Here is a 72,089-nt window from a genome sequence, read left to right as displayed (position 1 = left end):
CAGAGTGACAATGATTAAGAATAATACTACACTTGCCTTAAAAATGTAATTAGGAAGGAGAATTCCACCAACTTCAGATAAATAGAAGAATGAAAGAAAGAAGGACCACTAAAAGAAGTTAAAGTCCTGAACAGAAAAAATATTGGAAATATGATTATTCATTGAACATATGAAAATCCAAGCCAACATCTGGAGAGGATGTACATGTCTTAAACAGAAGAGGAAACCTGAAAGCAAGAGCAAACAAGTGGCTAGAGATTTTGATATTCCAGGTGGAGAGAGAGAAACTGATTTCAAAGATAATTTGATTTGGAAATTGATAAAGGAGCCATTCCCATGAATGAAAAAAGAAAACCTCACTTTAGAGCTCCTCTACACCTTCATGAGAAATATAAAATTCTAATCTGGTCATTTAATTTACAGATATGAAGGTGTTAAGCGAAATAGTGAGAGTGAAATTGTAGAAGAGGAAAAAAAGGAGGGGAGTCTCTCTACTACTGCAATAAAATAAAATTTTAGAATAATGTTCAAATGAAAAGATGGAAGTCAAGTAATGACATTCAACCTACTTAGACATGCTGCAATCATCTACTCTTTAGAAACTTGGAGATGTAGAATATCATTGATGTTTAAGAGAGACACCACACAAGAACACACTATAGACAAAGTCTCATACATGAGAAAAAATTATAATAAAACTTGCTGTCCACCATCTTGTTTTATGGGTCTGTTGTTGTAATTCAGCTACCCTAGCATGATGATCCATTTCACTTGAGCATATCCATAGAGGTATAAACAATCTGCAATCTTATGAAGGCTTTTAAACTCTTATTTTTATCATCAAAGACTTTGACTCAACATGAGCAGAAAGGTTTTTAAATCCTTGTCCTTTATGCCAAAAGTATTTGCTGCTCCAGAGTAAGACTTTATTTAGCCCACCATATTGATATTAATTTTCAGTGCTGCAAGTAGGAATGTCAGTGTACATTAACACCTGATCTATAAAGAGAATGCTGAGATCTCACTGGAAGTATTAGTCACCGTGCCCTGGGAATGCAGTGTTTTTGTTTCTGTTCTTGGCTCAAATGTCTGAGCTAGACATGTCTCAATTCTTAATAAAAAATACACACAACATCTGATTAATTATCTAGAAACACTTCAGGATTAGAAACTTTCTCCAACTTATTTAGCAATTACTAACCTTCATGATATATTAATTCTTTTGGAAGGGTAAGAAGTCAACGCAATCTAACAAAAATAAAATTCCTTAAACCATGTATGCTTTACCTATATGCAAGTAACTTATTTTCCCTTTTTCTCTATCTCTTTTTTCCTAAGGGAACCCTTCAATAACTTTGCTTTTAACAAGAAGGTATTTTAGTTCAAGATTTGCACTGTCACTAACTTTACAGTTAACTGGAGATGTCATAGAGAAATCAATCTCATCTTGAATTTATTTTTTTTAGGTTCATAATTACAACAAATCACAGGATGATTTCTTAATCTTATAGATCATCACCTGGCTACTCCAGAGCTCTGTTCTACCATTCTAGATACAGCCCTAGGTATCATTTCATTGCCTAACCTACTCTGCTTCATTTGCTCTCACCTACAGCTACTTGTATCTCTCTATTGTAATACAACCATCAGAGTTTAACTTAATTTCCCCTTTTTATCCCATATTGTTCTTTTAGAACTTTACATCCAACCTGCTCAAAAATTTCTCAAGAATTCCCATCTCAGAATACATTGCTTCATAAATTCTGTATTTCTAACTATATTGGTATCCTTTTTTGTGTCCCCAGCCCTTTTTTGCTGGCTTTTTTTTGGTTCAAGTAGTGGTCAAAGTAGCATGTCCTCTACTTCCAAATAGATGTTTTGCTTAAATGGAAGAAAAATAGTAGAGGTGCTGTTTTCTATATTGCTGCAATTAGACAACTGCCACAGTTAACTCACCACTAACTCTTTAAGCATAAAGAGCACTTGTACTTATTTGCTGATGTTTATTTTATTGTATTAATTGCATAATAAATTGTTGAACACTTACACATGATCATATTGAACCCTAGGAAATAAAGGGAAAGAAACACGGCATAATTAAAGTCAAGGCAAATGAAAAATACAACATTAAACTAAGTTTTAATTGAAATAAAAAGCTGTGAAACCCTTTCTTTAGTGTTTTCAAATAGTTCTCTCTATTTAGATACCTGAAGCAGGATTTCTATTCTATACAATTAAAACATCTAAGCCAATTTTTATCATCAAAATATATGTGATTATATCATACAAACTTTCTGACCATGAAATTTATGACAGCTCCCCAAATAAAAAGCATCTACACATTCTTAAATTCTTCAGTATCTGAAATGTTTTCATTATCAAGAGATAAGAAAGGTGAATTCTCGGGAAAAAAAAAAAAGAAAATTTTAGGTTACCATAAATGTATTTTTAATATTATATTTCAAAAGGCTACAAAACTCAAGGTACCTCCTATCATCTAAAAAAGGAGACGCATAACAGACCAGGAAACAAAAAAAACTGTCACAAGAACACTCAGTCTCAATCAGCTTTCTGTTGGATGATATAATCTACATCTGTTACTTGTTGAACATGCATTTCTTGGGAATGTAAAAAAAGCCCCAGGTACTGTTAGAAGAGATTTTCTGTTTCATTAGGTCATTTGATAGGCTGAAGGTTCTCTCTCCATCTCTATGCTATCCAGGTGCTAGCAAAAAGCTACCTACGAGTACTAGGAAACCACAAACATACATTCCAAGTTATTAAATCTCACTTAAATCACACTGTGTAAACACACACACAAAAATATTTCACTTTCATTTAGTTAGTCTGAAGTACATTACATACCTCTCCTAGAAATTAGTTCAGATTTCGTATTAAGTCTCCTGGTACTTGCAATTTTAAGTTTGCATTTTCCCAGCCGCGGCAACACGAACTTAACATTCCTTCTTTTTGCCATGTTCAAGTAATACAGTAAGTGTGTGTGTGTGCATATATACACAAACCCAACCATTTCATAAACAGCATCATTTTTATAAATTCAGATGTATATTCACAACTGCAATATGGACATCACTTTAAAGATTCTTTCACTTCACATCTATGTCAGCATTCTGTGTGAAATGATGGAATAGCAGCCTTCAACCAGTTCCAGAGCTTAGGTTCCAACAGGTGAGGAGAAGCAAAATAAGAAAAACACACCATATTTACTTTGCAACTTAAAATATTTGGGGGGATCATTTTTCTTTCAGGATCTATTGTTCTTTCCATCATCTAACATTCATGGATTTTTTTAAATGAAAATATTTTTCAGATATTAAAAAAACCAAAAACAAACATAAAACAGGACTAAGGGAGTATAAAGACTTGAAGACTTTTAGGCCTCTGCATTCATGGAATTTTGAAGCAAACACATATATTTTAAATCTCAGAACACAACTTTGAGAGAGCAGTGAAAGAAATAATTCTTTCATTCATTAATTAACAAGAATACATTACAGGAGAGTGTTTGTTGACTGTTGATGACTGTTGATGAGCTTTGAGAAGTACATTTTCTGTACTAACAGACATCTGAAGTGGATTTCAGCCTATATTACAAGTTACATAGATCTTGTTTGGCAGTCAAAATTAATGACTTGTAAAACTACAACCAGAAATCTTACTTGTATTACGAAATTTTCCCTGAGTATTTGTCAATATTTGGTCCTTCAGGTATCTACAATTAAATCTCTGAGGCTTCCAAGTAATTTTAGATTCCCAGACCAACATCCCTTGGTTGCCAGACCAACATACATCTCCCATCCTCTAAAAAAGTCTCTACTGGACTCCTGAAGAATCTGCTACCCAGTATTCAGGCTAAAAAAATATTTATGTTGATGCTATAGCAGTGCTAAGAATACAATGTATCACAGAATTTCAGAGATATATAAAGTCACAACAATGCCTTTATGCCTTTTACAACATTTTACCTATATATCTCTCTGTCTTCTGTAAATTAAGAAACAAGGCAACATATCTGGTCAGTGGCATTCACACACAAACTAGGGGCAGCTTCGTAAGTCTCCAGAAGCATAATGAGACAGACCTACAAATTCTTGAATCAAGACAACAATAGACAATTTACCATTTATCTAGGATCTGTGAGAGAGGAAATACACATTAAGGGACAGCTGGCTGGACTATTCAGGAAGACTTTAAAGCAGCAACATAGATGAAAATGAGCAAGGATACAAAACAAAAATACATTTGGAACTATTCTAGGTGTGTTACACAAAGCCAAGGAGGAATTATGGGATACATGATTTACATTCACATGCATGTGTTATAAAATATTTGTTTCTTTATTACATTGAAGCCTCATGGGAAAGGCTTTTCTGCTTCTAATATAATTAATCCCCACACACTTTTTTAAGAGCAAATGAGTAAGCAAAATGAAAAGCCTTGTTCCTCACTTGTCAACAGGTTGAAAATCAAAGGAATCTTGGATATTCTATGATCAACAGCCTAACAGACAAAACAGCCTGACAGATAAAACAGAAGTAGAGTGTTAATTAGCATTTAATTTGCTTTTGCAGTAAAGAACAAAACAATTCTTTCCATTTATCTAAAATGTTTGAGGGGAAGCAATATATTACTACAAAATAGTCTGTTCAATTTGTGCTGTGTGTGGATTATGATGTCCAGAGTAGGTAAATCCTCAATTCAAGAAGCATTGAATTTAACTTATTTTGTACTAAATAAAATTGCATGTACTGATCTGTTAGTAGTTGCAGAATAATCTTTAGATTACATATTGCTTTTGTTTGTTTTAGTGAACAAACACTTGCATCTTTTCCAAGAATGTAGCCTGTGATATTTCCCTCAACTATGACTGCAGAAATCAGTTAGTACCCTAAGTGAGAGAGGAGTGAGAGCAGAGAAGAACAAAAGGTGTAAATGGCCACTCCCTCAGAGTTTTACACGTATGATCAGATTCTTCAAGAAGTTCAAATTTGAGGTCAGCTGTACCTCTTCTTGAAGGCTCTCCTCCAGATGGGACAAAAAAGTATTAAAAGAGTTAGAAATCAGGGAAAAGATAACTGAAGAATTTAAAGGGTGAGCAAGAAGGATTGAATAATATGGTATGTAAATGTGACACTGATCATGGATAAAAAGAAGAACAATTAAATAATAGTATAAGTAATTTTTGTTAGTAAGAGTTATGGAATAACTAATAACACTAATATTTGTTAGATACTGTTCTCTAATAATTTTGCCATTATTATTTACTACAATAAAAGACAACAGCATTTATTTTAAACATTGTGTCTAAGTGGAGAGGTGTCAAATCTTAAAGCACAATTGCTGCTAAATGGGTACACATTCCTAAAATTCCTCTCCCGTGCATGAGCTCTTCAGCAATTTTATTGGTGACTTGGCAGGGAGAGAAAAAGAACAAATTCTGGAGTAATAAAACTTAAAGGTGAATCAAAGTTTCAGGAAACAGTTAACAAAGAGAACCAGTGAAGAGCAGTCTTGGGGTTTAATCAGGTTCAGGGGAAAAGAAAAGTTTAGATGTAGCTGGACAATTTAAGTCAACTATAGGATGCAACAGCAGAAAAAGTTTTGGATAATCATTTATTAATATCATTTACTATAATATATACCTGTGATTAAACCCACGAATAAAAGCCAAAGATACCTAAAGAAGAACTCTGAATAAGGGAGGAAGCTAATATCTCATGACAGCTATAGGAATACATTAAAAAATATAATCTTCTGGCTTAGTATTCCAATAAAAGAAGGCTGCTGAGGAATAAGGGGTGGCTTGGAAAAGAATCACAATGGCAATTGTAAGATTGGTAAATATATTTTAGAGACAGTTTCCAGAATTTAAATCTAGTTATCTTAGCAAAGAAAAGGTTAAGAGGTGATTTAATCTAATGTGCTAAGTAGCTGCACAGGGATTAGTAATGTAATAAAAGATCTTTTAAGATAAACTCTCTTTTAAGAGGAACATGGATCTAGAAAAATAGAAAATTGACATTTTTAACCATTTAACTAAGTGTAATATGAAAAACTTCAAGTTTTCATATTATTCCAAGTTTCAAAGACTGGAGTCCTTGGAGAGAGAATTCTCTCTCTCTATCTGAAAACTATTTCAACAGAAATATTGTTGGTATATACTACCTGTAGCTTATCCTAAAATGGGCTAAAACAGTTCTGAGACAATAGAGAAGAGAGTGCCATCTGGCTTTATTGCTGCTTACACAATTCTTTCAGAGACACACACTAATTTATGCTTTAAGATTTACAGAACTTCACCCACTGCACTCAACTCTAGAGCATTCCTCTTAGCTTTATTTACCTTCCAATAGGACTTCAGTGTTATTCAGTCTACATCAGAAACTCCATAATGAGTAGACAAAGGTCTATATTCTGCAGCAATGATCAAAGAAAGCCAAAATCTTCTGTTTTCATTAAGAAAATTGAAATTTCTATTTAGAAAATAGATTGACTCAATGGAATATTCTTTCTGTGTCTATCAAATTGCTCATAGCAAGACTTTTTATGAAAGTCACAAACAAATGCAACATTGGTGCCTTATAAAATAATAAACTCCAACAAAACACAATTTTACTGTAATCAAAATCATATTTGCATTTAACTTGAGTATGCATGAACTTCAGCATGCTTGTTTGATATCTCCAAAAGAAAGAGAAAATAAATCATTTTTCTTAGACCATGAAGAGTTGAAATGCACTCTCACCACGAAAGATTTATTATTCATATTCACCTCAGCAGGATCATATATCTTCTGTGATATGAGAAACTCACACAAAGGCAGGATTTGCTAAACAGTCTGCACCTTCCTCATTCAATTTTTTTCCATGCACATTGCAAGTACAGGCCTTCTGCTCTAGCACAAACAGCACAACTTAGTGTGGAGGTTTGTCCTTCAGCCTAAAAATTAGCTGCTCAGGAGTGAAGTACTCTTTCCATCCCCATTTCACATGTGGCCATGTGGAACCTCAGATAAATAACCAAGGCCACCAAAGTTTCCTTACATTTTACTTCTTGGAACACTCTTTTTTTGACAATAGATTTGCATCTACTGCTAGGTGAAACTAGTGCCTGCCTAATTCCAGCAAGATTATCTCAAGTGTTTGTGATTGCAGATGAAAACAAGGGGAACAATGATCTTTTAAAATGCTGATAGGAGTCTGCTTCCAAATCCCTACATTTTAACATATGGTTTACACTGCTTTTTGGGCACTATTCACTAAAAACTTCATTTTATTTAGTCTTAAATCCTGTTTTAAAAGAAGGATTATTAATGATCCATAATTATTAATAATGTTATTATAATAACTTTATTTTTAGTGCAGATAGTAGAGGACACTAGAAAAGACCGAAGTCCAATTCTTTGTCACTGCACAGATTAGCTACACTGAAGTTCAACTCAAAGCCAGCAAAAAAGCAGCATTGTTGTCACATTTACAGACAAGGAAATGTATCACAAAACCAGAAAACTATTGGTTTTGTCAAGACTAAGTCACCAAGAACTTTTATTCAATTAAAAAGTCATATATCCATATCAGCAGGCTCAGAAAAAATGTAGAATAGATTTTTCTCTACCTAAATCTATGTACTGCTAAACTATTTTTGAGTAGAAACTAGCAAAACTTGGGAAAAGACAAGCACGTACTACAGCTCATGCAGTTCTTCAATTAACCATACTTCATTATATTATAAACTATATTAATGTTTTTCTTCCTTCACAATTAATTCCAGAACATTATTTGGAACTCTCCTTCGGAAGAAAAAGAAAAAGGTGTTGTATAAAGAACAAGCTTACAGCAAAAAAGGCCTCTGAACAATACAGAAAGGAGCTCTGGTCTTTCAATCACATATCCTCCTATTAAATAGTGAAGAAAACAAATCTTACATGAGAAATTTAGAGAGGACATGCAATAAAAATATTGTTTAGAGGTTATTAAGCACTAAATTTTTTTTGGTAGGTCTAGTTGTTTTCTGAGTTACATATGTAAAAAAATGAGGCAACAAAACAAGGAAAAGGGAAACAAGGGGTTTCAATGGAAGCAAAAGAACCACTTATATCCTAAATATGTATTTGCATATGTGAATTTTCATTAATTCTCTGAAGTGATACAGCCATCAACCTTTGCCATTTTGCAAATGACACCGATATATTGATTAAATTATTTTTGACGTGAGATATTTCAGTATTTCTTTTTTTACATTTCTTTTTTAATTTGAGGATTCCTTCTTAACCTGTTATTAGTAAACAAATCCTGGCCTCCCCATTTGCACAAAATGCACACAAACATCTCCCCAAATGTCCATTATTGTTTACAGCTTCATTCTCCTCCTTTATTCAGTTAAATAAAGTTCCTCTCCTTGTCTGAGCACTGGGCTAAATCCAGTTTTCAACACCTTAAGTATTCAAATAGTCATGAAAAAATGAGCTCTATGCAAACAAAAGCATCTCATTATGAGTTTTTGAAAATAAGTAAAAACTAGTTTATGGGCATGTGCTACTTTACAGATGCTTACGCGAACACCACAAAAAGACAACAAATTTGAGAAGTAATATACAGAACTTTCTCTAAGGTCATGCTGAATAATATGATGTGCGAATTTGTCTGAGAGCACATGAGTAGAATTTTAAATGGAGAAATGTCACACATTGTCTGCTGCAGAGAAAAATGCTGTTTGCTGCTTCTTCATTAAAATTGTACCAGACAACTAATGCTTTGAACATTTAAGAAAGTTAAATACGGATAAGGTTTTAAATGCAGACAATTCAAAAAATATATTATAAGAATCTCATGAATATTTGGGGTGTGTAGCAAAACAATCACTATAATTTTAATTAACTTTAATTTCCTTATATTCATAATTTAGTGCCATGTCACAATGCAAATTTTATGATAAAAATATTTATCTGTTGAACTCAAAATCCAGCCTGGCAGTTTTTACATATTCAAAACAATATATAAGCATGCTGTTTAAGGGTACATGGAAATCCCTTCTGTGTCTAACAGGAAAATAAACTTAAGCTTAAGTGCTCACCCATGTTACTTATCATAATATTTTATTTTAATTGCTTACTCCTATTTGAAATACAAATGACAGAAGAGAAAAATAATAACAAGTTCACAAATAATGTAAAGAATGTAACTGAAACACGCATGCTCTTACTGCAGACTCCTAAATGAGTTAACTTGGGACGTGGATGAAAAGTCTAGGAAACATTAAGTAGGAGTAGGAAATGATTTAATGGCAACATTTGGCATTAGTGAAGCTTCTACTGCTTCATTTCTCCATGATTCAGAAAGGTTTCTGACAAACTAGAAAGGGTTCAGAAGGAAGCTACAAAAAGAAACTCAAGTCTAGAAAATTATGAGCTGCATAAAATTAAAACCTAAATCCATTTATTTTAGAGCCCAAGAAGTAATGGAAGGGTTATAGTATCACAGAAAGTTAGGCATACAGAGAGAGGTGGTAGCATTGTGATTTTCTTCTGCCCCATCTCCCCACCATTGTGAACCAATGATATGATGTCAATTATAGAATAAAATAAGCTGCAAAATTTTAAACAGGCCAGTGGAACACAACTGAGACATTTTCTATCACTCAGGCATCTAATATAATTGTTAAAAGAAACATACATTCAAAAATATCTAAGGAGTTCACAATGCTTTTTTTTTTTTTTTTGGATAAATATTCATACCTTCTTTAACAGAAGATGCCATTCTAAGTCTAAATCTACAACTGGCTATGAGATAGGTTGTCCTGGGTTGCAGTGTAGGATGTACACAAAGTATTTATTCTATCACCATCTTCATGAACTGTTGAAACCAGGTGGGCTAGTGTTTTCCCAAGGGTGTCTTCTGCTAATGGACTTTGGGGTGTCTTCTGCTAATAGCCCATCAACGCCTGGCCCATGAGTCACAGGTAACTCCCCCCAGGGGTTATCTCTGTTTAATGGGCCATCAAGGACCCACTTCACAACTCCTCATCCTATTGTGAGATGCTCTGCCCAGGGGGAGGTGCCAAGCATTCTCACCTGGATATAAGCTGGTATGTGGGACAGTGCAAGTAGCACTTACCCACTAGATTCCCAGAAGAGCAGAGCTACCAGACCTTTCTACAGGATCACTGCTTCAGGAAGAGCACCTCACCTGGACTGCTTCCACCATCCTGCTCAGGTTGTATTCTGACTCTGTCAGTGATCCTTTGTGTTATTGCATTTATTTTATTTTATTTTTACCTTTTTACCTTTCTTCTTATTAAATTATATCTCTGACTTAGAGCCTCTCATTTGTTTTGCTTTCAAACCATGACATAGGTCTAACCACATCCTCATGAATGATTTTCCTAGTTATGGGATCTGATTGCATTTGAGCAAAGATTGTATTGCATTATACTGAAGTTCAAGTTTACATTATAAGATTCCAAAGCTAATATTTATCATTTTAACACAGTTAGAAAATTTTAGGTTTTATGTAGTTTATAGATTCTGTGGATCAGATATAACTTGTGGACATTTATAATCTTTAAATATACTTGCACTTATTATCTTCTACTTTACCACTTACATTTATTTCTATATTACTTTGCAAACACACATACCAATTTTATTAAATCAAACTTTTCTTTGTGTGTTTGAAATAACCTTAGATAAAAAGTACACAGTGCCACATGTACCTTTCTTCTTTGTTAAGTATCTCATCTTTGTCAACATTCTTGGCTATTTTGAAAAAGTTCCACACTAACATTGTTGCCAAGAAGGAAAGACAAAAGTACAAAATATCCCTTCAGTTTTGAAAACAAGTAGTTACCTTATATGTCTCTCTTCATGTTACAAATTATACTACAAAAATATCTCTGCCACAGTTCTGTTAGCCTGAATATGCCTGTGCTAGGTATGTGTTATTCTACTGTAGTCTGCTTGTATCATGGTGGGATCTTTATTAATTAAAAAAAAAAAAAAAAAAATTTTAAAAACCAAGATGGATCCATTAATTAAAAAAAAAAAAAAAAAATGAAAACATTAACAATCTCTTACATGCCTCTGCTGCCACACCATCATCCTGATATATTCAAGTGTCATGCGCAATGCACTCCAAAAATAAAGGGAAAACCAGTCAAAATATTTACACACTTTCTCATGAAATATTTCCCACAGAGACGTAATGGCAGAAGTAAGCCATGATGAGTATATTCACCTCACTTCAGAAAAGTACTTGAAGAATTTCCTGGCACATAGAAGTGAGAAAACCAACCAGACACCAATTTCTAGAATGCAATGTATTCCCATCAGTTTTCCTTTTTCTCTGTCCCTCAGAGATGGGGTTCCCATCTTTTTTTTCACAGAATTTCACATCCAGTGGCTTGATCCAACTTACCAAATAAGCCCATGCCTCAGCAGGATAGAGAAGTTTGGGGTTCTTTTATTTTGATGGATGTCTGGTCACATAGGTCTTCCCTTCACTCCACTACCTAGAGTAGGAAAGGAAACAAATCTAACATCTGTGTTAGATGTTTTAATTTGGATTCACTGCAGGAAACTAATAGGAGAGAGGGGAACCATGATGCTCTCAGTGGTTTGATATTTTCATCTTCCAGCCATATAAGAAAGAGTATGTTTCTTGCAGAATGAAAAACAATCTATACAGAAACATTCATACTTCTGGGCTGCTAAATTAATTTCTCCTCCAAGTAAAGTAAATAGACTGGTACCTCCCTGAATGTGTGGACATTTGTTTAAAAAATAAGCCCTGTTTAATGGTAGTTAATTTAGTTTAAACAGGGATATTTATTTCCTAATTGCCTTGTTATGCTAAGTGCTCAGCACTCATAACACAGAAAAAAATTAGAAGCATTCAGTGCTTTTAAGGGTTTGGTTCTATCACAGAATATAGATATCACAGTTACAAATGAAGGGCATAAAGCAAACAAATGAATTCATGTACCATCAGAATTGGTGTACAGAGGTTAAAGAAAAATTGATTACTAACAAGTCATACATATGACAATGGCAGAAGAAAACAACCAACCCAGAAAATTAATCAGCATATAAATTAATCTTCTTACCTGAGAACAAATTGGAGTCTGAAGTATTGCCTTCAATATACCAGAATGCTAAAACTTTCTGCTAGAAGAATAGTGTCACGGTATAGCTAAGATAGATAGATCCTGAAATAAGGAGGGAAAAACTTTTCTCTAATTCCATTTATGTAGTTCTACATGTCTTATATAGCTCATTAGAGACAGTAATACCTTAGACTGTATCTTGATTGGCTTGCTTAGAGTGTTAGGACAGAACTGAAAAAGCTGTAGACTTTATAAACATTTATGCACCAAATATATTTCTTCCATAACACTATAAAAACAGATTTTAAATGGAGACTTGATTACAAAAAGAGGGTGGTAGTGGGAATTGATGAAGGAATCAATGTCACTAATTATCTATATTTATTCACTTTCCTTCTGTCTAAAAAAGGTCTAGAATTTAGATATTTACTTATACATATTAAAATGCTTTCTCCTTGTAACTCATCATCAGTCTATCAGTTTACAAGTCATAGCTTGGAAACAACCTGTTTAGATGTTTATTTGGATGAGCATAACTCAGTCATTCACACAGCCAAACGTCTAAAAAAATGTGGCTTTTTATTTTTCATTTCTCTTGCTGTCTAATAGACAACTTACTGCATAACCATTTTCCTTGCTGCTGTGGGATCTACCATATTCCAGCATACCTTATGGAATCTAGCAGGAGGAGTAATAACTAGAAGAGCAGTTCTTTCCTAGCTTGACCAGAGCTATTTTGCAGTCAGGTAATTTCCAAACTCTGAAATAGAGATCCCTCCAAAGACTTACAGAGATCCAGAGCAATAAATTTCAAGAGTGCATCACAGTATCAGGTTATTTGCAGAAGGTGTGTAGCCCATATCCTGAGCTCTATGCCAAAACCCAGCAAATCAGGTGAAGGAAGCATTAGGACAAAGTCTCTGTATCATGTCAGTTTTACTGCTTTGTAGCTGTCTTTGGGAACTTCCACCTACCTGGGAGAATAGGTCACCTCTCCTTCTTCATTTTTATCAATAAAGTAATGATTAATATTTTAAATCACCTCATGGATAGAACTGAAGCATTAAGCTTTCTTTAGTCAGCTCTTATGATCTCCCACTACAAAGAGAATCCTAATGTCCATATTGCCTTGCATATCCTTGTCTCTAAATAGTTCAGCAAATCTTAAATAAATTGAAAAACGTCTTCAGGAAGAGTTTTAAATTACTTTAAATCCCTGATAAATTTTATAAAATAATCCTTACTGGAGATTTACAGTGATAAACTTTTATTTGTATATTATAGGCAAGAAAAGAGAAACAAAACATACCCTATAAAGTAAATAATCGATACATTAAATTTATAAACAATCATATAATATCAACTTTAAAAAAAAAATCATCTCTCTCAAATATACAGATCTTAACAGTGCTGGGATTATCCATAATTGATTTAAAATAAAGACCTGTTGAGTGTATAAAGTTTTAAATAAAATAAATATAGTTAAAACATGATTCAAAGATACTTGGTTTAATTCTTTCTTTATGCTTTTCTAGCTATGAATGGTTTCTGGAAAAAATTACCAAATAGAAAACTTCAATTTCATCCTTTTGTTCATGAAAGTGAAAATTTGAAAATAAAATTTCTCTGAAACTTTTCTAAGCCTTTAGGTTCATCTAGAAAAGCCTGTGAATAAACACTGATAACACTCAGCATCTTACTAGGTAAAGAAAGGAGAAAGATACTTCCATCAGACTATTTTGAGAACAGCTATTTTCACATCCCTTCATAAACTTTAATTTGCCTTTAATTCCTCAGGTATCCTTCACTTTACTTCCTGGGAAAATAAACAGTGATCACTACATCTCCTTTATGTCTTTTAACCAGGACAATTTGAATTTTCCATTTAAAATAATAATTTCATAAAAATGCTTTGATAAAAGTAAGTGGAAACAAGCATTTAATAGAGGCAAATTTTGTTATTCCACTTTCATCAACGATTTCCCAATGTTTCCAATTCTTTATCTATGGAAATTTCCATGAACACAAAAATGGCAATCCTTACATTTCAGACTGCTTTGTGTTAAATAACTGAATAAAACAATACAGCAGTTGGTAATGAACAGGTCACATTCTTCCTTAAAAGTCTTTATAGCCCTTCTAATTCTATAAAAAATTAAGTTGGGTTTGTTTGTTTGTTTTTTTTTTTTTTTATAGGTACCACAATGCCTCAGACATAGTGCTTCCTTCCTAAACTGGGGCTGGGGAGAGTACTATTTAAGCTTCAGGGGACATGGTTTCTCAGTGAGAACTGCCAGTGCAGAGATCTTCTACCTCCTAGATGACCACTTCATTTATTTTGTCTAATGTGCAGGTGGGATAGATTTACACAGCAATTCTTTCTCAATACATTTTTCTTCTTATCTAGCACTGTTCTAGTACAGTAGCAGCAAAGGTAGCATAATAATGTTATGGCCAAGCCAGAAAGCCAGGTCTTTGTGTACAATGACCAGGAGATAGAAGTGGCAGGGTCTTTTCTCACCCCCAAGATAGTCCACATATTACTACACCTGTAATCTCAGTCTCTAATAAAACTATCAGAATAATTTTATGTGATCCACATAACATGCAACCTGTGTGACTAGCAGCTCTGAGGAATTCTTCTGGAAGCAGTGAAAATGCTATATCCTTAGGGGTTCACTAGAATGTTTAACTTTAGAAGCATCAGAGAGTTCCATAAGTCTATTAAGATTTACTAAGACATTTACTCTCCTTTAGCTCTTAAAAGGAAAGATCTCCCTTTGAACTTTCCTTTTATTTGCCTGACATTCTCTTACCATAAAATACCTCTGAGGCATTCAAAAATAAATGCCTATTTAATGTTTTCTGATGTCACACCTTATAATTTACTATACATATTTAACAACACATTACTTAATTTTTTTTTTAAATTACCAACATGTAACCCTAAAGATAAAACAAATGGACATCAAGAAGCTACTCTTTGCATAAATCTACAGACCTCAAAAAAAGGCTTAATGAAGTCATCATTAAATTAAATTAGAAAATTAGTAAAATTATCTAGTGCTGTACATCGTTTTCAGATCAACAAATTAGTATTTTAAAGTTCCCCATTTATTCAAAGAAAAGAAACTGGGTGTAACTGCATAAATTTTTTTCTTGCTTAGGCATATTTGTCAGACCTGCCTGGCCTTGACAAGCCTGGTGTAGAGTATAAAAACTTTATAACAGATCTGACCAAAAATTTGTGTGGTGACCGTGGCCATAGGAGTTCATAACAAAATGTAGGTATACAGAGACCAAGGAATGGGGCTGCTCTTTCTACTGGCCTTCCAGCCCCAAATCATTTTTGTGGGACTTAACATGTCACATGTGCTTTCTGTGAGCATAAGAAAAATGAGGTTCTGAATAAAAAAGTAGCTCTCCTTAAAAGGGCTCTTTCACACTGTCCATCTCTTGCACAACAGAATCAAACCTCATAAAGATGTCAATCACAAAATTTGCTTTTTGTTACTATACTGTGTATTCCTACAGGAAAAAAATAATTTATCATATATTTTAGCTAACATTTTAATCTAAATTTTGTATTACTCTATTAATTTTATCTGATTATGTTACCTAGATTAGAGTACTTTAAAAAGGTAAATAAAGAAATGTGATTCTGTCCTTCTTTACATAACCTTTCAGCAGATCTTATTGTACACTAAAAATTAATGTTTTGTATGTTGTTATAGCTCAAGAAAAATTTAAATTAGTTTGGAGATTTCTGGAAGGAATCTAATCCTGTTTATAGCCATATGGAAAACCTAGAGGATGCTCACTTTGGATTTTGTATTAGTCATTATTCTTACATTTGGCTATTACCACCATTTGTCTGGGTGCGATGACACAATTGCCAGAAATAGGCAGATTCACACATGGTACAAGATGTCTCGCTAGGATATATTCCTTCTTCGGAGTCGACTGTTGCTATTTCTGGAGTTTTAGATCCTGTTTTTACCATTCAACACAAATGTTTAAAAACGTGCTTGTAGGAGTCCTTTAGGACAGTTCTTTTCTCACAGAAATTAATAGGAAAAGTCCTACTGATTTTCAGCTTTGTTACAAGAAGAAACCAACCTAAATAACTCCCTTGCAATTTCTCTCTTTTTTTCTTTTTCATTTTCTTTTGGCTATCAGTTACAGATTAAAAAAAAATCTATCAAAGAGCAGACACAGACTTCCTGAATGGCTCTTTAAAGTTCATACTATATATCATTCTCATCTTCTTCCCTTCCAGCTCCCCTTCTATCATGATCATACCCAAGAACCATTTTCACGGCATTAAATGTGTCCAAATACTGAGTTTGATCGTTATTGTCTCTTTTCACATGAAAGCCACATATTTTCCGGAAAATTTCCACCAACCACCAATTTTTTTTTTCAAATCTCCTTTATATGGAAACTGGGCTTCCTTTCTCCCAGCCCATCTAAAGACACAGATACCTATCTGACAACATCAGCAATTACTTGAGAGACAGAAAGAAAAAGTACATTCCTGTTCAAAGAAACCTGATGTTGAAGGCAGATTCCTAATTCAAGTCAGGCACAGGCACCAGTTAAGTACACCAGGATAAAAGAAGAACCACAAGACATTTTTAATAATTCATTTGGATTGCAGCATGAATAGACACTATCCTTCTGGCTCTTAGAAAGGCCATGGAAGGAAGTTGAAGGCTGGCATCTTCCAGAGGGGCCTCATTTGTCTAAACAGTTGAAGAAACAAATAGAGTCATAGAATAAATTCAGTTGGAAGGGACTTCAGGAGGTCGTCTGTTTCAAGGCCCTCCCTGGTGCACAACTGGCTTGTTGTATGATGAATTCTATTCCTGTACAATGAGTTCTATGACAACTGAAGCTGAAGTTGATGACGTCAGATTCCAGATCTCTGGCACAGAAATAGAAGCTGTCTTCTCAAGATAAAACACACTAAGGAAGTAGAGAGCACTATAATTCAGGAGAGATTTCATTTCAAGAAGAGGAATTATTCTTCTAGCCAGGAAGAGAAAGGAATATTTTGGGATCCTTGCATATTTCAAACTTGAAAAAAAATTATGATCTGTTACAATGAGTTCTATACTATTCCTACCTTCGTTTAATATAACATTAATTTTCAGAATGGAAAGAGATTTTTTCTGAATGATTGATCAAGTTTAGACCAGACACTTTTATACAAGAATATAAAAAATATATAAAAGCAAACTTAAAAATGTACCATCAGTGCAATGGACTTCTCCATGGAAAATTATCTTGTTTCTTTAGATAGGTTGTCAGGGTTAAGGGAGGAAGTTGTATGATAAAGAAGAGTGAGAGAAGTCGAGGGAGGCACTATTCCTCAAAGTTTAGTCTCTGAATTGATTTAATAGTGTCTTGGGTTACAATGCAAGGTGTAACCAAACTATCTATTCTACCACACTTACATTACCTGCTGAGGAGATGTTAAAATGGGTGGAGCAGTGTTTCTTTATCTTTATGACTGAAACACTACAACTCCCTCTGGAGAAGCAGCAGCCACCCTGAGGGGGCTATCTCTGCTAATGGGCCATCAAGGTCTCACAGATTTACTCATAAAATTACATCCTTCCCTGGGGGGATGGATGGGAGCTACCAGACAATCCTGCCTGGATATAATCCAGGGCTTGGGACACCACAATACCACCATTGAATACCCAGAGGACAAGAGTTCTCTGCCACCACCACTGGACCCTTGGGGAAGGACCAGACCTTTCCACAGGATTGCCACTTCAACAAGACCACATCCATCACTCCAACGGGACTGTAACCACCATTTATTAGACAGTTACCACCACCCTGACCTACAGGGTGACAGCCTGTATTCTGACTTTGTCAGTTGAGGCCAGTGTTTCTGTATTATTGCCTCTATTGTACTTTTCCTATTAAATTGTATTATTAATTTAATATTAATATTAATAATTTCCTATTCTCCTACTATTGAGCTCTGACTTGAAATCTCTCACAAGGTATTTGTGTGGAGTTAATTCCTCACTCCAGTTTATCTTCAAACCAGCATAAATAGTTAAATAGTTTATAGTAAAACTGTGTTCTTGAGCAGCATCAAGCACTTGACCCAGACTCTGGAGAATTTTATAGTCACAGTTTTTCCATAGTTATGCAGTTAGACCTTACCACATTACTCCTGAAGAAGAGACTGAGGAGAGACCTCATGGTCTACAATTTCTTCATGAGGAGAAGCAGAGGGAAGAAGCTGATCTCTGCCTTCTGGTGGCCAGTGACAGGACCCAAGGGAATGGCCTGAAGTTGTGTCAGGGAGGTTTAAGTGGATATCAGGAAAAGGTTCTTCACCCAAAGGGTGGCTGGGCACTGGAGCAGGCTCCCCAGGGAACTGTTCACCAAGCACCAAGCCTGAGCAAGTTCAAAAAGTAAATACTCTTGGGCACATGGTGTGACTCTTAGGGATGGTCCTGTGTAGGGCCAGGAGTTGGACTCCATGATCCTTGTGGGTCCCTTCCAAGTCAAAATACTCTGTGATTCTATGTTTCTCCCTGATAGTTAGGACAGCTTAACCAGCAGGTACACAAAGATGTACGCAGACCTGAGAAGAAGCTGATATAACTTACTAAGGCTTACAGAAATTATCTCCTTTGAGTTTGGAAAACAAGGACTGCATCCTTCAGTAGCATTGCATGACAAATACAGCTATTCTTACACACAAGAGAGCCTGAACCTGCTACTTCTGGATCCACCCAGTGCACATCCTGGGGCTGGAACCCAATCCCTGTCCAGAGTGCTGAAATACAATGGCTGCAGAAATACCCAAAGTGTCCTTCTACCTTACCAGTGGTTTCTGGCTTAAATATGCAGGACATAATACTTAACAAAAATTTAAATCCCTAATAAAAAAGTGGGATAAGATTTTAGGTATACAGGTGAAAGGTTTGGGGTAATTTCAATCTCAGTTTTCCTCCCTTAAGTGATTTTGCAATTATTTGAGCTTTTTGTTCCTTTCTTACAGTTGAATTCGAATACTTTCTATAATTTCTCTTCAATTTCAGCTGTAGAACTACCCTCAAATACATCTCAAGGACCTTTGGATGCATGTACCTACTAACCCTTTATACAAAAGTCTTACGTTTCCAGATCTGCACTGGACTAAGAATAAAATTGAAGGTACTGTGCAAGATGCATAATTCATAAGCTGCCCAAGTAGGGAAATTGAAGACTGACAGGCATCTTGCTTTAAAGTAATCACATTTTGGATGAACTTGCTACCCACAGGAACTGAAGATCTAGATCTTCACTATAAGAGTCCAGCATCTTTTGCTCTTCCTGCTTCCAGCTGGAACAAGAAATATACAAGAAACCTTTCTCTCACTGAAGTGTTTTCAGCTAACTGAACATTTTGGGGTTTTAAAGCAGAAGTTAAAAATCAAATTCAGTTCTCAAGATCTGTAGCAAAATAATCTAGATCTTGTACATTCTTTTAGTGTCAGAGGTGAGTTACTTAACATAAGTATTAATGTGCTCTGTTATGACTAATGTTCTCAGTATATATTGCATTCCTGTGAAAGAATTATTGGTGCAGATACTGAAGATCTATAAAATAAGATTTATAATACAACATCCAGTAGAATTTACTGGTATAGCAATTTTAATACTCCATTCCCTCCCCCTATTGGGTATCCATTAACATCAAGAGAAGGGAACTAATTCATCTTTTGTGCTCCTCTGTTTCTAACATAACACATTAATGAGGACTTACTAGCTATTCTTTCTCTTAACATGTTGTTAACACTTCCTTGTCACAATTTCAGATTTTATTTTCACTTGTGCTGACACACCAAAAGAATATTAAAAAATATAAAAGCAAACTTAAGTGTCTATCATCAGTTAAATTGAGAATCACAGAATCATTTACATTGAAAGGGACCTCTTGAGACCTTCTAGACCAACTTCCCTGTTTAGCAGCAGGTTTTCCCAGTCTTTCTTTGGTTGGGTTTTGAACATCTCTGGAAATTTCTAGAGCACATAGTACAAGAGTGTCATACCCATTTGCTCATTTTCTTCAAAATAAACAGATATCAATGCCAAAGAAAAGAAAAAATTTATCCTTCATCTCTAGCATCTATAGAATAACTTCTCCTGACATTGTGCAAATAGTATCTCAATTTTTGAAAAGCATACAATGAATCATTCTAGAATTTATGAAACACTTCCTTGAAATCTAAAATAAGTTTTGTGGGGCTTTTCTGGGTTCTTTTTGCTGTTGTTGCTACTTTGTTTGGTTTGTTTTCGGGGGGGGTTGGGTGGGTTTTTTAGGGGTGGGTAGGGTGTGAGAATGCTTTTGCCAGAGTTAGGCTAATTCTTATGTACAGAGAATACTTTCAACACAATCAGAAAGCAGGTAGTACCTATTCAGGACTTCTCTTAGTGAGCTCCTACCACACGCTTTCATTTTTTCTCCTAATACAAACCTGCATTTTAATCCAACAGCTAAAAACATAAGTAAAAGGCATCAGTGTTGCTGTGTTCAACTCTTAAAGATTTTCTATACTTGACGAGCTGGAAATTATAAGGAAATAAGATATAAGCCCTTCCTATTTCCTGTCCTAAAGTAAAATGACAAAAACACTTATAATTTTCTACATTCAAGTTTTTATTTTTTATATGTTTAAGCTGGGACTTTTAGGCTACCACAGAACTTTGGATTTAATATCACCCAAAAAGACCATGAGAAATCTTTATGCCAAGCTCACCAATTACTTTTTGATAGCATTTCTATGTGCACACACAGAATGAAAAATCAAATCAAATCAAATAAAGACTGCAGAAATTTGGTACTGTGGCCTCTAAAATACAGTTCAAAAAGTATGCAAAACAATGTGACAACAAATGCCTGGTATTAGCTGGATAATGCAATAGGCGATAATGACATTCCTGGCAAAAGATCAGCTCCTCTCAAATATGTTAAGAATGAAGCCATTAAAACAAAGCAGTTTCATATTGTGGGGGTTTGTGCAGGCATTTGCTTCTGTTTTGATCTATCATGGTTTAAACTCCTTGAACTTTATCCTTCAGTTGCTTTGCTTCCTTCTTTTTTCTTTACAAAACCTTAGAGTGTCTACACATGCAAAACCACTGTGACTAGTATTCTTGTGAATGTTGAACGATTTTCTTTAATTTAAAATATGTGCTGAATTTGATTATTGACTAAATGCAAACCTGGGCTGTGTTTCAAAACTGTAACAATATCCTGCCAGAGAGTGACGTTATTTCCTATTTCATGAACATTTTGCACAACTTAATTTATAATTCCTGTCTTCTTGACTAATGTTTTCCATTGCCTTGCCCTTATCTTTCCTAACACCAATTTTCTATTCCATTCAACATTCATAACAAATTAGCATCCAGAAACAACTACTCCATTTCACACTGTAAAGTTTAAGTGAAAGAAATTAAAGCTATTTTTATAATTTAGTCAAAAATTTTAGAAATGTGTTAGTAAGAAACCTTCATCAGATGAATTCCAGAATTCAAAATGCCTAAATTGCTTTTTCCTAAAAATCTCATTAAATTTTTACGAGTTGCTAAATGTTCAGCTCTGGAGGCAGTATATAGGTTAGAAGCCAGAAGAAAAACAGTTCATCTACTGAACCTTAAAATTAATTGTCTTCACCAATGTAAAGAGGCTTTTTCTGAAACACTTGACTCCAGATATTCATTAAAGGCAAGATGAACAAATTCCATGCTTCCAATCCCTTCAAAAAGGGTGACCTTGGATTCCAATAATCAAAAGAGGAACAGTAACTGCATTTATGCAAATAGTTATCAGTTAAAATACATTAGCAGCACTGGAAGCACAATTTCTGGTGCAGAACTCCATGACATACCTTTGGCTTTCATTTTTTTGCAGTAATCTCAATTCAACTGCGGGGGCCAAGTATGTCTCCACACCAACCTAATGCACAGTTTGATCATTGGAATGCCTTGGAATGTTTCTGGGCTGCATGAGATCTACGAATGAATAGTCCCAGTATGATGGTGGCCAAAAACTCCAGTTTTCTCTGAAATTAATATGATGAGTATGAAATTATAACTACTCTTTTTAAATACTTACCCATTTTCAGAAGCAGACCGTCCATCTCAGTCTTTAACTGCTGCAAGTCACTAGCACATGGTCCCAATTTAAGTATTTCTATAGTCTAGAGAACATTGGATGTTCATACCGTTCCCTAACAGTCGCACAGAAATGCGTATCCAGTAAGATACTGAAAAATCCAGATTTTTCTTTACTAAATCCATAGAGACCATTAGCCCCTAGCTGAGAAAGCTGGCATAAACACACACAATTATCTGTTAAGAGGAGAGGCAAGTCTGGAAAATATCAGTAAGGCTGAGATGCCTCAAAATGCCATGTGATGAGAACAGACATAAATGGGCACCACATATTCACATATCAATAATTCTGCTTTGTTTCTCCTCTATGGCTTTTTAAGGAGCACCAATAACCTCCAAACAACCTGGAAGCAAAGGCAGGTGGCAGGAGTTATTTACCACCTCAATCCACTCCTCCTCCAACTCATGGAGATATATTCCAGCACTCACCCCCAGAATGTGGAGGATTGAATACAAATCTATCCTGAAATTTTCTTCATGTAATCTTCCTACTACTACCTTCCTACCTTCTACCAGTGCAGAGCTTCTTAATGGAAATTAATTTGCTGAAATCAGATGAACAATGTCCTTACAGGCCTTACTGTTAAGCCCCTTTGAAGTGGAAAAATGTTGTTAAAATAAAATAAAGACTTTTTTGCATCATTTTGACGCAGTCTAGAGTTCCTGATTTTAAAAAATTAAAATAGTATTCTTTTTAGCAAAATGTACAAACCTGATCTACTGGAATGTATCTCAGTCTGAGGCAGAGGGCGTCGAACTAGAAGGAACCTTTAAGGCCCCTTTCAACTCAAACTATTGTTTGAGTCTATGTCAAGGGCTTTTAACCTTCTTAAGGTAGTCAGGTGTTAGCTGATACTCAGTCACTGACAAGAAATACGCTGCCGCACTAAAGAGGCAAATCTACATAGCCTGAAGACGTAACCAAAACAATGTAAATGAACTGTGGTTTGGAAAAAAGAAAAGACCCTTAAGTAGCAAGCTGAAAAATTATTTTACAGGTGTAACTTTCAGTAAAGGGTCAGAAAAAATTCATTCATTAGAATTACGGGAGGTAAAATTTTCTTATAAATATTACAGGACCTTTAAAAAGTGTCATCATTGTAAAATGGACTTAAATCATACTCATTAATTATTAAGCATTACTCTAGTTGTTCACTGATGTTTTTTAATGGAATTAGGTTTCCTCAACTGCAGTAGCATAAGATCACTGCTATCTATTTATAAACAACTTTTCTTTATGTACAGAAGTGCCTTTTCATGATGGTATCAAAGTAGGTTTTTACATTGTAGCAATACTTCTAATCTTAAATGAAAGCAATCCATTATTTGGGGAATGAAAGAGACAGATCTGAGGGTACCTATGAGTTTAATAGCATCCCAGATGCTCATTCAGAATACTCCCAATAAAACAAAGTAAACAAAGTCAGATTTATAGGGTTGGGTTTTTGTTTTGTTTTGTTTTGTTTTTAGGGAGAATAATGTCTTTATATTTTTAAAGGCCTGGGAAGTCTGAACAAATGATGTCAGAAAAGCTACCTGCTGATAACTGCTGATGTCTTTCTTGATTCCTCTAAGCTATTGATATTAAGCATTTCCAAGGTCAAATACAGAATCCAGTTTCATAAACATATTAAATTTTTACCTGAAATAAAGAATTATACTATATCCACATACTAATCTACCTCATTACTGATTATTTAATCTTTACTGAGAACATTCCACCATACTTTTGATCCCTCCAAATTTGAAAGTGCTGCTAATCAAAAAAAAAAAAAAAAAAGTAATAAAAATAAACTAGAAGACTTGCCTCTTTAAAAGTCTGCAACAAGCTCTGTTAGCTAATCTGTGGACAGTTTATATCAGTAGATACTAGATGTCAAATAGAAAGCAAATTATAAGTTTGGTATCTTGGTATTTCTATGCACACAGGAGCAGGAATTGCATCCTTGTCTGCCTATTGGTATGCATTCACAGCAGCTCAAAATACAGCTTAAAAATGCTGGTCTTGGAAAGGTTAGAAAGTCTTTGAAAGGAAATTTTTATCCCAGAATTGCAATTAAAAATGTGTTTGCCTAGAAGAATTGCAAAATTACCACATCATACTGATGTAAGGTTCTCCTCAACCACTGAAATTGTTACTACTTTCCAGAAAAATCTACTATTAACGAAGTTGCTATGATGGAAGGAGAAAAAAAATTTAAAACATACTGTCCAAGATAATGCATTTACCTAAAAAAAAAAAAAAAAAAAAATCTAGTAGACTACATCTGTAGTCTGAGACTGAATAGCTCATTCTGCAGGGAGAATATATACAGAACTATTATGTAAGAAAGTACATTAGAACAATTCCTCTGGATTACATGCGCATGCAAAGGCTGAACTCTTTTTTTACTCAATATAACACCACAACCAGCAACCTAAAAATGAAAAAAAAACCCAACACAGCCACTGAAACATAAGAAGGTGACCACAGGTTCAAAAAAACTGCTGGAGGTAAAGTCTCAGTTCCTTCAGCTTTATGCCATCTTCAGAAAAACAGGTTTTCATTCTGACCTCAGCATTTGTGTGCGTCAGCTCTTCCAGTACTATTTTTGCTGCACTTCTCTCATCTAACAATATCAATGTCCTAGAGAGTTCTGCCTGTTAAATTTAAGTGTATTTCCCTTAAGGCCTTAGTTTTTTGTCATAAAGAATTCTTTATATTCTATATGGATTATATACAGATCCAGAGTGCAACCATGTGTGTCGAATTGCAAGAGGACAAGGTTTTAATTAAATATCTGGCTTTAATATTTTTATTAATATCAATTGAAAATAAAACTACCATAGGTTTATTGTCTTTATGTTGAGCAAACCAGACCACTGCCTTGAGAGCTAAACTAGGCATTATGTACTTTTGTGAGTTTCAAACAGGTACTTTTGGCGGGGGCGGGGGGGGAGGTTGCAGGTTATTGGCATTACCATTCAGTTTAGGATAACAGCACAAAAGCTGTCAAGGCTTTTTTTAATTTAAAATAGAATAGTAGTGAAAACTCATGCCCAGACTTACAGTTACTACTAAACTGTAGAACTCAGTAGACCTTTTCCCCTCCCAAAAGGAAGTAGAAGTAGGCCATCTGCTGCCAAGAAATAAAGTCACCCTATAATCATAATTTATTAATACAGAAATCTTACTCTAAATTGTAAGCCTCCTGGTTCCTTCTATTTACAGTGCTGTAGTTTGGCTCCTTCTTCCTCAGGTCAGCTCTTGCAGCAGGCAACAGCTTCCCAAAGGTCCCCTTCACAGGTACATTCAGTTTGTTTACCGGACACCCTAATTTTTCCACTGGTGAATATATATGCATACACATTCCCTTTGTAGGTCTTCTGCTGCCACAAATTTTTTCTGCTAGTCAGATAAAAATATCTGGACAACAAAGGCAGAATGAGGTCAGTAATATACTTCCAACTTCTTAGCCACCATATTCTTTACTTAGACAATTCCTTGCTTTCAACCCACAATTTACTGCAGACTGCCAGTGCCCTAGATGGTCTCTATCTGCTCACAAAATATTGTAGATCTGACTCAGCCCTCTCTTCTTTCAAATGAGGGAACGTTGTCAATCAGATTTTCCATGATTCTAAAGCAACTCCTGATCATACAGCCTCTGAATGATTAAAGATGGTACTTAAACTACAGTGCTGCCATACAGACCCAAACAAAAATACCTTCCAGTTTGTTGCCAAGCTGCTGAGAAGACATGAGGAGACACCCTAAAAGTAGCCTCCCAAAACACACACAGGAAGAGCTCTTGCAGGGTCAAAAAGGGACTGCTTTCATGCCCAATTCACACTGTGGTGCTGCAGCTGCATTTTTATGAGCACTTCAGGGAAGAAAATGGCCTTTTAAAGGTAAGCATTTCTCGAATTCAATTCCAATTCCAATTCCCTTTGCTAAAAAGATGATACAAACATTTTCTTTTTAACCAAACAGAAGATATGAATCTTAATTGGTCCTTTTAGCCTTTCAGTACAAGACATATTTCTCAACATAAGAATACACACAAGCTCAAGGCACTGTATTTTAACTCTTTAACTGTCTTTAACAGTCATTAAAATCTTACAAATATTATTTCCTGAAATCCACTACCAGTAGGTTGTGTGAACTAAAGAACAAAGAGAACTTTGCAAAAAAAAAAAAAAAATCACTGTAATTCTTTTGCTAACTCCAATATCCATGGAGGACAGAACAATATATATATGCAAGCAAACAAAAATATTTTATTACAAATATTTCAATTGACAAAGAACTGAAAGATTTTAAGTTGTCTGATGTTATTCTGAATTCTTGCTTGATGACTCATAGAGGGATTTAACTTTAAAGGGACATTACAGATCATCTCATTTCAACCCCTCCCATGGGAAGGGATGTCTTCCACTGGAACAGGTTGCTCAGAGTCCCATGAAGGCTGGTTTCAAACACTCCCAGGGATGGAGCATCCACAGATTCTCTGGTAAACCTGTTCCATTGTGTCACCACCTTCACAGTAAAGAGTTGCTTCCTAATATACAATCTAAATTACGTCTTTTCATTTTAAGCCATTTCCTCTTGTGTTACTACATATCCCTGTAAAACATCTCCTTCCAGCTCTCTTGTAGCCCTTTTGGCTACAGAAAGGTGCTGAAAGGTGCCCACAGAGACTTCTCTTTTCCAGGGTGAAAAAGCTCTAGCAGCCTTGTCTTCACAGGAGAGATGTCTGAGCAACCTGAGTATTTTTGTGGCCTTCTCTGGATTTGTTCCAACAGGTGCACATGACATCCATTGCAAAAAGTTTATGAAATCTGGAGGAGGAGGACGATGACCTTTCCCACAAGGTTATTATGAACAAAACTAAGAGTAAAACTTAGAGTAAGGAGTACTTATCTTCTGTACTGGGACCTGCCTGAACAAGGGCCTAGAACATCCAATATTGAATGCATGTTCACAAAGCTCTTGAATAAAGCAGAACTAAACCCTGCAACACAAATTTTACCATCCTGGCCCAGTGTTCTCCTTCTATAAAATAATTCTATTTTTATCTAGCCAGAAGCAACTTTATTCTTAGTAAATTTTTTGCAGAAAAGTAAACCAGGCCACCTTCCACATGACAGTGTAGAAATACACCTGCATGGCAACAGTACATTTAAATAAGTGCAAAATAGTATGTCAAAATCTCTGACTAAATGAAGAAATTCTCTGTTTTCAACTGGAATAAACTCAAAAGTCAAAACATTTTAAGCACCTACTATATAACTTTTGATAGAATAAACATGAGCTCAGTTTCAAGTAAATTTTGGCTATATCAATTCACAAGGTCACCAGAAACTCTCAACTCTCTGAGTTAGTAACTTCTGAAACCTGGTTTTGCACCCTATGGGACTCCAATATGAAGCCTTCAGATTGAAAATGTACAGTTTTCAAGAGCTCTGATTTGTCACCACATTGTTTGAAAAGAACACCCTGTTTACCACATAGCTTTCCTGGCAGTATCCTGAGGTTTTATTCTCAATAAATCCCTCCATAAATCTGCTCATTAGCATTACAAATTTCACAAGCTAGACCAGAACTTTTAAACACTACACAAGTTGCTGATTTGTCAGAGTCCAATACTTTCTTGACCAGGCATGCTTCTTTGGGCTGGGATAGAGTTAATTTTTTTTCATAATAGCAGACGTGGGGCTATATTTTGGATTTGTACTGCCAACAGTACTTTTTAAGATATTTCACACATAAAAGTTAAAATTTGCTCATTTGAAGAAAGCTAGTGCTATATGAAATTTCTGTTTCAGCAGAGTGATATAGAATATATTGAAATGACAATAGAGATGTGAGTTATGTTCAGCAAAATACAGCAATTGCAATCTCTGGTTAATCTCTACTATGGATAAAGCTACAAAGTTGGTGCAACGACCAAAATACTAGCAATGGTAGAGAAAGAGTAGATTAGAGTGATGAAGTAAGTGAAACTCCTGAAACTTCCCATTCTAAGCCATGGATGTTCCCATTTGTAAGTAGAATATATGTTTATATGGCCAATCCCAACAACATCAAATTGGGAAAGCTCCTAGTGGGCCTAAGGTGTCACAACCCAAATGTCCTACAAAAGCAGAATATCACAGTATACTATGAAAACAGAATTAAACGTGTTTAAGACCTTAAGACTTCATGATCTCTTCCCAATAAGAATAAAAATTTCAATTTATCCATAGCTATGCATCTTTCAAGCAATATACTAGAATATGCTAGAATTATTCCTTACCAGGTAAATTCCATTTGAAAATTTGCACAGTTCAAAATTCACTATGCCATTTTGGTAACTATGAAATTGTCATAATCAACAAAACAATAGGCTTTGTTATGATTTTTTTCAGAATTTCTGGTTTAACACTTTCACAATTAATATGTCCTTTTGTCGGAATTATGACACAGTGCAACAGCTTTTTTTTTTTGTTGTTGTTGTAAAGGGAAAGTAGGGTGTTTGTAATAGAGTTTAGCTACATCAAAGTAGCTCAAGTACTTAGATTTTATTTTTGCTTTCCCTCCCCAATTCCACCAGTGCATTACATTTCATTTTTAGTGGGATATATGAAAATCATTATAGAGCATAAAAATGTAAAGTCTTTAGAAACTGATCTTCTATCACTTTCAGAAATGAAAAATGTTGAGGAAATTCTGATATAGCAGCTATAAACAGGCTGACACTACTAGAAACCTGCATGAAGCAGGTAGAACTGAGTTTGAAAGCACACGTTTATGAGTCTTTAAGGTTGGTCACCATTTCATCCTCCTGTAATCTATTTTGAAACAAGCAAGTTTATATTAAGATAATATTAGTATGCTACTAACAATAGTACCTTAGTTTCCTCTGAAAAGACACGTGGAAAAGGCCAGGGTGACTATGTTTTGGCCTGAAGCAGAAGATATGGTAGTGTAGTGCATCCAGCCCCTGATGTCGCTTTCAGCACAGACAGATTACAAGCCTTGTGCCACGCCTGTTGCACAGTGCTTCCTTTTCTGATTGATGACATCTATTAAGCTCTCTGCAGCTTCTCTATTGCCTTTCTACATTTATTCAATTATTTATGCTCAGTCAGACAGCATATTTAGCTCTTTCAGGACATTACCTATTTTGCTTTTTGACTACAACTGCCAGACTATGAAGAACAGACTTCTCACTAAATTCATCATTAAAACCATAATACAATGGAAGGGAACACTCTTTAAAATGATGCAATCTTCTGGTGATTAGGATTCCCTGCTTTAAAAAACACTCTGCCTTTAGAAACATTGAACACAGCCTCTCCATTTACACCTCTTTCTATATAAATTTAATTAAGGATACTCCAAGAAGTCAAAGTACAAAGAAAAACAGTGACCTGATGGACATACACACACAAAAAAAATTCTGTCCCTAACCTTAGCTCTTCAACTACAGGCTTGCCACTTAGTCATTGCTAGTCTAGAAGTATTCTTTTATAAATTAAATTCTTTGGAAACTTGGTCATGTTTTTTTCCAGGAACTCAGCATCACAGATCACATCACCTTGTTATGCTGACTAACCACAAGAATTGTATGAACTGCTGTGAAAAGGTGACAAAAACACTTGAAGTGCTAGGGCTTGAGACACTGAAGAACACTTGACTATATTAAACTAAATAACACACAGTAAGCCAAAAAAGTTATTCTAAAAGCTCCCAATGCTCAGGGAGAAGTAATATTTTAAGATGTGGAACTTTCTGAAACATAGTTTAAGTGGAAAATCTTAAAATGATAAATAAAATATACAACTTTTTAAAAACTATTGGCAAAAAATTTTCTTCAAAATTATCTAAAGAAGCCCTAATACCCCGCGGTATTTTTTCCCTAATGATTATATATGTAACAATACCATTTTATTCAGTAATTAGACTGTAAGGATTGTCCTTACTTAGGAGCTACTCAACTCAAGATACCTATGCTTTCTACATTGAAATATTAAGAGATACAGAACCTATTAGTACTTCCCTGATTTACTAACCAAGAATTTATACAAAAAAGAGTGATTCTTGGTCATGAATAACTGCCTGATACTTGTCCTCTTACATGATTAGTTCCAAGTGCTATGGGAAGGTAAAGATCCTGGGTATGTATGAGATCCTTCTTTCTTCATTAACTGTTAAATTTTCATTCCTGCCACAACTACACTCTTCTCCACAGCTAACAGTTACCTGACATAATTTAAAAATTTAAGTAATATTTAAATCGAAAACCCACCTGTGGTCAAAATTCATATATAAAATCCATAAACATGTAATGTTGAACTTCCTATTTTTCAGATGTTTTAAATTACAAGATATTGGAAACTTCTTGCTAGAGGTTAAATTGTGCATTTATCCAGTATAGCTAGACTGCCTCAGCTCCCTCACTGGCTACATTGGATAACCAAAGTATTTTTTATGTCTTCACATCTAATTAAGAATCTAATTTTCTGTCAGAGTGTGCCTAACTAAATGCCAGGCATGAAACTGTAGGTTCAAGCTCCACCCAATAAAAATGAGCCTGAATAAAAAATATACCAATTAAATTTCTACTGAAATAAGGGATTACACATCAATTATTGCAAATTTTGTGGTGACCTTAAAGAGCACTTGGTATATTCTAATTACCTCTTGTACCTTATGTGATAACACTTCTGGTAATGGAGTTCACAAGCAGCTACAATATACAGTATTTCAGGTTCTGAATGATTCTTACTTTTTAGGAGTTCATGTAAACTTAAATATTATTGACTGCTACTGAGATGATTAAAGTTGGTTCAAAACAATGTTTCAGCATTTTGTTTTAAATTCAAAATTAAAGAAATATTATTTTTTAATTTCTTTTTCATCTGTTTGCAAGAAAATATCTATACCAGAAGCCTTCACTTTGTAAGTTTAAGCTTCCAACGTAAAAAGAAGATATTTCTTTTAGAAAAGAAAAGGTATCAACCAATATCCAACAACTAGGCTTAGCATTTTAAGCTTTAAGAAAGATGAAGCATCAACTGTACAAAGAAAAAACCCCAAACCACCAAATGTCCAAAAGGCATGTCCAAAAGGCAATGTCTGTTAACAGACCGAATAGCTATTTGAAAAACAAGAAATTTCGCAGATACATTTATATATATGTACACTGAAAAAGATCAAGTCTATGGAGTCATACACAAAATTCACTCAGCAGCCTCAGTTATGCCCAGTCTTGGTCTGATGTTTCTTAGCACCCTAAATATCGAATTCTTTCCTAGATTGGCATGACTTGAATAGTTGCAGATACAGGATACAGTACACTGTTTCCTTGCAAAAGACAGCCTGGACTTAATTATCTTTGGTCCTTTTGTACCACTTACATTGCAGCAACACAAGGAAAACTCTCTCCATAGCATTCAGGACCAAGCTTGCATTTATTCTCTGCCTTTTCCACCCCACGCTGGAAAGCAGCTCAATGCTCACACACCTTCAAGCTGATCCCTTAATTGATTGCCATAGCTCCCCAGCAAGATCTCATTTTTCCTGCAGTTCTATGTGAATTTAGAATTAATTGGCATATTGTCCCTCAGTAACAGGACATAGTCACAGTCTAGAGACCATTTCTAATGTACAGAGTTATAAGAAATATTTACAAGTCTTATAACACAAACACCAAGTATGAATTAAGAAAATCCACTGTGTTGTATACAAATTGCAAGGAGAAAAAATATGGAGTCAACTTCACGAATTTAAGCTACTAAATCTTTGTTTCAGTTTGAAAGCATGTTTGGCTGAAGGGCAAAATTTAGAAAGGATCTCCAAAATTCTTCCACACTTGAACCTAAAAGAAAAAACAGTCTCAGAAACCTGATTCAAACCCTAGTGAAGAAGAACCTCAACTAACCCTTTCTCTTGCAAGGCACACTTTCTTACCCTCTGATGAAGTGCAACAATTGTTATATTAGAGATTTCATTTTAAATATGCTTTTTAAGAAATCTCAGGGGGTTTTCTTATTTTTCTTTTCTTTTTATTTTCTTGTGGTGAAACACTACTAAACTAAATTGCAGCTTTGCTAGAAAATCACTTCTCCTGCAGTTCAACATTGCTTAGAGAAAATGTGCATCATAGCCTGTACTACAACATAGTTTTCTAAAATCACAGCAAAACAAGCCTATTCACCATGAAAAGTGTAATCCAGTTACTTATCTCCCTTTTGCTGTTGTTCCATTGCAGTAAACTACCATTACATGCAGACAGAGTAATTTCCCAGTTTCAGTCTTTCACTGGAGATTTCACCCAGGCACAAAAAAATCGATGATGCTTCATGACAAACATGTGTATACTGAAGATCGCCATTGGCACTTGCAGGCAACTAAAATCTGTGGCAACACAGTAACAGAAAGAACCATGTGCAAAATTAAAACATGCATTTCTGTCCTCCTGTTATAGTTAATCCATGTAAATTCTCTGCATAAGAGCTAATTTTATTCTCACTACCAAGATACAATTTTCTTCAATATACTGCTAAGAATGCATAGAACTACCATTAAAATATTTATAATTTTTAAGTGAGAATACTTGCCATGAAGTTTTGCAAATGTGTATATATTCACATACATAGTTCTAAAAACATGCATAAACTTCCTCCTCATAAGAAAGAACCACAAACACACAAAAAAAAAGTTTTGGAAAAAGGAATTTATAGCTTTGGATTTGCTTTTAATAAAGAATTTGAAGCCACTCTATTATTAACATTCTTTCTGATTCTACAAATAAAGGTTCTTTTGTGTTAGCATATTTTGCTAGACTTTAGCATGTCAAAGCAGACAATTTGTGAATTAAGTTCTTGAAACAGATACTTTTCATGTCTAGGAATAGAACAAAATGAAGAACTGAAGTACCCAACTGCAAAAGATCTGTCAACAATTCCTTTATAAAGGCCCATTCTCAAGAGGTTACAATTATCACAGCAGGACATTTTTTCAGGGAAAAAAAAATTATCCTAGATAGCTTTCTGGCTTATAGTTTTGGATTGGGTTTTTATTCCTCTCTTTAAATGAATAATGACAGTTCCCATATCTGTAAGAAGAAAATTACACATTACTTACCACTTACACTTCTCTCAACAACCTTAAAAGGACCTCAGACAAGGTCTAGATTCCACTCATTTCAGCTTCTCTGATATCTGAACTGAGAGTTTCATATTAACACACTATCATAAAATCTAATATTAAAATTTAGAGGTAAACTCCAATGTAATTCTTTGCTTTGAAGTTTCATCTGTCCTTTAGATCACAAAAAAAAAATCAAGCTTTAGAGTAAAAGGCTACTTAAAAGAACTTTTTTCTTCCATGACATTTGACATGTTTTGAGATACTATCTCAAAACATGTCAAATCATGCAAAATATCCACTGTTTGGAGAAAGAACAAATGCTGGCTCACCCTCTAGCTCAACTCAAATTCAAGGCTTAACTCAAAATTCTCTGAAGACAAAGGCAAATAATTTGTACATGAGCACTCTAAATCACCAGGGAGAGCATGGCAAAGCTTTCCTGTTGCATATTGTGAAAACTATTTTTACAGAATTCTGGAAAGGGCAGAAATAATAATCATTGATTTTAAGTTGCCTGCTATTTTTGGAAATTGAAATAAACTGAATCATATTAACAACAGAATTAATTCAGATTATTCTGAGTTGGAAGGCACCCACAAGGATTACTGTGTCTTTCTCCTGGCCTTACATGGGATGCTTCTTGAGTTCTGTCAGGCTGGTGCTGTGACCACTTCCCTGGGGAGCCTGTTCCGGTGCCCAACCACCCTCTGGGTGAACATATTTTCCTAATATTCAACCTAAACCTCCCCTGACACAGGCCATTCCCTCAGGTCCTGTCACAGACAGAAGGGATATCCAACATTTTCCATTTCTCTGAAAGCTCATCTTTTGTCATTTTAAGTTATCTTGTTATACATCAGAGTTCTGTCACACATTCCTTGGGAAAAAAATAAATTTAAAAAAAAAAAAAAAGGGTACATAATAAATACTAGAAGTTCTCTTACTCAGCTATGCTTTTATTCACATTAGGATGACAAAAGGATTCCAAATATTAATTGTTTACATTGCTGAACTGTTGTACTTCCTTGCAAACACAGCTCTCTAGACAATGTGAGGCTGGAGCACACGACAGGCTTAACTACCATTTCTAGTAGCTTACTTAAATCAGTTCTTTTCTGTACACTGAAGACAACCTAATCTTTTCCATACAGAGTTCTCAAGGTCTTTTTAATATGCAACAGCCATGAAGCCATTTTTCCCTGCTATTTTCTCCTGAATCATAAGTGCACTTGGCAAGAACTCAAGGCATACATGGCTGCTGACGCTTCATACACTGGCAGAGAAGGTGAAGGTTGAATCACTCTAACACTTAGGAATTGGTTTGGAATAGCTTTTACAGGTTTGGAAAAAGCTCCTCACTCTTACAGCTACAGAAATGTTACACTATACCCTTATACACTGAATGAGATAGAAACATACAGTTTACGAAGAAAGCTATTGTACTTCATTGTACATTCTATTCCCTGAGCCTTGGCAACAAAGAAAGGGTTGAACCGCCTTTGTGGGAGGATGATCATTGAATTGTGCACCTGGCATGCACAAGACTTTTCTGTCCCTCATTGACTGCTGTGGGCATCAGAAATGAATGAACCAGGGGAAGACAGGTTGTTCTATAATACTTTGTTTCCCAGCAGACAAGCACCATAAACACCAAGCCAGGGCACTCCTTCCTGGCTTCAGATAGACTTTCAGGTACCTTTTGAATTCTTGAAGCAGTTTATTTATATTCAAACATCTTAAAATAAATACTGCCTCACCTTCAACTGTCTCAGAGTATCTACATCCCTCTCCCTCTGTAACAAAGTACGTTCATTGTCTTGCCGAGGGCCATAAACTCCCCCTTGCTCGGGGACTTCACAAAGATCTTGCTTTAAGTACTATCTTGAATTACTTCTTCCTCATCCCCTCTTCAGAGCTGCCGCGGGCTGGTCTGCGGTGCCTTGCCGAGACCCCGACAGCCCCTCCTCGCACTGCCCACACCTTCCATCGCTCCCAGGAGCATCTCCTCACCCCGCACACCCGGGTCTGCGCGGGGAGCGCAGCCCTGAGCACCCCTCCTCACTCCGCACACCTGGGTCTGTGCGGGGAGCGCAGCCCTGAGCACCGCTCCTCACCCCGCACACCTGGGTCTGTGCGGGGAGCGCAGCCCTGAGCACCCCTCCTCACCCCGCACACCTGGGTCTGTGCGGGGAGCGCAGTCCTGCCCGCCTCGCAGCCCTGAATGAAACCAGCAGCTGAGAACGCTTCCCATCACCCCTGGCAGTATCCATCAGCTAAAACTAGAGATTAAGCTGCTAACAGACAAAAACCTCCGGGGATTCATGAACAATTCCGAATACCACAAAAAGGGCTTCAGCCGTATAGAAAAGAAGCTTGGCAAGCAAACAGGATTTATAAATATGTTTTCTCAGGTTATAGAAAAAAAATGATATTTAAGTCATGGTAGCTACTGCAGGAAACTGGTTAGTATACATTATTTTTTTTGTTTATTATTGATTTTAAAATGGTCTTCATTCAGAAAATAAAGTTTGCAAAAAAGTTAACTTCTTTGAGAGTTCCTCCTTTTTTATAAAAATGCATTTTAAAGCTGCTTTAAAGAATGATTTTCCGGTTTCTTTTCACCATGTTTTTTTCTCTGATTTCTTTCATCTACTTGTAGATTAGCAATTTTCTCCCTAAATATAATGTGGAAAAGGAGCACTTTCCAGGTGTTGCATTTTTCTTCTCTTTTATAGATTTGGCCATGAAATCCTGAGGAAGATTTCTTTTTTTTTTTTTTTTTCTGAAATCACATTCAGAGTGTTCCATGTCAGTTTTGAGAAGCTAGGCTTAGCAACATTTATCCGACCTGAGCACCAGAGAAGACTGTAGCATCTAGTTCCATCATAAGATTTCTTCACTAGGCAGGTTCTCATGTGCCATAACACTATAATTTATTTTTTTTTTTTTTTACTGGAGAAATAAGGTGTATTCCACAGTTCACAAGCTAAACTCAATATTTTAACTGACACAATTACTTTTTCCAGCTAGTAAATTTCTAGGAAATTGAGATATAGTAATGTATTATGGTAAAATTATACTATACCATTTTCCCTTTTCTTAATTAGAAATGAACAGTTTAATTTAAATGTTGCTCTATGCTCTTCATAGTTTAGAACTGGTCAGGTGTCAGCCTTTAATATGCCAGTTAACAGACTGTAAACTGTAAAAGAAAAATTTAAAGACATACTTATCTGCACATGACTTCATATGCTTACTTAGGAACCTGAGGAAAATCCACTTTTCATGCTTCAGTTAAAAACCTGCCCTTTTCAGACTGTGAGGAGAGAGATGCTATTCCTAAAGTGAGAATATTCATCCACTGTCTGTAAAGTACATCATCCCCTATTAACACCTCCACAAAAGGGTTGCCACAAATCTATTTTATAACTAGAATCGCAGGTGATATTCAACTATAATAGAGACTGAATCACTACCTAGAATGGTCTTAAATGCTCCTCATTTTCTTTACATATTACCTACCTTGTCTGTGAAAACCATATCAAAACACACTTTTCAAAATTACACTTAAGAATCCATCTGTTGAATTTTATTATCACTGTCTATGATGATAGTAAATAACGCTTTCTAGAAAGAAATGTTATGTAATGACTCACTTTGAGTTGCTAATAATAGGGAAGTCAAAATGCAGTCAATTGTCCTGTCACAATCTAATTCTTTCAATTAATTAGCCTTGCATTTAGCCTTCCTTCTGGTTTTGAGTGGAGTTTTTAAAATAAAAATTCAAATAAGACACCATTTTTCAGGACTTAATTTTGAATATCATCTTACAAACTGGTCCTGGGTACAGCATTCCCCTCCAGAGTATAGGAGAAATCTCGCTGACAAGAATGTTTTCTTGCAATCTAGCACAACAAACAAGGAAGAAATTCAGTAATATTCTTTCATTATGTGTTTTTTCAAGTGCTCCTAGCATGCAACATAGCAAAAGCAAATTTATGGAGTTGGTCAAGGATCCAAGTCAGAGTAATACCTTTACTTGTTTTGTTAATCATGTCTCAGTCACCTAGTGGCTATTAATTAATTTTTATATTTCTTCAATGTTCATAAGCTCTGTAGATGCTTACAATAAAAAGAAAAAAGAACTTTCTGCACTGCTGAAGAACTCATTATCTGCCAAATATTTTCTCCATATCCACAAAAAAAAAAAAAAAAAAAAAAAAAAAAAAAAAAAAAAGAACAGAGAGAAGGATATAAATACAAATACTACTTACACCCCAAATTATTATCTAATTAATTTCACCACATTCCATAGAGGTCTTTGTATCCAGGATGCATTAATAAAACCATAGAGTTGATTTATTTCCTTGTGTTTTGCCACAAGAAGAGGTCAAGTGTCTGGGCAGCTCTATCAGTGAGTCACAGTACAATTTCTGCCCCCCTCTGTTTGACCCAGACTACTGAGTCCTCTATGACGTCTCAGCAGTTTTGACCAAGGTATTGAAGAAATGGAAATGAGAGTACCCATGTCAGCCTGACTCCCCATCCAACTACCACCTGCAATACAGACTGATAATGGGACATGAGGCACTTCTTATCCTTAAATAATTTTGTAGAGGTCAGGTATATGGATGTGAAGACACTGAGAGTTACCATTGTCTGACAGGCCACTCAAAGCTCCAGTTCCTTCTATCCATGTGTCTATGTCTACACCAATTGTGGGATGGAGACAGAGGAACCTGTACTCATGGGAATAGAGCTAGGGAATGCCTTTCCTAGCAGGGATATTTGAATCCCCCTAGGTGAAATCCCATGGGGCTGGAGGTGCACAACCCTGTGCCTAATGGGGTGCAATGCTGTGCATGATATTAGAGCCAAAACAATTTTGAGGACATTATTTTGAATAAGTACAGCATGGAAAGCAAGCTTTCCTTGAAGTCTTCCCTTTTCCTCCTAGTAATCAAAGACATTCTCTTGCATTTCACTCAATTATCTGTTTCTTGCTGTTTCATAAGTTATATTTTGGAAGTCTTAATTATGATAAACATACCCCTTTACCTCGAGAACTAATCAGCTTTTGTCACTGCAATACGCAAACATACCATACGTTTATATAGTAAATGTATCTTATGCAATTACAGAAATTAAAAGCTATAAATAACTTCCTATGAAATTAATATTATCATCATTTTACCATCTTAGATAAAAATTATTCTGTATGAGAAAACATTTAAAATAATATGGGAAGCATACTGTGTGGGTCTTTAACTTCTTTTAGACAGAAAAAAATACTAAGCTTTAACAAATATATGGAGCACTTCCTCCTCCCTCGTGCTTAAAACACAAGCCTTATCAAACCTTACAAACAACCTGTGATCATTTCCATCATGTTAGTTGATTACTCTGCAACAATACATAAGATAAACCAGATCAGCTCATAATCCTAACAAAGAAACAAACAAACAAAAAAAGCATGGAAAGAGCCATTTAAGAGCCTATTATAACTTTTAAGTAATAATGTTTCCATGTGGAATGTGTCTCTGCACTTAGAAAATACTGTCAGATAAACAGTACTTGAGAAAGAAATCCTGACATCTTGCATGGTATCCCACAGAAAAGTCATGAAAAACTCATTCCTGAAAACCATTTCAACAGAACATAAATGTGATACTGATGCCAATAGCAAAGACAGCACAAACAAAACCTGGGTTCCTGAAAGGTCTTTGTGAACTTCTTTAACACCATGGATATAGCAGAATCATCATGAAAAGGTGACGAATACAGAGTCTGTCACCATGCAAACTCTATGACATATGGCCAATAGATTGTTGGTAAATATTTAATAAAACGAAACATTAGTCTCTCACGTAAAACCTCTATTATACAAAGAGGCAAAGGTACAGCAACAAAGCACGTGCTCTTTTTTGACAATGATGCTGTTTCAGGTTGCCCATGTCTACAGACTAAAATTAAAGCTCAGTCTGTTACCACGGTGTAATACAACTCAGCAGAAGAGGCCTCTGTAGATTTTCTTTTTAGTTAAACCTGGCCTCTATGGTTCAACAGCTTGACAGCAGTGTAAAAGTATATTGCTTTCACTGGAACATATGTCTTTCAAGTCATTACTATTCCTCCTTTAAAATCTTCACTGTAAAAGTCAGTAGAATTTGGGTGTTGGGTTTGCTTGGTTTTTCCCTTTTTTAATATCTTATGCTTTGCCTAAGGTGTAACATGCACATGTAGCACAGGTTTGGTGCTTCCAAACAGAAAATCATAAAACACGTCTCAACTTGCTAATCACCACTGATAGAAGACTGGGTTTTATAGAGAGTCAATTAACTTTTCCCTTTTGAGCTGTGATTGAAAATCAGAATTAGTTTAGTAGTAAAATTAGTTTAACAGCTTTAAATCCAGGAGAACTCCAGAAAATCCAGCAGCTGCATTTATAACTGAAATGAATGGTCAGAATGCAAAACCTTGGAGGTTTGGATACATTTGGATATACCGCAGCAGAATTACATGCAAAATTGCCAATCCAAATCCTAAAATCATGGATGGTTTTAAAAATTTATACTTTCATGAAGATTTTATTTACTTTTATGGACATTTTATGAACATAAAGAACATTGAAGTCAGGTTGCATTTTTTTCAAGTTTTCATATTTTCGCAAATGCAGGGTTGCACTTATTTAAGTATATTCTAATTTTAGACCCAAATAATATTAATTTAATTTCTTCAGTGAAAACAAAACCCATCAATGTTATTTCCTGATTTCTGCAGCTGAATTTTTGAGATACCAAGTTGCCTGAACAAAAAAAGTTAAAAAGCAATACAAAATAAAAAGATCCACAATACAAGATCCATTACTAAGATTGGCAATTGGCAGCATTGTACATGGAAAGTATAAACTGTGCTTGCCAGATTTCTGTGATGGAATTAATCAGCTATCAGACAAGTTTGTCTCAGTCCATTTGCTGCAACTACTTCACTTTCCTCTAGAAGCAGTGACTTACTGCCATAGAGACCTACTACAGAACATTCAGCCCTTGAATGGATAAATATGTGAATAGATATCCTGGACAAATTGCAGGGTCAGTATGTCTATTTCAAAACCTATTATTCAGTCACATTTGAACAATCTTATGTTTTACTATCAACATTACAGATTAAGCATTTCTGAATTGTTCAAATTCTCCTTACCCAGGAAAGTAGAGGTACTTTTTTCCCCCCCATCCATTAAAAAAAACAAAAGCAACATTCTTTTTAAAAATAAATTCACCCTTCAGGGCAACAATATTTCTTAAGGACAGTCAAATCCCAAAACTGCAATTGCATGTTTTTGTATAATATTATCATCTTTAAACAGTCCACACAGTGCTATTTAATTGTAAGTCATTTTCTAGTCAGCTTACTTATTTCAGCACCTCATTATTCACAGTTAAAATTTCAGCAAAACTAAGAACAAACACATATGCAACACTGAAAAAAATTTTCCTGGCATCAGTTCAAATTACTAATAACATTTTTAACATTTGTTATTTAAGTTTGTTTAATTCTTTCCATCTTAAAATGTGTAACAAGGCAACTTGTCCAATTTATCATCATGAGATCTTCCATTATCCAATCACATATCAAGAAAACATGAAAAAGTCACATTAGAATAGCATCTGTTAATGTGTTAAAAGTTCTGCAGCAACTAAAGCTGATACCGAGTGCAGAGACCACTAGATGGCATAAAGCAATAAATACAATGAGAAAAAATATAATTATATCCCTGAGCTTATCTAAGAAACTCAGGTTATATTAATACAAAGGTTATAAATACAATCTTAACTCCACTCTTTAGGATTACCTATTCTGTTACAATATTACTACCTAGTCGTGTGCTAGTTCAAATATAATACAAGACATAGTTCAGGTTTTTATAAACAGCTTTCTTCACCAAAAAAAAAAAAAAAAAAAAGTAGTTTTTTTTAATATTCAAAGTGATTATGTCTCACATACTGAAGAAAAGAAGGCTCAGACTTTATTGCTCTCTACAGCTACCTGAAAGGAGGTGGTAGTGAGGTGGGAGTCTGTTCTTCTCCCAGGCAATCAGCAATAGGAAGAGGAAATGGCCTCAAGGTTGTCAGGGGAGATTCAGATTGGATAGCTGGAAAAACCTCTCTACTGAAAGAGTGATTAGGCATTGGAAAAGGTTCCCCCCATGGAGTCAATCCAGGAAGCATACAGAAAATGAGTGGACATGACACCTCACAACATGATTTAGTGGGCAAGGTGGTATTTGGTCATAAGCTGGGCTTGATCTTGCAGGTCTTTTCCAACCTTTATGATTCTATGACTTTTGCTAACAACCTAGCAAGAGATCTTTAAGACTGAGAACTGATCTGAGAAATTTCTCCAGCACCCAGTATCTTCTTCCAGACACAATAAGCATTCAAAGATAATGGCCTGGCCTGGACATCAACCTCCTCCCTCAACACAAAAGTACATCCCATCAGGTCCCTTGCACTTGTGTACATCTGTTGTCTTTTGAAGACACTTTATTTGACCCTTCCCTACCAAGGTGTAGTGGGTTGACCTTGGCTGGATGCCAAACACTCACCAAAGCTCCTCCATCATTCCTCACAAGTGGGAGAAAATGTGTAAGAAAAGGCTCATGAGTTAAGGACCAGAAGAAATAATCCCCCAAATACTGTCATGGGCAGAATAGACTTGGGGTCATTAACTGAATTTATTACTAACAAAATCAGAGCAGAATAATGAGAAGTAAAACACATCCTAAAATACCTTTTCTCCCACCCCTCCCTCTTTCCTGAGTTCTACCTCCTCCATTATTTCCAAAAGGTACAAATACAGCTGAACTGCTCAAGCCAAGGAGAGAATAGTCACTGTAGCAGCCAGAAGAAGAAAAAAAATTTAATGTTGCTTACACTAAAGTCTCTCTGGAACATAGGAAAGTGTTGAGACACTGCAGGAGTTAGAGATATCAAGTAGATATTCCACACTTTCAAGATATAGTCTTTAGTTTCATTAAAATCTGTTTTCTGTATTTACACATTGCCTTGGTGCAGCACTTTTATGCCCGTATATATATATTTTATTCCATTGATGCTATCTGTAATGGTGGTAAAGCCAAGACAGAGGAGATTCCAGAAACAGGAATCAGGATGCCCGTGAAAATGGTTGTTAGCCAGACCAGTAGTCGGTGAAAACTTCATAATATTAGATGATGCTTTTTCAGAGTGTGCTGCTTCACTTCTACTTTTAAATGGTTTCTGTATCTGAACCTGACAATTATAAAGTCATTTTCTTCTGAAGGCAATTTTTTTTCCAGGAAGCACAGACAGTTTTTTGACCAAAATTATTTTTTTTCCCATACATATATTCCTATTCCATACACACACACACACATATGTACACACACATATTCCTTATGTTCCATATACTTATGTTCCATGTTTTATTAAATAGGTATATATATTGAAATACTTACGTGAATATTCACCTATGCTTACTCATATTTGTTTACATATATATGTATTTTCATATCCTGGTGCACGGGAGGAATCAAAGATCAGGAAAAAAAGACAAAAAATGTCCTTTGTAGAGGGTGGGGAAAAGCCTTTAGCATAAAGCAATAATACAAAGCAGATAGTTTCATTTTGCATAATGTTTCCTGCTAGTTAGGAGTTCTTTAGTTTTTTAACTGGACTGTTCAACAAATTGGAGGTAACCAACAGGCCCTAGCACTAGATGTTAATTACTAGAAACACAAAATTTGGTTTTAGTCATCTTTCAGGGGAGTTTAATTAGCTGCTCCACGTACCCTGCAAAGCTATTCCCTGTGTGCTTTCCCTGCATGCTGCCTTGAATGATCATGCTTTCCTTGTATGTATACATTCCCTTTGTGCTTTCTCTTCATGCTTTGTGTGCTTGCTCCTTACTTACCTTATGTTGAAGTGTACTTCTACACGTTGCTTAAAACTTTTCAGGAGATACGCTGAAGGTGTGGCAGCAACATAACTCATCCTGTGAAGAATATGTCAGATTTGGTACCTTCATGTTAGTCATTAGGGTTACTTTTTTATAAATCACCTAAATATCAGAATAGATTATGGATTTTAATACCTTCTTGATCTCTACTTTACAGAACCTCAAAATTAATTTAAGCTTGAAAACTGTCCATCTCTTTGACTAATTAAATTAAATCCTATTTAAAATCAAACTATTTGAGGCCATTAACGTTTTAATAATTGTTATTACTATAACAAATTAGACATAGCTGAGCTCCCATTGTTCTTTTGCAAATGTGCTGTCCTCAAAGATTGTGTTTATGCAAGCAAATTATTATATTATAAAACATGACTTATCATGTCTGTGTATCCATAGGCCAGTCCAGTTATGAGCAGCTATAGGAAGTCTCATTATGGGACATAAAAATATTAGTGTGTTTAATTTTTTTCTTTCTAATATAGTTTTAAACCAAAATCTGCTTCACAGCTAATTGAATGCATAGGGAAAAGAGATGTTGCTTTATTTCATTACCTATTTCAATCTTCACTGAGAAATAGGTTATCTTATTAAAACCTTACTGGAATACTAAATGCTTTTCACCCTGTCTGTACTGATATTCCACAATAGCCTGAAGCTATTTCAAGGATTTGTTTAGATTTGATTGTATATTTTAGTGCTTATGCAGCAGGTTCACTTGCTCATACAAAAACCATTATTTGTATTTCAACCTTAAAATTAAAATGCACTCTGATGCAACTTGAACACCGAGTTTGCAGTCGAAGAAGGCTGTAAATAATTTTTAAGTGTTTCTATAAAGGCTAGGGTAGGTGCAGAAGCCAAAACCTAAGTTCAATCATCTGTATGCTATTGTATCTGAGAGTCTGCACAACAAAAAGATGAGAGAGTGCAAGAGAAAGTCTTTCTGAGTCTCTTGATGAAAATAAGAATCAAAAAGGCCCCTAGAAAAGACAACTTTCCATATTGGGTTTTGATAATTTAGGCTGGAACTGCAAAAGAGGTCATAAAACAGAATTCTAATTCTGCAGAAATTCTGAAATCTGCTTAACATCTCTTAAACAGAATTTAGGTATTTTTTTCAATTTCAATTTGATAGCCTATTAAGAAATGTTCCTAAAGCTCCTGGAAGAAACAGGAGAGCTCTTAGAGAGCTTGCACATTGAGAAGACTGCAGATACTTGGATCTGAGAATGCTGAAGACAACACAGAACACAGGCCTCCTTGAAACTTCATTGTCACATGCCAAATTTACGTCTTTCATACAAAGATCATCAGTGGATCAGACTTAATACTGAATGAACAAAGTTAAGTAGTAAACTGCCTCTTCCTTCAAGTTACTCTACAAAATTAAAGTAGTTCTAAGTTTGTTTAGACAGTAGAGAAAGATTTAACATTCCAAACAGAAAATATCCCCCTATATCTTTATAAACCTATATCCCTGTGCACAACCCAATACATTCTAGTCCACCTGCCCTGTCATATCAGCTTTCACACATATGCTAGCAGTAATTTTTTTCTGAGATAATTTTTTTCATAGTTGCTAATATGGGGCTGTGTTTTGGTTTTGTTCTGCATATGATGTTGAAGAAGGAATAAGGGGGACATTTGCAGTGGTGGCATCTGTCTTCCCAAGTCAGTATCTCACATGAAGGAGCCCTACTTTCCTTGAGATGGCTGAAGACCTGCCTGCCAATGGGAAACAGTGAATCAATTCCTTGTTTTATTTTGCATGTGGCTTTTGCTTTACACAGTAAACCATCTTTAGCTCAGTCCAGGAGTTTTCTTACTTTTACTCTCTCAATTCTCTTCACATCCTGGGGCAGTGAGTAAGCAGCTGCCTGGGCCTTAGCTGCCAGATGGTGTTCTGCCACAACCATGAAAAATTATCAGTTCCATCCACAACTGGCAGTAGGACTGGCAGTAGACACTGAGACCTTTCTTCTGGGATATTATGTTTGGAAACTGGAAGAGCAAACTACAAAATGTAGATTTTCTTGTTCTCCCTCTGCTCTACCACCTGTAGCCCTAGTTTTGTGCCTGAGATGTTTTGGTTTTCTGAAATTCTTTTCTGTATTCTGTAGGGGATTTTCTGTAAACAAAAGACATGTTTTTGTAACTGTAACTTTGTTTTCATTCTTCTCCCTAAGAAAGAGTTCTTGATGACTCTGGTCTGATGTCTTAGTTTGAAAAGACAGGAGTCTGTAAAGGAAGGCAAAAGCCTCCTGTGAAGTGGGAAAGGTAAACCCCCTCCCTCCCTCCGAATTACCACAATTTCAAAATAAAAAAAAACCAGCTCTCAGGCAAAGGTATGGGAATGGGAATAATAGTTATTTACTAGAAAAAACTAAAATAGAAAAAAAACAACAAATGTAATTAGTACAAACAAAACTACTGATACAGTCAGAAAACCTGACACCCTGAGGAGTCAGGGTGTTGGTAAAAGTCCAGTTGGATGGTGGCTGTGCCTCCTGCAGTGGCAGATGAAATGCTGCTGAAGCAGAGATCCTGTAGAAGGGTATAGTTCTCTGTGAAGGTCTGGTGATAGAGTAGATGGGCCTGGTCCTCCTCTGGGAATCCAGCAGGGAAGAAGCTGCTTCTCTGGGAATCCAGCGAAGATGGCTGCTCCTCTGGGAATCCAGTGAAGAAAACTGGCCGATGGCTTAGACCAAGCTTATTTTATGCAGGTAGGAATGCTTGGTTCCTCCTTCTGGGTGGAGCATCTCACAATGGGATGATGTACCTTATCAGTCATGCAGTGAGTCACTTAATGGCCCATTAGCAGGAGACATCTCCCCGGAGGGAGACATTGTTCTTGGAAGAGATAGGATAACTGCCCCCCACCTCCAACAGATGGCAAATAGAATACATTCTTATCTCACAAATCCAGGACATTATCCACCCCTTATTCTATTTCCATCTGCATCACAATGAAATCTTACACCCATTTCTCACTCAAGACTAGGTTTCCTTGTGGTACACAACGGGTTTCTCCATCTTTCTGCATTACCCACCAAGTATAACCAGGTCCTTGAGCAAAAACAATCCCACGTATGGGTTTGTCTTTGCCTGAGGTGGGATTAATCCAAACAGTTTTTCCTAAAATACCTTTCATATGTACCACAGGGACTTTATCTCCATCTACTGTGTGCACGGGTTCAGACTGGGCAGGACCAGCTCGATTGATGGACCCTCGGGTGTTGACCATCCAGGTTGCTTTTGCCAGGTTCATTTCCCAGTTTCTAAAAGTTCCACCACCAAGTGCCTTCAGGGTGGTCTTAAGGAGTCCGTTGCACCGTTCAACTTTGCCGGCAGCTGGAGCATGATAGGGAATATGATATATCCATTCGATACCATGTTCTCTGGCCCAGGTGTTGATAAGGCCGTTCTTGAAATGGGTTCCGTTGTCCGACTCTATTCTCTCAGGGGTGCCATGTCTCCACAGGACTTGCTTTTCCAGGCCTAAGATGGTGTTCCGGGCGGTGGCATGAGGCACAGGGTAGGTCTCCAGCCATCCAGTGGTGGCTTCCACCATGGTCAGCACGTAGCGCTTGCCTTGGCGTGTCTGGGGCAGTGTGATGTAGTCTATCTGCCAGGCCTCCCCATACTTGTACTTGGACCACCGTCCACCATACCATAGGGGCTTCACCCGCTTGGCCTGTTTGATGGCAGCACACGTCTCACAGTCATGGATAACCTGAGAAATGCTGTCCATGGTTAGGTCCACCCCTCGGTCTCGTGCCCACTTGTAGGTGGCATCTCTGCCCTGATGACCTGACGCATCATGGGCCCATCGAGCCAGGAACAACTCCCCCTTATGGTGCCAATCTAGGTCTATCTTTGACACCTCTATTCTTGCTGCCTGATCTACTTGCTCGTTGTTTCGGTGCTCCTCATCAGCCCGACTTTTGGGGACATGGGCATCTACATGACGGACTTTCACTGTTAGTTTCTCCACCCGAGAGGCAATGTCTTTCCATATATCAGCAGCCCAGATGGGTTTTCCTCTGCGCTGCCAGTTGGCCTTTCTCCAACTTCCCAGCCACCCCCACAGAGCATTGGCTACCATCCACGAATCGGTGTAAAGGTAGAGCCTTGGCCACTTCTCCCTTTCAGCAATGTCCAGGGCCAGCTGAACAGCCTTGAGCTCAGCGAGTTGGCTCGATCCACCTTCTCCTTCGGTAGCCTGTGCAACCTGTCGTGTGGGGCTCCATACGGCTGCTTTCCACTTTCGGTTTATCCCTACGATGCGACAAGAACCGTCAGTGAAAAGAGCGTAGCATGTTTCCTCTGCTGGTAGTTGGTTATATGGTGGCGCTTCTTCAGCCCTTGTCACTTGTTCCTGTTCCTCATCATCAGTGAGACCGAAGTTTTCACCTTCCGGCCAGTTCGTAATTATCTCCAAAATCCCAGGGCGATTCGGATTTCCAATACGGGCACGCTGGGTGATAAGGGCAATCCATTTGCTCCATGTAGCATCAGCGGCATGGTGGGTAGTGGGAACCTTTCCTTTGAACATCCAGCCCAGCACCGGGAGTCGGGGTGCCAGGAGGAGTTGTGCTTCCGTGCCAATCACCTCCGAGGCGGCTTGAACTCCTTCATAGGCAGCCAAGATTTCTTTCTCTGTTGGGGTGTAGTTGGCTTCGGACCCTCTGTAACCTCGGCTCCAGAATCCCAAGGGTCGGCCTCGAGTCTCACCAGGCACCTTCTGCCAAAGGCTCCAGGACAAGCCATTGTTCCCGGCTGCAGAGTAGAGCACGTTCTTCACCTCTGGTCCCGTCCTGACTGGGCCAAGGGCTACCGCATGAGCAATCTCCTGCTTGATCTGGGTGAAGGCTTGCTGCTGTTCAGGGCCCCAGTGGAAATCGTTCTTCTTGCGGGTAACCAGGTAGAGAGGGCTCACAATCTGGCTATACTCGGGAATGTGCATTCTCCAAAATCCTATGGCACCCAGGAAAGCTTGTGTTTCCTTTTTGCTGGTCGGTGGAGACATCGCCGTGATCTTGTTGATGACCTCAGTGGGAATCTGGCGGCGTCCATCTTGCCATTTCACTCCAAGGAACTGGATCTCTCGGGCAGGTCCTTTGACTTTGCTCTTCTTAATGGCGAAACCGGCTTTCAGGAGAATCTGGATGATTTTTTCTCCTTTCTCAAACACCTCTGCCACTGTGCTCCCCCACACAATGATGTCATTGATGTATTGCAGGTGTTCTGGAGCCTCACCCTTTTCCAGTGCAGTCTGGATCAGTCCATGGCAGATGGTGGGGCTGTGTTTCCACCCCTGGGGCAGTCGGTTCCAGGTGTACTGCACACCTCTCCACGTGAAAACAAACTGAGGCCTGCATTCTGCTGCCAGAGGAATGGAGAAAAACGCGTTAGCAATGTCAATAGTGGCATACCACTTTGCTGCTTTGGACTCCAGCTCGTACTGGAGTTCCAGCATGTCCGGCACGGCAGCGCTCAGCGGCGGAGTCACTTCATTCAAGCCACGGTAGTCCACAGTCAATCTCCATTCTCTGTCGGATTTGCACACAGGCCAGATGGGGCTGTTGAAGGGTGAGTGAGTTTTGCTGACCACCCCTTGGCTCTCCAGCTCACGAATCATCCGGTGGATGGGGATCACAGCATCTCGATCTGTCCGATATTGCCGGCGGTGCACTGTCGAGGTCGCAATTGGCACACGTTGCTCTTCCACCCTCAGGAGTCCTACTGCAGACGGGTTCTCTGATAATCCAGGCAAGGTGTTCAACTGCTTAATGTTCTCTGCCTCTACAGCAGCTATTCCAAAAGCCCACCTGAGTCCCTTTGGGTCTTTGTAATAGCCGTTCCGGAGAAAGTCTATGCCTAGAATACATGGAGCGTCTGGGCCGGTCACAATAGAATGTTTCTTCCACTCCTTCCCGGTCAGGCTCACCTCGGCCTCCACCAGGGTCAGTTGCTGAGATCCCCCTGTCACACCAGCAATGGAAACAGCCTCTGCCCCCACCTGTCCCGATGGTATTAAAGTACACTGCGCACCAGTATCAACTAAAGCATCATATTTTTGTGGCTCTGATGTGCCAGGCCATCGGATCCACACTGTCCAGAAGATCCGGTTTTCCCGTGCCTCTCCCTGGCTAGAGACAGGGCACCTCTAACACTGGTTATTATTCCCTTCCTGGGCATACATACTAGAGGTTCCTTCAAGGGGATCTGACACATCATACCCGGCAGCTCGGTCATGGGAGGTCGAGGCTACCTTCACCTTGGTGGAAGTTCCTCAGTTAGAGTTTCCCTCTTTGAGCTGACGCACCCGTGCTGCCAGGACAGAAGTGGGTTTCCCATCCCACCTACCCATGTCTTCCCCATGGTCACGCAGGAAGAACCACAAATTGGCCCTTGGGGTGTACCCTCTGTCTCTAGCTGGGGAATGTTGGGCACTGAATTTGGGGCCTGTAACTCGCACAGGGGCTGCATTAACTTTCTTCATCTCCTCCCTCATCTCCCTCATCTCCTCTTTGAACTCCTTAATCACAGCTGAGATATGAGCCTGCATTGGGCCATTGATCATGCTCTCATAATTCCTCAGCTTGTTGGCAACAGAACCCACGGTCTCTCGGTTAGTATCTGCATCAATTGTTGCAATAAAAGTGGTGTATTGAGATGGCCCAAGGTTTGCTAGGCTCCACAGCATTTGCCCTGTGCACCTGACTTTGTCGGGGTCATTGTCATGCTGTCCATCCCTCCCGAAGAGTACCTCCAATATTGCTACTTCCCTCAGCTGTTGGATCCCTTCCTCAAGGGTCTTCCAGCGCATCCTATGGTGGTGCTCCTGCATTCTTTCCCTGTGGACAAACCTCTCTCTGACACTCATTAAAAGCCGCTCCCAGAGAGAAAGAGACCCTGGCTCCCTTACAAAAATCTGATTCATACCTGAGTCCTGGGTCAAGGGTCCCAAGTTCCTTGCCTCACCACCATCCAGCTGCACGCCTGTACCCATAAGATCCCAGACCCGGAGTAACCAGGTAGTATAAGCCTCATGTCCCCGTCGCACAATGTCTTTGTGCAGGTTACGGAGACTTTCGTACCTCAGGGACTCGGTGATGATTGCAACCTCTGGCTCCCCTGTGGGTTGTGAGGTTCCTCCATTCCTATCCTTATCTGGGTGCTCAGCTTTCATCTTAGACCTCCTTGTTTCTACCGGGGCAACTGCTGCTGGCTGTGACTGCCTTTGTGGTTCAGCTGGACCCTGGACAGTTGTAACACCTGTGGGTTCCACTGCTGTACTATTTGGCTGTCCCTCTTGAAGGCAAAGTGAGGGTTTCTCAATAGCTGGGGAAATGCACTCCTTCAGCATCTGACTCATCTCACGTATCTCCTTAACCAGAACCCCCACCCAATCTGGGTGGTTCATTTCTGAGACAGACTGTGGGGCAGGGTCAGGCTCTGGAACAGCAGCATCTCTAGTCTCTGGGGCAGGTGTCAGGGTAGTTCTCCATGTTAATCTTCCCTTATCTCTGAGTGCTAAATATAACAGGCATATCAACAACACCACCCATTGTATGACATCACTAGCATTCAGAGTGGATCTTAACCCTTCAAAAACTGGTGGAGCAGACCCAAAAAGATGGTTAAAAGGTTGGGAGAAAATCTCCCCTGGTGTCATTTCTTCACAATAGGTACCATTATTAAGGTAACCCCAAAAACACACAGTTAGTGTATGATAGCTCTGAATCCATGTACCTGCCTTCCAGAGGAAGTTAAAGATCCATGAATTCCTCACCTTATTAACCCAAAGCCAAACTGGATAACAGCCACAGTAGCCTTAGTTATAGGACCCATATCTAGATAAGGGCCTGCAAATGGGAGAAATACAGCCACGATCACGTGCCACCCAAACCAAGGTAAGCTAGACCACATGGTGACACTCAAAGATGTTTCTATATCAGTACACACAATTAGATTACTTAAGAACTATTATTCCCTTTTTCCTTTCAATGCCCTCGAGCCCCACGTTGGGCGCCAAGATCTGTCTTAGTTTGAAAAGACAGGATTCTGTAAAGGAAGGCAAAAGCCTCCTGTGAAGTGGGAAAGGTAAACCCCCTCCCTCCCTCCGAATTACCACAATTTCAAAATAAAAAAAAACCAGCTCTCAGGCAAAGGTATGGGAATGGGAATAATAGTTATTTACTAGAAAAAACTAAAATAGAAAAAAAACAACAAATGTAATTAGTACAAACAAAACTACTGATACAGTCAGAAAACCTGACACCCTGAGGAGTCAGGGTGTTGGTAAAAGTCCAGTTGGATGGTGGCTGTGCCTCCTGCAGTGGCAGATGAAATGCTGCTGAAGCAGAGATCCTGTAGAAGGGTATAGTTCTCTGTGAAGGTCTGGTGATAGAGTAGATGGGCCTGGTCCTCCTCTGGGAATCCAGCAGGGAAGAAGCTGCTTCTCTGGGAATCCAGCGAAGATGGCTGCTCCTCTGGGAATCCAGTGAAGAAAACTGGCCGATGGCTTAGACCAAGCTTATTTTATGCAGGTAGGAATGCTTGGTTCCTCCTTCTGGGTGGAGCATCTCACAATGGGATGATGTACCTTATCAGTCATGCAGTGAGTCACTTAATGGCCCATTAGCAGGAGACATCTCCCCGGAGGGAGACATTGTTCTTGGAAGAGATAAGATAACTGCCCCCCACCTCCAACAGATGGCAAATAGAATACATTCTTATCTCACAAATCCAGGACATCTGACCAATGTAATTGAAGAGGTTTGTCTTTGTTTCACCAATTGAATTGATAAAACAATATAAAAGAGAGACACATCGCAAAAATAAAGAAGTCACTTTCAGCCTTCAGAAGTCGGAGTCTCTGTCATTGTAGTGTACAATAGCATCACCACCTTCCTCTTCATTCTGTCCACTGTATGGATCTTGATGGCTCTAACAGTGTGCTACAGTTCATGGGGCTCATAACACAAAAGGATGAATGAGAAGCTAGTAGAAATATCAGAAACATTGTGGGGTCTTGTGGTCCAAGGAAGTCTGTTTACTGCTGCGAGGAAGTCCCTGCGGGAACCTGGAGGAGCCAATCAACAGGCAAGTTTTGAAGAACCAATCAGCTGACTAGTTTTGAAGATCAACACCCGGTTAAACCACTTAGGAGAGTTAAACACATCTCCGTGAAATGCATTTTAAAGACGTGCAAATCCAGGAAAAACTTTCTTGACTCCTGGCTTTTGAACGAGCAGGACTGGGCCAAGCCCATGCAGCTGGGATGGCGCCCAGCTCGGCTGGGATTTCTGCCATCACTGGGCCATTCCACTGGGACCATCCCAGTGCCGTGGACAACCGCACAGCCAGGACTAGAGCTGCAGGGCCAGGCCATGCCCAGGGGTAGCAGCTATTTCACCATGGCTCACAAATGAACTTTGTTTACTCTGGGGCTGGTGCCAGAAGCGGCCCCAGGGTCGGCGCCAAGTGCAGCCCCAAGGCCAAGAGCAGCTGGGGCCAGGAGTGGCTGAGACTGCACGGCCAGGATCGGCACATGGCTCACAGTGAACTTTGGTTACTTAGCCAATTTTAGCCAGCTATGCTGAGGACAGAAGGACAAGAAGAGCAGCAACAGCTTTTCTTGTTTTGGGCACTGCACTTGAAGGACAGCGTTGAGTAAAGCCATCTGCTGGCATAGCTCGTGTAGTGTCGGTGCAGACTACAAGACCAGAAGTGAGAGGCACGGTAAGCGATCTCTCCGTGTCAGAGCCTGGATGAGATCAGCCTTTTGGCACTGCAGATCTCTATAAAGACTGTGTCAATTGATAAAGTTTGAGAACAGATGGGCTTGAAAACACCAGTTCTCTCCCAAATCTGGAAAGGGGACGGGTGAGGGCACATGGTGAGAACATGAGACATTGAGATCAGTAAAGAAGGAGTCAAATTCTAGATAGGGATTGAGGGGATACCATAGTCTTGGACTGAAATTCTTTTGTGAGGCTATAGTGAAGATATATTTTTCATATATCAGACTTTATTTTTCCCTGTAATGGATGAAGTCCATGGGAGGATGCAGCATTTACTCATGCTGGAGCGTGTGGATGCTGAAAATCTGTGATCCAATGAGAAGCTTGAACAGAGGGAGATGAGAAGGGGGTAAAGAAGAAAAAGTGCTGTTACCAGAGATAAAAGAAGAGAGCTTTTGTTTTTGTGCTGGAACATCTCATCTTTGAAATAATACCCCAGAAGTTGACATGGCCCATGAAAGCAGCTGTGAGAAAGCTGCAAGGCATGAGAGGGTCTTTTCACACCACAAACAGATTTTCCTTTCCTGGGCAGCTGATTCACTGTGACACTGAAGCCTAGAGAGAACTGTTTCTAGTGGAAAAATCTCAATGGCAAGGCAAGAGAGACTCCTCCCCCTAAGTGAACTGAAAAAAGAGTATTTTAGAGGTGATAAACAGACTGAAAGTCCCAGGTTTTGTCTCTGTGTTGTCAGTGGCAAAGAAAAGATGGTGTGAGGGAAGAAGTGTTCTGAAAGCTTATTCTGATTTTTGTCTTATTTTTTTTCTTTTAATTCTGTTAATAAACTTTTCTTTGTACCCTTTAAAGTTCTGAGCCTGCTTTGCCCTCCTCCCAATCCATATTTCACAGCAGAAAATTAAATAAAAATATTCTAGTGGGCGCACTGGGGTTTGGCCAGTATTAGACCCACTACAGGGTTGTTCCCAAAGTATGTTTTAAAGTCTTTAAAGATAAACAAAAATTATCATGAAAAGTCAAAGTATGTCGACAGTATGCAACCATCCTGACTCTCCAACTCTCTGAACTGCTTTCTGAAATCCTCACATATAAAATTTCCCTTTTCCTTTAATACACTAACTAATACTATTTTTACCAGATCTACACAAGCCAAAATTTCTGATTTCACTCAGTTTTGGATTTGGGATTAATAACTATTGAAAAGAAATAGAAAAATATCAGAAATTCTGATTAGCAATTCCAGCGCACCAAAGAACATCTTGATGAGCAGTATATAAACCATTACTATGGAGTGGTAATCGCTATTCTTGTTCTTGAAGCATATTGATCACAATATTGTTTCTTAAAACCAAAAAAAAAACTCTCAAGACATCAAAATATCATATATCATGGGTCTAGCTTCATTTAATTCACTCTTATCTGTGAATTTATATATCCTAATAGAGCTCTGAGTAAAAGCCGTCTCTTCAGGATATTACATTGGATCTATAAAAACTCAGACCCACAACCCTAGTCATGTCTTTCAGAGACATATGCATTATAAACATTGCTGAGTTTAAATGAGCCATGTCTGCTCTAAAAATTAATAATATAATAATTTTAGGGGTTTTTCAAGCTTCCTAAGATGAAAACAAATAATAATAAAGAATTGCTCTATAATTAATACGTGAAATTTTGTAAACCTTTTTCTGCACAAAAAGCAGAATATATGCATGTGGCACATTAGCACAACTTACATTAAACTATTTCAAAAAATTGAAAATGCAACAGTTAGACAAATAGAATGTAGCACAGAAAAAAAAAATGAATATATAAATCCAATATATAATATGCTATAGGAAATACCTTAAAATACATCTCGTAACTATAAGAATATCTTATTTTACATTTTGCCTATTTACAAGGGATGAAACTTTGTGTTAATGAATCATGAGATCTACTCGAAAGACATAGACTCTTTAACATCTTTCTTCCCACGGTAGGACATACTTGACACATGTCAGAATGACATAGTAAAAATTATATTGCAACATACTGTCAGAGCTGATCAATTAAAACAGCTTTACTTACATCACAATGCATTACCAAAATGACACCACAACAAACATGGTGACTTTTTGTCACTAAAACAGTTTTATGATAGAGTTGTTGAATGAGACAGATATAAGAGCATAAAAATATTTCTTATAAAATAGACAGGATGGTACAGAGCCTGATAGCTCCAACTGTGTGCTATGATCAGCTATCTGAACTGCTCAGTGACGCTGGCCAAAGATCAAGTATTAGAAAATACTGCTGGGAAGAAGACACACTACAGTGGTTTAATAGTGCCCTTTCATATATCTCACACACATGAACCACTTTCAACTGGGGTCTAAGTTGAACATTAGGTTCATACAGAAGTTGAAGACATTACTGAAGTGCTAGATCATCGCAGAATCAAACTCAGAGGACGCACTTATGTCTGTGGCAAAAATTATGCCATTCTGAACAATAATACACCATAGATTTCACTTTCAAGGATGTCCTCATTGAAGTCTCCCTTCTTTCAGTACCCTCCAGCTGTGTCTGAAATATCTTACTGTATAAGTATTTACTAAGAACTTGGGATAGACAACTGCTCCCTAAAATGGGGAATTTTGCTGTGGAAACAGATACTAGTATTTGTTTACACTTGCCACAAACAATTTTGTTAATTTTGAGCAAACACTGTTCCTCATGTGACCACAGTTTGCCAAATGAAGCACTACATCCAGCCTCATTAGGTAAAATCCAGTTCCTTCTTCAGGCAGTACAATGAACAACTTCATTTGTTGCCAGATTACTCCATCTCGAATTTCCTTTGCCAAAGGAAGTTGGAATTGACATACATCTGAAGATGCCATAGTGAAAACGGGTTGGCACAATTCTGTGGAGAAATTACTTCTCTTTTATGAAAAAATTCCAAGTCAACACAATGAGTAGTGATTTGAAACAGATATGTTTCTGATATATTTCTGATATATTCCTGCCTATTACTGCCTATACTGTTTCTGATATATTCCTGCCTATCCTGGATACTCTAGGATATCAGGATACTCCAGGAAACATACAAGTCACATTGACATGCATGCCTTAAGAATGGAGGGGAATACAGAAAATCTTCTGAGATTTAAATTAAATTCTTTCTACTGAAATTATAAGATTAATAAAAACACTGATGGCCACAGTCCCCTCAGAGCAGTATTCTGCTAAGGCCATAACAGATCCAGTCAATTCCAGTGGTATTAGAGGTACCGTAAGAACACCTTTGAAAACTGTTAGTTTCAGGAAATATTGTAACTCTAGAGAAACATTGGACTGAGAAGTAATCTTTGGCAAAATATTACATTTTATTCTAATTTTTTTTTCTCCTGACACTATTTTTGGTACAAAGAGTTCTTTCTTTTGCAAAAGATATACCTCAGACCCTTTGACCTTACCAGAGAGTAATAAAGAAAACAGCCCCCCTCTTTTTTTCTTTTTTTAGAACTTAAACTGGAATATACAAAGAAATAAATAAGTAACAACAAAGGTATGTTTTTAACTTCCTAAAGATACAGCAACTAAATCTACTTCATTAAAAGAGAGCTGTTCCTTTGTATTCTTCCTCCCTATCCTGACCACTGGCAAAGTTGTATTATTATCCTATGAGTCATTCTTTCTTCAAAATATCTCTCTGTGTAGTACTTGTTAATTAAACTTTCTCGTACTCTCTTCCTCTTTCTCTCTTACAGTTGTTAGCAGTAGTCTTGTATCCTCTCTTTTGAATAGATATCTATATGTAATCTCCCATTATTAGAATAGTAGGAAGGAACTGACTATCTTTTACTATGTGTGCCCATTGAGCACACAATTACTAATTATATGAAGTATGCCCTGTGAGTTCTACTGGAAATTTAAATTTTCTTCATCTCTTTAGGGCAAGGTCATCTATTGTGCAATGTGTCTTCGGTGGCATTTCAGCAAGTGCATTTGAAAGGTTCTCCAGTTTCATAAAGAAAAATGTGGAACATCTGTCCCTTTTCCATAGATGTGACTCTGCAGTAGCTAAAGCAGCCTGCTGCTCAAAAATGCAGAGTAGGAAATAAAATGTCATTTGAATACATGTGGTAATAATAGCCTGGTGGCAGTGCCCTAGCCAAAGCAAATACCCATCAGATTTGTTTCTAGCAAAATCATATATACTGATTTCTTAATTTCATTTTTATGAAAGAATAGCAAAACATTTTCCACAGAAACTAGGTTTGATTCTCAATCATATAAGCAGACATTCATATTTTATCATGAGCCTGTCCTACAAAATGCACAGGGAAGTAATGAAGTGAAATACCTGACTACAAATAAAAGGAAAATACAGCTGTTACTTATGCTCAGTGAAACAAATTCACAGGATGGCTCTGTAGAAGGCCAAGAAGTTACAGCTTATTTTTTTACCCATATTCATTTAATGCCTAGCTTTGTACAGAGTAACAGCTCTAGCTTTAGGCATATGGTAGGATAAGGAAGGTAAAATAAGACTGATGAGTTGTTGACATATTGGAGCAGCAAGGTAAGCAGAGAGAAAGCCTGAGCTGAGTAACACCTAAAGCTCTTCATCTGAAGTCAGACCTTTACCATGGAGCCTATTGTAGACATTTGAAAGAATGAGAAGCCTACAATTAGGGCGGAATGGGAAGCTAAAATCCAGCAACTGATTTAACCTAGGCCAAGGAAACCTTGGACCAAAACCAGGAAAAGAATCCACCTCCTGAAAAATCAATCCAGACCTCATCTAGAAAGCCATGCCTTTTGTAAGCAGAGACAAACCAACACACACTGATATGTTCTGGGTAGCTATGATGGCCTTAGATCTGACTTGGTAAATCCCCCAGTCCCTTCAAGACCTACATTTCTATGGATTCAGAAATCAGATAAAGATAAGGAGGATGGGACACTTTATGAGTGATTTTTGATCTTTTTATTTCTGTCATGTATGAACATCAAAAGCATTTGTTGGGACTGCAGTTTTCAAATTGTAAGGCAGAAAGTGAAAACAGCTATCTATCTTCAGCAGCAACAAACACGAATAGATCTGTCATCATAATTACAGAGCTGGACTGTCTTCAAATGCCAACAACAGTCTGCACTGTGAGCAATGTCAAATAAGCCTGACTCAACCAGTTTAGAATCCATTTTTTCTATAGAGCATAATGACAGCCTTTCCCTTCTATGAAAGATTGAAAAACTTTCTGTGTAAGGAAGTCTGTTATGTCTCATGTTAAATATTTCATGACTTGCTAAAAGAAATTGTTCTATAAATCAAAAAGTGATTTACACATTTAATAAAATAATTATGCCATTTGTTTATGTGCACATAATTTTAACTTGATTACACTCCAAGAGCCTTGTTTCCTTATTACAGCAGTAACTGTCTTCGGATGGATCTCTCATACTGTTTATTTAGAAACATGCAGTAGCTCAAGGCATTACCATGGAATACTGAATGGAATTTTCATGCCCAAATTGTTGCACATTGGCAAGAGAGTGACCCAGAGATATGTGAAAGTACGTCTTGATTTAGCAGTGGTCTAGACAGAGATGAATCTTATTAAGAATGCAATTTTATAATGTAAAGATTGCACTGTCAGTAGATCTGGTTAGCAGATTTACAAAGAATATTACAATTCTCTGAATACCATCGAATATGAAAAAGGAACAGGAGGAAAAGAGCCTGGGACAATAATTTCCCTTGGAACATAAAAGAAGCAAGAACCAAAAATAAGAGTATTGCAATCGATTCCCAGTCTGTCTTCTAGCCAAACCTGTATACTGACTGCCCTCAAGAAAGCAGATTACAGTCCTCAGATGTGCAAATTGCCATTTTGAAATTACAACTTCTAATATTTGTTCTGTAAGGATATAGTTCCTCTTTGGTCTGGATATTGTTACAAAATCGATTCTCAATAGCAGGCAAACCAGAAAACTCCACTTCCCATCACACATTACTTCTACATTCTCACATTTTTTAGCTATCATACCAGTCAACCAGTCAACCAGACAACAAAGGACAAAAGTATTTCAGTGAAGTAAAATCATTAAGCAACTGAAATTACAGGTCACCAATACCCATATCCATATAAAGCAAACTGGCTGTATAGTCAAAAATGTTTGCCTTTCAAAATCTTCTAGCCTGAGGGTTTGCACCTATCTGACATGAAGTTTTGTTAAATGTGCACTTTCATAGCAAGTGGTGGTATTTTTAATGTGGAAAGTGCACTACTTTTGAATTACTGCACAATTATCTTCTATTACTCTAAAAGAAGCAGCCACTATTATAAAAGAAGGAAGGACAAGAAGTATGTAAAAAGAAGAACTATGTAAAAAGAGGGAGAGAGAGTGCAGTTGATTGGTCATTTCAGAAAAGAATAAACAAAAAAAAAGGAGCTTCATATTCATTGTTACAGGAGGAAACAAATATCTTAGTTTGATTTGATTTTTATGTATGTGCATGCTCCTGAAAACTCGTAGCACATAGCTGAAATTTTTAATTACAAGGTGCAGTGTCATTATAGTCTGATCTTTTTTTTCACTTAAAATCATCTGAAACAGCACACTGAAAGAATTTGTAAAGGTTTTAGAAGAGAGTTGCTGTGCAGTAACACACTTGAATTGAACAGTCCTTTTAATTGTAGCTGATAGTTACCAATGGGTTAAATGAGGGACATTTACTAAAATAAAATTGGATGATGATTCCTCTCCTAGGCCCAGATTGCAGAGTGTAAGGTCAAGCCTAAATTCAATATTATTGTCATTTCCCTTTCCCTCCCTCTCTAGCAATCCCATATGTGGTCCCTGGATACAGAAGCCAAACACAGGTATGAAAATTCTCAGCCACTTCACTTTTTTCTACGACACTTTTAGATATTTGCTCCTTCTGACCCACAGCTCTCAGAAAAGGATGAGAACCATTTGGTGTTTATAAGTACAAATATAGCTGTGCACACGTGGAAACACATACATGTTATTTTGCATAATGCAACACAGTGAACATGGCATAAGTTGTTACCTTAAATTCAGCTGAGCATTAGAGATGCAAGTAAGCATGAAGGGAAGATGTGGATTTAAATATAGCTCTTCAGGAGTGGTTTTCACAGCATTACAATGGATATCTACCTTGTAGATTCCATCAGAGAATTAACTGGAGCTTCTAACCATTCTGAAAACAATGCAATCATGATATAGAATAAGAAATAGAAGCAGTGTGTGTATGTGACATTGGTTGGCAATTTGAATCTAATAAGAATTAGCTGTTATTAATTGTTACTATTTGTTGTTTAAGCTGTCATTTTTCCACTTCACACTAAAAATCAGTAAGATGTCAGGAGTTCATTCACATTTTTAAAGGGCATTTTTGCTTTGGGGAAATCTGAGATCTCAGAAACATAAACCAAAATGCAATCTCAGTATGGCCTGCACACTTTCTTTTTCAGGGTTTCTTCATAATTTATGGTTCAGAAACAGAGAGAAACTTGTATCCATTCAGGACTCTTTTCAGCTGATGATGGTTGGTTTTTATAATATTGGGTTTTAAAATATACTTCTGATGAGGTTTATAAAAAGAAGAATGGTATTTTCTATGAAATATTAAGTCTCTCTGTACCTTTAATGTACTCCAGAACCACGTTGATTGAGGGATTAAATTTTTAGGCTTGCTTTCCAGAATAGAAGAAGCTGCATTTAAAATAGGCATTATTGTTCAATACAGTATTCTTCCCCATGACTAAGGTTTGCAGAATCTCTTTCAAATTTCACACAGGTATATGTGAAGAATGTTCAAGGAAGAAAAGATAAAATACACTACCGTAGATCTACAAAAGATGATCTCAAAATCAAAAGCTATCATGTTATTTGTAAGTGTGAAGCTAAGGGAAGACTTTTGAGATACAAAAAAGGTATTATTTGAGATATAATAAGCCACAGTCTCCACTTCTAATTATGTGACCCAGTGAGAATAGACAGATATCCTCAAGAATGAACCCGTAAAACCCACTCGTCTTTTATGTCCGCTTGCAGAGAGAAAGGAAGAGAAAGGATACATTTCAATTCCATCCTGACTGGATGGTGAATAAGTCTGTAAAAGTCACGAACAGTTCTTAGATATTGTCTTTAATCACATACACAATAATGTAATTAAAGGTGCAAAAAACCACCAAAAATTAAAGTCTTGTCTAAAGAAGTGGTGATTCACAAGGAATTGAATACACAAAACCTGGTTTGGGTCTGAGTCATGTGGAGCTCAGTACACTTCTGATTTTTGCCAAAGGCAATTGTAATAATGTTGAAAAAGATTAAAATTTTAAATATTATTAAACTCATTAAGAACTTGTTTTGAAGCTTAAGTGGATGTGGCAGTAGAGAACAGGCTTGGATGCAACTGTGAATCATGCCAATTTCACTTGGAGAAGCTGGTCTCCAAACACTTGGGTTGTACTCCGCGGTTAGGAAAATGAGCTAAACTGGTCCCAGTGCAGTGTTCCTGCAAAGTGAACAAGTTAATTGACCCATAAATGCTGTTTGCTGTAGTGCCTCTGCAAGTCCTGTCTCCTGCCAACCATGTAATAACATGAGACTTTATTGGAACTGATAAGGAATGAAACTGAGAAGGAGGAATGGTTGAACAAATTAAATATGAAGCATTTCTGTTTAAAAAAAATGACAGAAGCTTGTCAATAGAGATTTAAATATGTGGGATGAGACACATCCTGCAGACGTCATTTTCCTCATCACTTTCTCTACAGCTTATTTAGATTATACAACAACTTCTAAGTGTTTATATATAGATGTGAGGAGTCACACTTTGAGAAAATAGAAGATAATTAGAAAATGAGAGAAAAGCACCACTTATTTTTTGTTATGCTGAAAGAAACACCATTGTGACTCTCTAATAGAATTTCTACTTCTGATAGAACTCATGAGCTCTTCTCTTTAACTATACAATTCTGGTTTTCTGCTTTTTGATAAAAGGTTTGTGAATTATTCAGAATATTTTTTTCCCACTGCTAGTAAAGAAGAATAAGCTACAGGTTATCCTCAACTAAAACAGTCTGCACTTGCCTGTAATACATGCAATTGCATTTGAAGCTTCCACTAATGAAGTTGGTCAGTCATTTATTTCCAGAAAGATTTAAAATACTGCTGACAAAGGAAACATTTTCTAAACAAAGGTTAGAAATAACTAGAAACTATCCTTCTCCAGACACAGTAAAAGAGGCAGTGTTGTAAAACATCTCAGTATTTTCCTGAGGTGTAAAGTCCACAAACATATATCTTAGCAGAGAATTGCTGGTTTTGTAGAGCTTTGCTTTCTCAGGAAACTGAACAACAGTTTCTCTGGAATGTTCATTATTTTTTCAATACTTAAGAATGAAGGAAAATTTACAAATTAGAAAATTTTATCAAATCAACAAAAAGATCAGTTAGTTGCTTTGAGAATGTCAAAATAATAACTTCTAGAAACAAAATCAGAATATATACAGTGGCCCTCACATTTTGTAATTTGAATCCTCAGTATACCTGCAAATTTCTTATTCTGACCTTTTGAATCTGAACTTAATATTCTGATCTTAATAATTGGGGGAGGGGGGCAGGGAGGGTAGTTTTCATTTTTACTACATGTTTTACTGAATTCCTCAGAAGGTGAAGCATCCCTTTTCAAAAGCCAGCCCTAGTTTTATGAACCATCCAATTACCACATACATTCAGAGCCTCATTTGTTTGTTTTTTTTTAAATAACCCTAAATTAGCAGACCAACAATCCACAGCCTACTTATAGAGCCAGCACTGAACTGAAACACCAACTTACAGCCCCTTTTTTTCAAAGCAATATTGATCTGAATTTCTAGCCTGGAGACTTCTCAAACTCTAAACACTTTATAATTACACATTGTTTAGTTTAAGGATTAGTATATGATCCCTAAAATGTTCTCACTTAAAAGCATCATGGAAAAAAGAGTGGTTAACAATTAACTGTTTTGTATAACAGTAGGGAAAGTTTTTGCATGAAACTGTGCATCCTTTCATGGTTTTCATTGGAATCAGATAAACACTAAGGCAAAGGAGCATTCCCAGCAATCACACATCCAGTGATTTTAAGTGGCAAGACCTAGTGTGAGACAGAATACTATTAGTATTTCAGGGGTTTTTCTAGTTGTTTTTTCTAGTTCAGTTTATCTATACCTGTAGTTAAAGTGTCCCATGAATTTCAGCGGACTTTCAGTGAAGGAATGAAATATGATTAACTTTAAGCAGATATTGCTGAATCGAGTCTGCAAACACAAATATAAAGCTCTTTGAATGAAAATTACTGACATCATACTGTTTGTACAAATTGTACATGGCATAATCCTCCTTGAAGCCCTGACAGAAATGTCACTAAAAAGATTTCAGAACCCAGTCTCTCCTTTATATTCTCTTTGCTAGCGGAACAAGTCCCACCCTGTTATTCTGCCTAATCGCCTCGTGTCATGATGGAAAATATAGCACTCTATTTGCAGGTAAAAGTTACAGGCTGCAGCCTTAAATGCTTAAAAACTTCTCTAAATAATTGTGTCTTTCTTATATTCTACATCTTCTTTGATTTCACGTAGTTCTTTTCCTTGGTATTGATCAGTACTACATGTTCACAGAAATGCATTTACAGGTACAGCCACAATACAGGTAATAAAATAACAAATAATAAACAATAATAATAACAAACAATTGTTGGTGTAATGATACTGTAGTCCACCTAATCTGGCACAGAACATGAATCGTCTTCATATTGAATCTGACATTCTCTTGCCCACTACAGTGAAGGATGCCTTTTCTTTACTTGCTCTTCAGTCCAACAGAGAACTTAGGAAGGATAGGCAGCACATGATACTTTGATAAAAATAACAAAGTAGAATACATCAATGGAACCAGAAGTAAAAGTAACCTCATGGTGCTGATTCACGTCATAGATGCCAAGAACTCAAAAAAGTTGCAGTTCATGAGTTTGTAAAAAAAAAAAAAAAAAAAAAAAAAAAACCAAAAAAAAAAAAAACAAACCACAAACAAGGGTTTTGGCCCCTACTTCATGGCTGCATGACAGTAATTTAGTAATTCTTGATGTAAAAGTTTGTCAGATGCATATTCCAGGCAATACCTCCTCCCCCTCGCTGAATCATACAGGCTGTGTCCTAATCAAATTATATTTTTGAAGTGTTTCCTCACTGAATCCCACGAGATTGTTTCTCATATTTTCCCCCACACATGCTTTTGAAACTATCCTGAAGCTGCCAGCAGAGCCTTCTTTCTTCTCTCTCTTCCCTACCCCCCCCCCCTTTTTTTTTTTTTTTGAGGGGGGAGGAAGAGAGTCATAGTTATGTTCGTCATTTTTCAGTCCTTCACAATCTGCCCTGTCAGCTGACAATATCTAAAAATATCAGGAAGATCAATGTTTATTTCTGTCATTTCAGGATTGTGCCTACTTTTTTTTTCATAACAGAGTCACCATTTATTAAAGTCAGGAAAACTCTTGTGTTAAGGTCTTTTGTGTCCTGTTGGACTGTCAATGACCTTCCCCAATATTTATGAGGAGGCTCATTTATCCCTTCCAGCAAATACAGTTGGAAGCTCCCCCTTAAAACCAGGGAGAGAGCAGCACAGTAGAGACATGGAGTCACTCACCTAAGCTGCTGCCATTTGTTTCCACATCATTAGTCAGTGATTAATACACGAGAACAAAACCTTATTTCCTTGGCTGCCCACTGGTTACCCCTGCTTATCACAAGCCAGTTACATCACACCCTGTTGTTTATTTACAATGGACTCACTGTTGTCTTTTGAATTATTTCCAGTTGTATCCCAAGAGTTGTTCTCTGTGCATTATAATAACCATGTACCACCTGTTTCCTCCCAAACTGGCTTGCAAGAAGACATTTAATTCACTTGTGCTCAATCATTTGCTAAAACAGGTTTCATTGCTGGGTTACAGCCTAGTGCTTTCCAGAACGTTTTCTAATGTTCTAGCAATATAAAGCTGCTGACAGGAGCTGGCTACCCAGACCTGCATCTTCAGTACTCCCATAGCTCCTGACTAAAAAGATACAGGGAGAGCCAGTGTCACAAGAAGAGATGTCTAGGGAAGGCTGAAATGCAGCTGTGGGGCAAACAGCCTTGTGGGATTCACTGTGCAAGTGTGTAATTTGGGTGAAACACATCTACCATACTGAACACCAGGAGGTATTGCCTGGCCTCTGGAACCATGCAGCAAAGGGAACAGGTGATCCACACACAAGTGAAGGCAAAGTTAACATGGTTTTTATTAATACATGAGCTTAAACTATTTTCCTGTAGGTCTCATGTCCTGGGTAAAATCAAAGACAATCTCCATGGACTTCTTTGCTAGCAGAGCACTGATCACAACCAGTCTCTCAGTAAACATGTCTAAAAACACCTGTTACTACTGAGGGCTGGATCACAGCTGCCACTTCAGCTAAAGTTGGCTCCACCTCATCATCTTTCTCATCACACTGAGAAGATGTATCTTAGAAGATACATGCCATACAAATGATAGCTCTTATTAAGCCAAGGAAGCATGAAGCTTTTACAGTATAACTCTGAGCAGTTATAGGAGGTCAGAGATGAGCTTAAAAACATTTTTTTTCCCAGTCAGGAATGCCAGTAAGGTTTCTGCAAACCTTAGTTGTCATAGAACACATGAAAACAATCCCTTTCTATTGGTACAAGTAAACTATCTGTGACAAAGACCATGCAAATGAAGGAGGACACTGAAGAAGGGCTGGCATCTTCATTGAAAACTTTGTATACTCTTTATCAGTCTGTAGTTAGTCGAAGCCGCTCGGAAGATCTCGGGCTGTTCGAGGAGGCAGGGCCCCTTCCTCTCCATGACGTCACCCCATTATAACATTGTAAACTACCCCTAAGAAAGTGACGTAGGCACACCACAGTTACTTAAGTGGGTGCCTACAGGAAATAAACACATTTCACAGTTCACCACATTGGTGTCACGTGTGATTTGTCCAGCCAGTTTGTAAGTTTGCCGTGGTCTCGCTCTGAACCAGGTCACACTTGCCTCCCCGTGAGGCAACAAGTGGTGCCGAAACCCAGGAGTGCCCCCCAACACACGGGTGCGTGTGTCCTCCGGGCGACGGGAGACACGCTGGAGGAGGAGACGACCGAAGCAGCAGGCTGACTTCGGTGGGGGGGACACCCCCAGTACCGCCGGGATGGAGTCGCTCGGCAAGGTAATTGCAGAAATTAATAAGCAGTGGGGTATTAAATGTAAATTTAAAGATTTTTAATCTGCGATTAAGCGATTATTAACATTGGGAGTCATTGATCACCCTGTTGATATTTTGCATTCAGAATGCTGGGGGAGATGTACAAATGCTCTCGCCAAAGATGTTATTATGTCTGACACCAGTAAATGTCTCAAAAGTTTGGGCAGAGTAATGCAGACACTGGAAAAAGCGTTAGAGGAACAAGAAACGTGGAAAGCGGCTCAGCAGTGTCTAGGAATAATTCCAAAGCTGGGTGTAGGGGCCACAACTCAAACCACACTCAGTGACAGTTTTATAAGTTCGGAACCGTTATTTAAAATTAACAATCCTTTGCAATTGCAGTCCTCACCCCTCGCCTTGGCCCCCGATCCGGCAACTAACCCTAACCCATTGCTGAACTGCGACAATTTCCCATGCTTTGATGGTAATACCAATGATACAGACATAAAACAAATTGGTGTAAGGCCACCTCCCTATGCACCACAATATGGCGCCGAGGCAGACCAAGAAGGGCAGGGCCAAGAACTGTTTCCTGCCATGGACATGCGCGATCGAAAGAACAGGGAGGGAGGTATGGCCCATGACTGGGAGGGGAAACCGGAGCCCTATCAGAAAGCGAACCCCCAAACATCTCCTTATAAGGTTAACATGCCCCGGGAAGGGAGGCGGAGTAAAAGAGATAATGCTACCACCCACCAGAAATCCAGAGGGCGGAGCCCAACAAAAAGGCACAGCCGGCGGGAAGTCCCCAATTATTCCACTTCCTCCCAGTCGGAGGAGGAGTTCGAGCAGGCCTCGAAGCCGGTTCGAGATGAGCAGTGGAGGGAATTTAGATACAAAAGACAGCGCCCTTCCTGTGAGAGGTCCGATTCCGATTCGGATTCCGAATTAGACGCGGATTTCATACCGGCGGCCTTCACCAAATTTACAGGTCCGCCTGCATGGCACCCGAACAAAAAAGACTCTTTTAAACCAATGCCCCTAACAGAATGGAAAAAGGTTCAAACAGCGCTTGCTGTCTTACCGGAAACTGCAGTGCGAATATTTCCAGTAAAAAGACTTGACAACAATTTACCAACATATTCCCCGGTGAATCCTAAAGATGTGCAAGCAGTGGCCAAAGCCATTGCTGAAAAAGGGATCAACTCTTCCATGGTTTCCACTCTAATAGATGGTCTCTTTGGCAACGACGACATGCTTCCCTTTGACATCAAGCAAACGTGTCATATGATTTTTGATGGGGCAGGCATGATTGTCTTTAAACAAGAATGGGAAGACAACCTAGAAAAAATACTTGCCAAAGTTAGCGGAGACCAACACCCGCTGCGTAACTCGAGCCTACAGTGACTGATGGGCTGAGACCCGCAAATGGTCAGCCCCCAGGCGCAAGAGCAGGGCTTACGAGCCTCTGAGATCGCCGCCACAACTTGTGCCACAAGAGAAACCATCCGCACGGCCTGCAGGATAGTCGCTAAGCCATCACCATGGACCACCATCAGACAAACTGAAAGCGAGCGCTTCACCACATTTGTTGATCGCCTTCAGGCAGCCATAGATGCTTCAGATCTGCCATCGGAAGCAAAAGGACCAGTGCTCGAAGGGTGCTTAAGACAGCAATGCAACCAATCGACCAAAGAGCTATTACGGTCAGTGCCACCTGGTGCCAGCATCGCAACCATGATTAAACATGTAGTCAAGGAAGAAAACTTAGCCCCAGTTCAAGCCGCAGTAAACGCCGTAATGGCCCCACTTCCAGCTGCAGTCGGTGCGGCAGTAGCTGAGATAATGGTCGTCCAAAATCACAATATCCACAGCCAGCCCCTATCCACAAATCTTCCTCTATCAAGACCAAGAGGACCTTGCTGGATCTGCGGAAGGAAAGGTCACATTGCTCGCTGCTGCGCCCATAACAAAAAGCAGGGAAACAGGCAGGGGAGGGGGCAACCGGGCCGCATGCGGCTCCCTCCCCGTTGGGAGAGTCAGCGGCCCAGTTATCTTATCCCCACTGGAACGGAACACCTCCCAAGTTCACTGCCCCCCAGGGAACTGACCAATTTCATAGCCCAAGCCATGCCCAACATTACAACCCAAACATCACCTCCGCAGACACCGACTATGCACACGGTGACACAAAACGCCAAACAAGAATGCACGCAAGCTCAGCACATGCCACTGACAACCCCCGACCCAACGACATCCCCCGGGTGGCCTTGGCCATAAATTGTGACACACAGCAACCTCCAATAGTTTGGGGAGTCTGCCGGCCAGCACACTGACCAGATGACTGTTTCGTCACTCTCCCCTTCACGGTGGACACTGGGTCCAACGTCACAGTCATTCCAAACACACATTGGCCCCCAAGCTGGCAGCTGGAGGATACCACAGCCGTGGTCGAAGTGGGAGGAATACAACGCGCCCAGAAGAGCATAGACCTAATATCAATAACCATCTACTCCCAAGACGGAATTGAGAAGCCGGTCAGCGTGCATGTTTATGTCCTTTCCAACACTCCGCCGCTGTTAGGACGAGATGCCCAAGCCTTATTAGGAGTAAAAGTGACAAATTTACCCTTAGGGCCACTGCGACGTACCCGTCGCTCCCAATTAGACTAACCTGGAAGTCATCAGATCAGGGTATTTTCAACTGGATAACGACAAAGCCAATGCTGCAGCAAAAGGCTTATGGACCCTACAAGACATGAGACAACTACACAAGTTCCTCCATATAGGAGCCAAAGTGTTAGCCAAGCGATGTGGCATCTCCATGTCCGACGCCAAACATGTTGTAGCCACCTGTCCCCATTGCCAAAAATCACCGCTGTGGTCTGGTGGCATCAATCCCAGAGGCCTGAAAGCCTCAGAAATTTGGCAAACAGATTTTACATTGTGCCAGTTACTAAAACCCAGAGCATGGCTCGCTGTCACGGTAGATACATTCAGTGGCATGATTGTCGGGACCCAACATGCTAAGGCCAACTCCAAAGCTACTGTCCAGCACTGGCTGTCAGCCATGGCCTGGCTCAGCATTCCAAAACAAATCAAAATGGACAACAGAACCCACTTTGTCTCCATAACAACCCAATAGTTTGCCACCAAGTGGGGTATTGTTCTAAAGCAGGGCATTCCATATAATAGTACTGGACAGGCCATAGTAGAAAGAGCAAATCAAACGCTGAAGTCCAAGCTAGAAACCCTAGCAAAAGCCAAAGGCTTTACCAGTGCCGTTCCCCCATCAGAGCAGCCTCGCCTGCTTGCAACCGCCATGCTCACATTAAACCAGTTCCCTAGAGGAGACCAAGATCAGGCCCCCTCACAAAAGCATAGGGCTGCCGAAGCGGTCAAAGAAGGTCCACCAGTCAGTATAAAAAATGAAGTAGGAGAGTGGGAAACAGGCTGGAAACTAGTTGTAACTGGCAGGTGATACGCAGCAGTTAAAAAAGATGATGTTATCAAATGGTGTCCTTTAAAATCTATAAAGCCAGTGCTACCCAACAAAAGCTAATGAACACTTTGAGTATTTCTTCACAGGTTTTCCACCACAAGTCGTCAGTCAAGCTTCCAGCTCTACTTTTGTGCCTCTGCATCCTGTTACCATCAGTCCACCTCAGCGTTGGCTGTCACCCCTACCAGCCCTACGTCTGGACATTTCAGAACTTCATCACTGGCGCAGTCATAGGTCAATCTGAAATCAACTCTCCCGCCTGGACCGTACGCCTGGCAGACATCTTCACCGACGACCGATCCGGCAATAGCAACAAACCCATCAAGGTAGGAACGTATTGGTGCCCAAGCAACAATCTGGGAAAAAGCTACTGCACCTACCCACGCTATTGGTTTTGTGGGTATTGGGGCTGCGAAACCATTGTGACCGGTAACCGGTGGAAACCTCCCAAAGAGGATGAATTTCTGAAAGTAACAGGCTGGCCTTATGGCTGCATATCAAGAAGCACCTACCAAGGCAGACCCCCCGGAAACTGTACCCACCTTACAGTCACTGTCCTGCAACCCCAAGACCCAACTTGGGCCCTAGGCAGATTGTGGTCAGTGTATGAACGCGAGGACCCTGGGATCACCCTACGCTCTTACGACCGTGGCACCGTTGTACAAATCATTAGGTCTCCTTCACACAGACAATACATAGCAGTAGGGCCCAAAGAGCTAATAACTTCCCAAAAAGAAAGACCGTTTGCCACGACTGCTAAGCCTAACCCCATGCAAGCCATTTCTAGACCTGAAACCCCCTCACAGGGTTCGTTCACCCGAATGTTATATGCTGCCTTCATGTCCCTTAACGCCTCACACCCTAATCTCACCAGGTCCTGTTGGCTATGCTATGACTTCAAACCACCCTTTTATGAGGGAATAGGCTTTAATAAAATGTTCAACTATCCCAAAGAACTTAGCCCCAAACAATGTAAGTGGAATACCCCCGTAAAGGGATCACCCTAGGGATGGTTTCAGGGTACGGAATTTGCATAGGCGGTCAATCCCTCGCTACCCAAAATAAACAGATCTGCAATACCTCTGTTCCTCTGAGGAAACAGCAAAAGTGGGCCATTCCTGCACCAGGGAGTATATGGGCTTGTCAGGGTATCACCCCCTGTGTTTCCATTAAGCATTTTAATGTGTCTAACATTTCTGTGTTCAAGTTATTGTCATCCCCAGGATCCTTTACCACAGTGATGACGAAGTAATGCTCCACTTTGGAGCAGAGCTACAACTGGCAAAGCGAGAACTAGTGACCGCTGCTAGCTTGGCAGTGCTCCTGACCCTGGGAGGAAGAGGTGCGGCCACCGGCATCTCCTCGCTGATCACGCAAAAGCAGAACTTGCTACAGCTGCAGCGAACAATAGATGAAGATCTTCTTGAAATCCATAAGAACATTTTAAGGCTTGAAGAATCCCTGTTTTCCTCATCAGAAATGGTTTTGCAAAACAGGCGAGGTTTAGAGCTCTTGCTAATGCAGCAAGGCAGACTGTGTGCTGCCTTAAATGAGGAGTGCTGCACCTATGTAAACCACTCTGGCCCCATCCGACAGTCTATGGCCGAGCTCAAAGATAAACTCAGACGCCATAGCCAAGAGTTTCAACAACAAAATTGGTTTAATTCCCTTTTCAGCCAACACCCCTGGATCACCTCTATAGTTTCACCCCTAATAGGACCAGTCATCACTATAATACTTGCCCTTATGTTTGGACTCTGCTTGCTTAACAAAATAACCCAGTTTATTAAAGCCTGTTTAAGTCAAGTTGATATTATGCCTTTGCAACAAAGATAGTTAGCTTAAAATAGCAGCAAAGTTAGCATTTGCCTACTAACAATTTTGATTAACTTGTGTGTCTTATTAACAAGTTGTCTATGTTGTTTATTATTACTGTGTTTATAACCTACAAGCTTAGCCGTTCATGGAGAGGGGGGAAATGTAGTTAGTCAAAGCTGCTCGGAAGATCTCGGGCTGTATGAGGAGGCAGGGCCCCTTCCTCTCCATGATGTCACCCCGTTATAACATTGTAAACTATCCCTAAGAAAGTGACATAGGCACACCGCGGTTACTTAAGTGGGTGCCTA

Source organism: Zosterops lateralis (assembly GCF_965231275.1).
Source record: "Zosterops lateralis genome assembly, contig: SUPER_6_unloc_1, whole genome shotgun sequence".
In the NCBI taxonomy this organism is placed as follows: domain Eukaryota; kingdom Metazoa; phylum Chordata; class Aves; order Passeriformes; family Zosteropidae; genus Zosterops; species Zosterops lateralis.
The sequence above is the reverse complement of the archived record's forward strand: the minus strand, read 5'-3'. Positions refer to the sequence as shown.